The sequence below is a fragment of the Drosophila grimshawi genome, unplaced genomic scaffold, assembly GCF_018153295.1.
Source record: "Drosophila grimshawi isolate 15287-2541.00 unplaced genomic scaffold, ASM1815329v1 contig_311, whole genome shotgun sequence".
Taxonomy (NCBI): Eukaryota; Metazoa; Arthropoda; class Insecta; order Diptera; family Drosophilidae; genus Drosophila; species Drosophila grimshawi.
Genome location: NW_025063098.1, coordinates 14058221 through 14130309, shown reverse-complemented (window position 1 = coordinate 14130309; position 72089 = coordinate 14058221). Strand labels below are relative to the sequence as shown.

The window sequence follows — 72089 nt, the reverse complement described above, 5'->3', positions numbered from 1 at the left end:
TTTATCAATTGGTCCGACCACCTTAGCAACGACAAATAAAAAAAAAACTAAAACGTCAGTTTATTGTAATTGGGTCTCTGGATTTTTGACACTAACGAGTTGCAGGTGCAACTGCAATTGAACATTTTGCAGCTTTCCGAAAGCACTTCTTTGGCTGAGGTCAATTGGTGTTCAAAGTCAAAAGCGCAGCACAAGTTTTGGGGTTCAACGTAATTAATATACAAGCAGCTGCTTCACAAATCGAAGTACATGTTGTTTAAGAGGGAAGCGGTTTTCATGCACATTTTCATGCCACAACACTTTAGCTCAATGGCAGATAATAAAAAGCAAGCCATAATCGTCTCGTAAAAATCAGACGCGCACGCACACTAATGCAATGGCCGTACTCGCCGCACACACACACACACACTATCATTCTTTCTCTCTCTCACTCTCTCTGTCTCTCTCAGCTTCTATTTTTCTATCACACACGCACTCTCTATCACTCACTAAGGCAGCTTTGTGCGTGCTTTGACATAGACAATGATATCGTCAATGGGTATATGGGCAATGCCTGTTAACTGTTCGCTGTTCGCAGTGACTGCGACGACTGACGTCGCGACGTCAAGGCTTTTACAGTTATTCACACAGCGAATACACACACACAAACACGCTCTCACATTCACAAGCACTTTTATAGCCACACGTACTCAGCAAGGCTCTGAAGTGCAGGAAGCCCTCTCTCTCTCTCTCTATTCCACTGCTTCTATCTATTTCTATATCTCCTTGTGTGTGTGTGTATGTGTGTGTGTGTGTGTGTGTAGTTATTACTTTTATGAAGCATGTGATTACATTTTATTTTTAATGCTTTTAGTAAAATGAGGTTAGTACACACTTGGTTAGCGACAAATTATATTTTTTTTTGCCTGCCTGTCTGTCCTTCCCCTTGCTTGCCTGTGTTCGTATTCTATCTATGTGTTAAGCTTATGGCTTATGCAGTGAGTCAAGCAGCTTATTGAATTTGTGTATTTGCCTTTAAGAGGCTGTCTGCCAATTTGGCATGCATTACAAATGCAAAAAGCAACCAATTGTTGCCTTCTCGCTCTCATAATTGTAATTGTCTAAAAGCCTTAACTGCTGCTTACTGCATGAAACATGCGAACAATTAACATCCGTTTCCGGCATTGATTGAACTCAGCTTGCAATGATGCTAGCACAGCCACACACCAGACACACACAAATTCGCTGAATTGGTTGGCTCGGAATATGTGCAGGTTATTGTAGTTAACTGTTTGCATATTAATGACAAATAACCCACAATCAGCGCTGCACATGCCCTACACTTACCCCTCATGTATATATTATACGTTGTTGATGTGTGTGCACACACGCTGAATGAGCGATAAATGCTTAATAATATTGAGATGGATTTTCAATGGCGCTCAACGTGTGTGGAGCGCAACCCATCGGTTGCCCCCGCCAACAATACTAATTTAGAACGGACAACAACTACAAAAACAATCCCTTTGAACTCTGTAAGCCATTCGAGTGCTCGACAATTGCGGGATTTATGTGACAGTTAACTTTGCAGCAAAGGAACTCCAGAGTTTACTGCTCACAGCTTGTTGTCTCTGTGTGTGTTTGTGTGTGTTGTTTATACTTTCGCGGGTATCTGCACTTTGTGCAGATACTTCATGGTGCGTTAAATGAACCATTTAAGTCATCATAATCGTAAGTTCAACATGAGACTTAAAGATGCATGCGATTGTATTGCAGCAATTACTAGCTGTAATAAAAATATGAATAAGGCAGCACCTATAAAATGCACAATATTCAACCCAAAAATTGAAATAAATTATCTACGCTGTGTCAAATTAAATAAACATCTTCGATTTTGAGACTTTTGCCAAATGTCTGCAATGTAAATTCTCAAGTTTTCGACGCGAGTAGTTAGTGGAAAGTGTAAAATCGGAGGCCAGATTATGATAGGTGTTGAAAATATGTGAAAGATCAATACAACATTCCGATTACTAATGTTAATAACAGAAAATATCGATACTGCGATCGATACCTTAACTTAAGAATACATTGAATAAATTTTCTTAGTCTAACCGCCAAAACTAGTGCACCACTTTTGGCCGCTTTAAAAACCTAACAATAGGAAACATAATGAAAATTGTATTCAGCTGACTAACATGCCATTTGGCTGATTTATAATGATTCATAAAATATATATATACAATATGTAAATAAATCATAGGAAAATACTTCAATCCAATAAAAGTGAAAGCTGTATTGAATTAATTTTAGAAGTCTTAAGAGATAAGCGGTTTCAAATAGAATTTGAGCTTTTATTTTATAACTGTTACAGATGCGATGGATTTATGCAGATTTAGTAGTCTTGGGGCCTATTGTGAACAAAGTATAATGAATGGTATAGAGAATTAGGTCAGATGGGAGACGAGCATGCTCTAATGTCCATTTTGGTGTGTTTGTGTGTGTAAGGAGAACAATTGCTATGGCATATTTATAGATTTATGCTCAATAAGCAGCACATGAAATCCACTCTTCTTGTTGTTATTATCCATGTTCTTGCTGTTCTCGGTGCTGTTGTTTTCGACTACTGTTGTTTATATGTCCGTAGCAGAGCCACAAACTCAGTCAGCATTTCCAGAATTTTATTTGTGAGCCTTTTGCTGCCTGTGCTCGCAATGCTCCCAACGCTCCAAACCAACGAGCTCAGCTCTCAATCCACAGCAGTCAACAACTACAGCTACTTTGGTCGACTGCCAGAAAAGGGAATGTGTGCAAATAATAAAAAAGAAAAACAAGAAATGCTGGGCAATATTTCAAATTCGTGCTTTACGGCCGGAGACGTCTTAGCTGTGCCGGGCTGCTGCCGCTGGCTTAGCTACCCTTCCGGTTGACGTCATAAATTATAAACAAAATGGTCGAGCTGAGCTCAATGCCGAGCAGCACCTGATTTGTTTATTTGTGGAGCATTTTTCACATTTACGACAGTTGACAACGCACATTTGCCGGTCTCTAGTGTCTGCCACGTGGAAAATGCTGTAGGCACAGTTTTTTAATGCGACAATATTGGCAATGTGATGGATCCTTAGTACAAACAAGTCCTGTCATTGACTGACTTTCAATTTGGCAAACTGTAATGCCGCAGGCTAAAGCCATTCGACAAACTGACATACTACAATAATGGATATTTGCCAAAGCCACAAAATACCCCACCTCTACCACAACAACAGCAGAGGAACCTCAACACATTTAATTGCAATATAAATATTTGCCAGATTCTCAACTGAAATATCCTCAAAAATGCCGACGCATTGTGCTGCTGCTGCCAGTGCACGTATTTAATTATTTGCCAAGTAATTGTGTGCACTGTAATCTAAGCAAAAATAATGCCACCCACATTGTCGCACATTGGCATTGACGCGGGCAACATGCTGCCCCATCGTTTTACCACTAATTGACAATTATAACTTGTAGTCAGATTGTTGTATGGTCTTATATCTGTTTGTTGTTAGTTGTTAAGTCTTTGAAAAATATCCAATTCAAAGCAGTGTTTAAAATCAGTCTCATTTAGCTGATAAATATTAAAAATTGGTTAGATGGTGTTGCACATTTGGAGAGAAAGAAGTGGAAAGTTTCTTGCACTCCTCATTAATTCGCAAGAATCAATGTAAGCATTTATTAGTTTGCTTAAGAAGATTACACCAAGCATGGCTCTACGATCAGAGGCATAAAGAAGATAAATTAATAAAAGTCTAATATGTTAACTAAATAAGCTGTAATTATTGTGCCAGTTAAGACCGCAAAGGGCATACAGCTGAAATGGTTGTTGCACAGGTTATATTTCATGCCGATGAACCTTATCATTGGGAAAGCATATACAAGATCCATATTTAAGAATGGGAACTTAAGTCACATACGTGTCTTTTCAAATCTAAGCCTATTTTTTGTGATCGTATTGTAAAAAGTCTCTAGGTAAATAATACCTTGACATCTACAAAATCTACAATTCTATCTAAAGTAACTTTAAGCTATGGAGTGCATTTAATATGCGCCAAATTATGAACGCTTTACTTTTTAGTCGCATTTACGAAGAGCCTTTTGCCATGTAGATGGAAGAGTGGCGGAGCCATTAGCAATAGCGACACTAAGTACAGAATTTGGCACGACTCCAGGCGCCTCCCGCTGCCAAATACTTTGAAAGCAGTTATCCAGAATTTGGGCAGTAGCAAAAAGTGTTGCTGATGTACTTATACACAATAGTAGTTGGCGCTACAGTTCAACGCCTTTTGTGCTTTAAATGTTTTAATTTCACGGATCAGAGTTGAATACGAATCATGGCTTAAGTTTCCATTGAGCACTGCACACAAGCATTTCGTTTTTAATTAATATTTGAAGCTAAAGCTAATTTTAGATAGAAGTCCTTTCACCTTTACATTGGAGAATATTAATAGACAATCTGTCAAAAGAGACATTGGCATAGTCTCTTAATAATTTCAGTCTGAAAATTTTTTCATAGCTGCAATAAGGGCCCCATAGAGTGTTTAGCAACATTGTGGCAGAAATGCAATGAAAAAGTCTGTTGCACTTCTTTCTTGATACATTTCAAAAAGAGTATTTTATATTTTTGCCTTTGCTTTCATATTACGTTAAGACTTCGGTTTAAGGTTGATTGAAGCCTCACTGACCTCAATTTGAGCAATTTTCGTCGAAGTGAGGAAATGAAAAAGGTTTTCGAAATAAACCGCAATTTAAGCTGAACGAAATTCATTTGGCAAAACTGTTCAACTAGATAGGAGTGTATATGTGAAAAAGTACCTTTTGGCGTTTTTTTTAGTTCGGCACTTGTGTGATGATGCTTATCTCAATAATTCTCATACTCGGCACCTAAAAGATCTTTGAGTCGTACATTTTAAAAGGAATTGAACTAATTTACATGAGTTTTACATTGCCTTGTGTGCCCTAGCATTGCACTAGCTACTCTGACTCGACTCATCTAATTTTCATCAGAATATTTTCCTCTGTTTACCTTACTCAATAAATATGATGAATTTACAGCGTGTGCTTCAACGTGCACTCGATTGTGAGTACTTATGTTTTAGCAAAGTATCTTTTACTCGTTATATTTGAAGTGCACAGCTGAAAGCATTATTATGTAAATATCGATTGAACAGTTGTATCAATATTGTAGCACTCTAACATAACATAAGTAACTTAACAAGCAACTATGTACTTAACATATAACATCGATATCGATCGACATCATTAGTGTGATCAGCAGCTTCAAGCTAAAGAGCTCAATCGTTGTGAATAAGGTAAAGTAAGCAAGCGTCTTTTAGAAAGAAATATAATTTTGTTTTGACAGCTACAATTGTATGGTTAAACATTGCCAGCTTGTGTTGCTGCAATGTGGCAGACCTCACATCGTAAACTTCACAATTTTACTTGATGAGATGTGTCAACTGCACAATGCCGAATAAGCAAAAAAGAAAATGAAGCTGTTTATGGCTTGGTTCATTTTAAGAATGCTCGGAGGTAGGAAAAAGCAAAACTAAAATTATAAGTAGCTGGCTGGATATGTTTAAACTTTTTGTTCGGTCAAAAATTGTGTGTGACAGTTTGAAAAAGTTGTCCAACTTGTCCGTGAAAATTGAGTGCCTTACAATCGTTCTGGTAATAACGAGTTATGGTTATGGAAGGAAACACTATTCAACGCGAACTGGATGAAAAGGAAAAACACTTTATTGTCACAACTTGTTCTGTTTTTTATTTTCCTTTCTCAAGGTAATTGCCAAAACACATTCAAGCTGTTGAGAGGCAAGCCTTACCAATTGCTGTTGGCTGACATGAACATAAACAGCAGCAGCAGAGCAAAACCATGTTATCCTCTAAACGATTGCTGGCGTTGCCAAAGCAAGTGATACTTTTCAGCATTGTCTTTCATTTGATTGAATTACAAACATTATTAGCATGCTCGCGAATATTCCACAGAGCGGAACATAATACAAATATTCATGCACAAGGACACTTGCGTTGCCTGGCTGCCAATCGTTTGGAATACCAATAACCCAATACGTTGTGATGTACTCCAGATATAATTTACTTACTATACACACAGTTGCTGCTATAATGCACAGCTGCTATGTCATTTTGGATGGTTAGCTACTCTAGGTCTTCGTTGTTGCAACAAAACCGCAACATAATGAAATATAGCTAAAGGCATCATCTTATCTTGCTCACTGTTAATATACATATTTTAGCTAGCTATTACTGCATTAATAAGGTGAGAGAATATTCGAAAATGATTCTGGAGTGCTGGTCCTGTCATCAATTTTCATCGTATTGGTAATTTGATGATACTAATTTGATAGCAAATTCAATTTCAAAGTGCCAAAACTGTAGACAACAAATGCTGGCAAATGTATTTTCATTAGCAGTTTCTGGTCAGAAGCAACTGCAGTAGCAGCAGAGCAGATTAGCACACATTAGTACACACACACACACAGCCACAATCACACATATACGGAAGAGCAAGGATAACAACAAGCAGCGAAAGCGACTTGGGTGCTTCGTAAACAGCACAACAGCATCCGGTGGCAGGACTTATTTAATTGGCAAAAGTTCAAAGTTTATCAAACTGTTTCGAGAAATGCAAATGACCATTCTGGCAAATATATATTTAGTACTCTCTTTGTGTGTGTGAGATGCCCGTCTAAAATCTTGTGCATAAATGAAAGCAAAAATTATTATTTGGAGCATTCAGTACATATGCCAAATTTCTGTCAATCAGAAATTGAAACATGATTTTAGTTACTAATCCAATGCGCTTAACAAGCCACAAATGAATTGTTCTGTCAAGTGTCTTTTTTGCACTTGGTTTAAGTTAAAAGCAATTCCGATATATTCTAAACTTCATGCATCCGTTAAACTATATAATGAAAGCATGCATCCTACTAGCGACAATCATCTATTATTTACGCCTGAAGCATTTTAATATGCTTTTCAAGTATAGTGTAAGCCAAAGAGCTGCAAGTTAAAAATAAATATCTTCAAAGTGTGTCATGCCGTTTGCGAGAACCACGATCCGGGTACTGGAAACAAGCACTCAAGTGGGAAAGCAGAGGACATGCACTCAGAAATCGAGCAAAAGAAACCATCAACTTAATTTCCTGCTCAAGTCAATTCAACTTTTGTGGCATTTGCCATGCAAAAAGAAGAAAAACGTGGAACTTTGATTGCCATTAGAACAAATAAAACAAAGTGTTCCAGAGTAAGTATATTATTTTCTATATATGTAGTATGTGCAAGTGGTTCGTCCCTATTGCTGATATATACTTTTTTTTATTTTTTTTTTTTTCGAAATTTAGCTCGTAAGCTTCACGGCATACTTCACAATAATAAACGTCTTGGCACCTTTGCCAAAAACTTTGAACCTTTGAAGCTTTGTGATGCATTTTATAGATTTCCTATTCACAGCAGAAGTCGCATTCCATAAACTAAGCAGCTGTCGCACGACTATAATATACCCATTACATGGTGCATCGGAGTGACCTCCATTAGCACGTAAAAAAGAAAACAATTTAATTTGGTATAAAGTGTTTTAAACTTTTATCATGCTTATAAATAAGTATCTCACTTTCATACCCAATTTAAATATTGAACATTTTACATTTTAATGCTGAACAAGCAACCCCTTATGCTATTTTGTAACTGGGTATACAGATGGAGAAGCTTACTCACATGTGCCGTCACTTGTTTTGCATCCTGCTCTCTTTGGGGCAACTGTAACCCCTTGCCACTGGCCTTAGGAAAATCTTACGCTCGGAGAGCAAAGTGTATTTCATGCAGCTCTGCGTTTAATTGAATTGCCGTTGCACCACACCTGAAACGGATTCCTGTGTCACTGAATTTCTTTAGTACTTTAAAAAAGGTTTTGCTGCATCGGACGACAGAAGAGTCGGGGCATGTTCAAAAGGCAAAAGGGCAGTGGAATACGATTTTTGATGGCACTCTATAAATGTTATCATATCGTGAGTTGGTTCAGTTGTTGAACACAGTAGCGTTAATCAAATCGTGCCGTGGTTCATTGTCAATTTCTATGATTGCATTCGAGCCCAAAGAGCGCCAGATGAGTTTGTGCAACAAGCGAGCCCCAAATGAACAGAGTGCTTATTGTGTGGCTTTCACCCATGTGCGTGTGGATGTGACTTAATCAAATACGTACGCCCATTTAACTTTTTCAATTTGAAGCCTTTGGCTGTCAAGTTTTGTGGTTTTGTGCGACGACTCATTAAAGTTGCATGGCAACAAAGTTGCCTACAGCCTTTACATACTTACTCGCACACGCTAAAGCTCAAACTCAAATTCACGGCTGACATGCCATAAATTTTCACTAAAATATAGCTCATCTTTACGAACCACATTTTCATACTTGCATTAAATATGCAAATGAAATTACTGAGCCAAAGCAATGTTAATAAATTAAGTGCCTCCCAGGTATATCGATGGCAAAGAGCTAGATACGCATATTTGGTCAAGGCTGAATATTCAAATTTTTGGTGACTTTGGTAAAGAAGACCAAATAAGATGCTCCCACGTAGAACTGGATAAGCAGCATGCAAATAAACTATATCCTATATTTGACAAATCCGAATAGTATTTTATAATAAATCCCAATCCTTTTTATTCTATATTAATATAATATAGAACAATAAACGTTAAAACTCCATATTCAATATTGGACAATTTGAACAACCTGTTAAATGTGAACTTAAGAACGCTGGGTATATAATGCAAATCTTCAAACTATTGAATCCCAAGTTAACCTTTTGTCAAAAGAAAAAATGTTTTAATATTAACAACAAAATGTCTTAAATGATTGAGTGAAGTTAAGCTGAGCAGTGGATTGATTAAATTAGCACACAGGCAACAGGCTGTTTCACAGACTGACATCTTGTCGTCGCACTCACGCACTTTGGCCATAATGAAACCTACGAGCATATGTGCTCGTGTAGGTAAATGGGCGTGGCAGCACCCTATGTTGGTCCACACTCATTCACGATGTGAGCGCAAACACGTGCAGTTTTATTTCAGGCTGGGTCAGGTGAACAAGTCACTGTGACAGTCAATACTGTCACGCACATCCACATATTTAGGCCGGGTCGAAAGCGGGGCCGACAGCAGGACGAGCACGAGCCGGAGACTCATTTTGCTTGGCTGTGATAAGAAAGTGTCAACACAAACGTGACATAGCTACAAATGTTTAATTTTTTTTTCTTTTTTATTTTTATAACTTTGGTTTGTGTGGAGTTCTGTGGGGGGGTGGCTACTGGGTTGTGGGTTGATGCTGTGCCTTTGTGCTACCACTAAACTTAACTTGTTTGCGGTTGGTGAAGGGTTCGGCCTTGGTCACATTTGGTCAGCACCAGCCGGGCTCTGTTTTTGGGCCGAAAATCACGTTTTTACCGTAAACATGTTGCAAACTTCGCGGCCATTTTATCTTTTGCATACTTCCGGACGCTTCCCAACGACGACTAACGGCCAGCAAACGAGCAGGCCAAAACGTCAAAGACGTGTCGCGTGGGTAGCACACTGGCAACCGCTTGCTCAAATATTTAAATCTAGTCCTTAAACAAACCAACGAACAAACAGACGTTTAGCCGAGCCGCACATAAAACATGCAACTTTTGTGCTCCTGTTTAATGCTAAAAAAATACAAGAATTCCAAGCACTTGTCTAGAAAGGTCAACGATTAGATACCCTCTGCTTGGATTCTAGCAACTCTGTAATAATTATACAATTTGTACATAGTTGAGCCAATAAAGAAGCAACGGCATTCTTTTTTTTATACTTTAATCGTATTTTTATTGAACAAATATGAACAGAATATTTGTTGGCAGCGTCAGCAAAGTTTTAATTAATAATAAATTGTTTACATGCATGGATTTGGAGCTCAGCGCGGCTTATTATAAATAGCTTATTGTTATTCTTAATTACATCTCCACACTACGTTAAGTGCAGTTTGAACTGCAGCAGACGCGTTAGCATCGCTCTCTCTCTCTCCTTATCCGAACGCTGCTAAAGCCAATCAGTTGTTTCGCATAACTTTAGCTGATCGATCATTTTTATTAGTGGCTATCGTTGCTGAGAAGGTTTATCTGTGTCTTCAAACCTCCATTTCGCTCATCGATCGTGAGTTACTCTTGTTGTGAGAAGGATTAGCAATTGGCTTAAAATCGAAATAAACTTTATAACGTATGGGAAATAAGTTTGTGTTATTATTTGGAAAATAAACGTATCAAAAAGCTGAAAGCGCAAACAATATTGATATAGCTACATAAATAAAATAACAATAACAAATTTTATTGAATATGAAATGCAAATAAGTTATTTTTTATAGAGCCTTCTTAACTTCTTTTTTATTACATTAATAATGTGTAAATGCATAATGCAAATTCAAATAAAATCGCTTTACGCTTTGTACTCGTGTATCCAAACATATTTTAGCGTATGAGTGCCGTCTTTCATATCCGACGGATATACAAAAATAATAAAATATTTAAATGTAGCAATGCTGTGTGATGGATGCATTACTAGATCAAATCGTCTGCTGATGCTAAAAGGATTATATATGAGTATTTAAAAAATTCATTAACTGCATTTTATGAAATGCTTATTTAACAATTGAGATGCTTATAGGGTATAAGAAAAGTAAGCAAAACAAATAGCTGCGAGACATGCGGTAAAACATTTCATTTAATTTTCGAGCATTTTTCCTCTTGGCTAACTTAATTTCTATGCAAGTTTTTAGCTTACAAACAAAATAGGGTGGTGGATTTATGTTTTCGGGTAAAATTTTAATGCACATACACAAGCACTCACGCACACACACACACATACACACACACACAGACATACTACACACACACAATGACAAAGGCTCATAGACACAAGAGCACATATACATATAGACGTACAGAGGCGCATACATTTGGGCATAATGAATGTGCAGCAACATTTTTGATGGTGCCCACTGACAACAATAAATTACTTTTGGCTTTAAGCGAAAGCCATTAGCATAAAACTTGGCATCATCAGTAGCAGGAGTAGGAACAACGAACAACCAGCTAGCAGCAGCATCCTTTTAACGCGAATTCTAGGCGTATGCGCAATATTTATCTGGCTCTAATTTTAGCCAACAATTTGCCAGCACTTACATGATTAAACTGCGTTGAGCTTGTTGGACGAGGCGAACTTTTCTAATATGTGAACCTTTTAATTAACTCACTTCGCTTAAAGTACGCTGAGCTTTCTTTTTTCTATTTTTAATGTACGCACATACTTGCCCTCATCCACGCATAGCTGAAAATTCTTATTAGAGCGCTTTTATTAAGCGTTTCATAATTTCATGCAATAAACTTACTAAATGCGCCGCGTTCGCTTCCTTTCTTGGCACTCAGCTTGACGCCCATTCAGTAAAGTGGACAACCGGCCAAGTCTTGAACCCACAAATGCTGCCAAAAAGCGAGCAAAGAAATACAAGAAAGGACTGCAGCTTAAGTGTTGGCGAAAATAATACCCTTGCCAAATGTTAAATATGAAATTAATATATAAAGATGACATTTGTTAATATTTACCCATAATAATTATACAGTCAAAATAAAAGTCATGCATAAAATCTACAGATGAATATCACAATTAACTTAGCTCACTCGGCTAAGCAAGAGCAAATAGAAAGAAATATTCCTTTTCAATGCGTTACGGGCTTTGCCATAAAATTTGTTATACCCGCGAGAAGGGCAATAAGTGTGCTCCATAGCTGAATAGCAGCAAAAAGCAAGCAAGCAAGCCAGTGCCAGTGCCAGAGAATTAGTTGCCCCAAAGTGTTTTCCGTTTTTAATATTTCCTACAACTTTGGTAAAAAGTTTCTGCCGGCCACTTGGCCACGGCTCGCTTTTGGTCACTTGCTCAATTTCCGCTTTTAATTAAATGAGCTATTAGACTGAGGCTGCACAATAGCATATAATGCTTTTAAGTATACACACACATATGCAAATAAATGTGTACATGTTGGTGCATTTACATTGCTCCTGTGCTTTCACATCGTTTACTAAATTGCGCGTAAGCTGTGCGGCATTTGGTTTGAAACTTTAAAATGAGTTCTTCGCCTGCTTATGCATGGCTGCGCCAGTTCAGTGTTTTAATAGCTGTTAATATTTATGAAGCCAGCTATGGAAAAGTGCCAACAAACAAACGAACAAACAAATAAACAAACGAATAACAACATCAACAGCAACTGGGACTCGAAATGAAACTGCACTCCGATCCAGCACAATTGGCAGACATGCACAGTTGGCGCAATGAACAGCTGCCAATATTTAATGATGTTTTGCGCATTGAATTTCGGATTCGAGGGTCCTTGCCCTCATATTTAGTGTTAAGTGTACAGGTTTTACCCGCCAGCAAGTGGGCAATAATTATTTAGTTGCCGAGCATTTGTTATTCGCAGCTGCAATATACCCAACAGCAACGTTGCTGAACCTCTTGCTGCAACTATCGGCGCATGCGGCGTATGTGCAATTTTATTAGAGTCAATGGTAAGCATATATTTAATTATAAGCTAGTTACTGGTATTGAAATACCATTTTGCGAATAATGCACTTAATAACTGGCAAACTTTGTTACATCATTCGAATATTTTATTATAAAAAGGGTTAATCAATCAACGCGACTGACAATAAATAAATCAACATATTCAGCTTTAACGTTTGCTGTAGTTAACATATAAATCTATATAAATTAAATGTATACATAAAAAATAACTATAATTCTCCTAACTGCGGATGACACTTTTCTCAGTTGAAAATAGTTCAAGCATTCACACTTATTCTGTAAATATATATATATATATAAAGCTAGCGTATGAATATTTTTTAATTAAAAGTAAATTAAAAACAAAATGAATGATGTATTTTCTGTGTAGATTCACAGGTTAATTTACTTGTTTTATTATTTGTACTTTGTTTAATAAAGTAAAATTCATGGCGAAGTAGGGTTTTTTCAGCTTTGCTCTGTGCACATTTTGTCAAGTGACAGTAAATAAATTGAACTTTGTGACCCTGAACATACATATGTCAGTTGCAGGAAGTCTCTAGTATCCTCTTGAACTAATCAACACATTTTGAATACTTGTCGTTCACCACGAAATTTTTAAAATGTTGCCTATGATATTTATGCATGTAGGTGATTTGAAATTGGCCGGTTATTGAGATATTATATTTACATCGGTGTTTTACAAACACTTGCACAAGTTAATTATTATTTTTTACTTTTTATGGCTGCTCAATTAGTGAAATAATAATTTATTCCGTCAGAATATTTTAATAATACTTATTTATCCAGTCCATATGAGTGTCTTGGGTTTTAGCTTAGGTATTACTATTATCATACAGTGTATACTCTATTTTTTAAAATGACATTCATTTTGAATGTATATGTTTCACTTTCCATAACATAGAGAATGCATATTAAAGTCACCACGTTCACAATAAATAGAATTTTCATCAGATTAACTTGCAGCATTTCCATTTGCACCATACTCCTATCTACGAAAAAATGCGAATATATTTTCAGAACATTTTTATTTGTTTCCCAGTAACGTACCATATTCAAACTGCTGTTTCAGTAGTTCCCGTTTCTCAGCTAGAGCGTTATCTAAGCGATCTATCTGATCGATGTCCATTACAGCTATGAGCAATGGTGCTGGCTGCGGTGTAAGAATTTAGTACTTGCAATGTAGGCTACTTTTTTTATATTAAATTTGGTACATACCTGAACAGAAAATGCGTTTATTATTAGCAATAACATAGGCATATAAAAACAACACCTCAACATGACTTTCGAGAATGATCGGGTGTTTTCTTTATCGCAGCAGCGTTGTTAAATTATTTTGGGATGTTGAATAACCAACAGCTGTTCAAATAATTGAGCCAGCTGTGCAGCCAAATGTGAAATATACTTTTGTTTACATTTTTAATTGTAAATACGAGTGTGTTATCTTTTGAGTTATTTGAATGTTAATGAAAGCTGATCTTTTGTTGGGTGTTGAGGTTATTTAGGTTTATTTTCAGAAGTCATTATGGAAGCGGCGTTGTCGAGGTTATTTCTAACTCAATCGCTGGCAGAGTTGTAGTTGTGGATGTTATCATTGTTGTTGGCATTGCCGTTGTCGAACTTGTTTTGGCCAACATCTCATTTACAATCGGCTTTTGTGACTGTAAGTTGCCAGTCGCTGTTACTTTTGTTGTTGCACTTTGTCCGTCAGCGTCATTGCTGCCACTGATGCTACCCATCATTCTACGAAGTTCCTAAAATGAACGCATAATAGATATCGATATTAATGGCATTCACTCTTCGTAGCACCACACCCAGCGATTAAGTTACCTTTCTGAACCGTTGCCATAGACCGTCGAGCTTATCAGTTGCATGCTCCAGAGACGTTTCCATTTCATCGAATATTCCAGGAGTCGCCGTCGTAGTCTCCGCTGTTGCAACGGGTTTGTTAGGCTTCGATGTTGATGTTGCTGCATCTTCGACAAAGTAATCGTTAAGACCGCTTATTGCATCGCCGATAAAGTCATCATTAGAAGCGCCGAACATGCCACTGGTGTTGTTGCAAACCAAACACAGCGCACACGCCCAGAGTAAGAGTCTCATGTTTATATTAATTAGAAGTGGATTTACAGAATTTTGTACTTTGTGCGACGGCGGCAAGTTGTTTGGCTCAAATGCCAAATGATTGGCAAGCGCAGTAGAGTTTTATTTAAGCCGTGCTCCGGCTTAAATAGTTAATGACATTGACACTAATTGAAAACAGTTGTGCAATGTGTGCCAGAGTCGAAGACTAATTGACAACTTTTTTTGAATGGAAACCAAACAGAAGCAATGAAGTACTGCGATAAATTCAGAAAAACAATTTGAGAAATAGAAGATAAAGCAAAGAAGATGCCCTGCATTCATTCAGTCTCAAATCCAATATTCAACAAATGCGTTTGGCAGTCTTATTCCATTGGAAATGAGATAAAGTAGTTTAAGGTAAAGTGCTGCAAATCAATTTTTTCTCTTAACATCTCTGATACTATGCGGAAGCATCTGTTCCTAAGCAAACTTCTTACTTATCAAATATTGGTTTTTATTATTATTATTTTGTTTTCAACTTTGAAACGCATTCAGTAAGTGTGCCTTTCTGAGACAACTTATCTACTCAAATGTGGAAACAGAGTCACAGTTATTTAGCTGGGATATAATGTCTTAATTAACACACATCTTTGGAATTGCCTGAAGGCAGCCTAAAATATCAACATTCGCGTATATAATTCGACATTGTCTCACTCAGACAACAGCACTTGCTTTGTCATAAATACCTATATTTTGTTAGGCTCTGTGTCTCTGAGATTCATGTAATTGCCTTAAATGTCGATGTCAGAACACACTTATGCGCCGCTTAACATAAAGTGAGTGCCACAGCCAGAGTTTTGGCACTGTTGCTTTGATCTGAGTTAGATATATGCATGAATTAATGCCTGAGATTATACCATAAGCATTCCAGCTTAAGAATTATGGTGTGCCGTCAACGGCTCAAGTGCACCGTGCAATCGTAATCATGAGAAAATCGTTTGAAATGCATTCACTCATTTAATGCATGCGTGCAGTCAATCGTTGTAATTTACTCACAATAAAGCTGCAAGTGACAGAGACGGCTGACGGGGGAAGGCCGATTCAGAGACAGTTGACGTGTGTTGACGAGGCGACGTTGAATCTGAAGTGCATTTCACCCCTAAGCGACTGAAGATGATGTTTGAATGGATTTCAATTAATATGCAATTGGGCTTGTTCTCCCTATGTATTGTAGTCGTTATCGTCACCATCGCGCCACGAATCTCAAACAAAAGGATGCGACCACATTTCACCTGTGGTTTTGCCTGTTAGCTAATATACCCGAGCAGGTTTAATTAAATGATTAGGCAGTAACGTTGCACGCTTATTGAGCCCGATTGCTTTTGATGGCTTGAATTTGCTCAACAAATCAGCGACTCATAAACTGACTGCAAATACCTAATAAAAACTCAACCAGCAAAGAGCAACAAAAACCATAGTCAGCTAGTCTTGTTACATTGCCCGCAGCTCCTGCTGATCCATGGTGCTGCAAGTGTCACATAAATTACAAGCGGAAGCATCAAAATGCTGTCAAGTCGAGTCGAGAGCAGACTCGAGGAGACTCCGCTCGAGTTGAGTTGAGACGAAAAGGATTTTCATTGGCGTATTGTAGTAAGTCAGGCCCTAGACAGGTTTGGCTTGGCGTTTAGTTTTTCGCATTGGCACTTTGTCTTCATCACTGGACGAGGGGTTGAGTGGATGTGAGATGCGGTGGTCACAACAAGCTCATCATTGCCATCGACGGCAACATCATCTGGCTCGTCGTTGTCATCATCGTACATTGCTATAAACATCAATTTAGCAGCGAAAATTGGTTTTTTGATAGCTACAAACACACGGGCACCATTACACACCCACACACACATACACACACACACACAGACACACCCACACACATAGCATAGTAAAACATAGCTAGAGAAAAATTGTTTTTCACGTTAAGTGACAAGCAACAAAGCCAAAGCAAACTAAGGCAACTTCTTCGTCTTTGCCTTGGCTAGTAAATTTCGTCATGTTAAGGCATTCGTGTGGAAAATAATATTCAAAAAGTAAGATACATAGCACATAAATATGTATATTTATATTTATATGTGCAATTATGTTCCAGCTATTTGAAACTTTAAGTATCCATTATTTGTGGCACTGTTTATGATTGCGGATGTTGGATTGATTTGCAAATGTGATGATTCCAAATAGCATCATCTACCCAATATATTATATTTTTGCTGAATGCTTATAAATAAAAACATAAAAGACATTTCATACATATTTTGTGAGAGAAGAGCTAAAAACGAGTTAGCAGCGCCCCACAGCTCATAAATTTATCAGAAGCTATCCGATGATACAGAAACAAGACATAAAAATCCAGAAGCAAGCAGTAAATAAAATGATGCGAAAACGGAACAGAAAATCTACCAGCGATTGCTTAAGGAATACCGCTTGATTTGAGGATGTGCTAAAAAAAAATGGTAATCTTAAAGACAGCAATGACAACTGAGTATTTAAGCGTGACCTCTGTAGGTTGACAACTCTGATGACTCGATGGCAGCTAGTCTCTTATCCAAAGCCAGTCATCATATGCCAAATAAAACTCTCAGATATACGTATATGCATAGATTAGTATCTAGACAGACACATTTCAAAAACAAGTTGTAAAAGCGAATGCAAAGGGTGGAAATTATTTAAATTTATGCTTTCCGTATAAAACTAAAACAGCCTAGGAATGGAGTAAAGTACCAGATACAAGCACACACACACACATCCAAAATGTTAACGCATGTGTGTCAAGTGAAATTCGCTTCAGTTTAATGCAAACCCCTAGCAAATTGTCATTAGAGCCGGCACACATAAGCAAAAACACATAACACATATATACATATACACATATAAATACGGGCAGACTAAGCCGTAAACAGCAACGGCATTTGCCCGGCCATATTTATGACGTGAACGACAAGACAAAATGGACTTCCGGGCGGTAACGGGTAACAGGTAACGGGCTCGGCGGATTTTTTGCATTTTAATAGACTGACCCAAACGTTGTTAAAACCGCATGCAAAACGCGAAAAATACTATGCCATGCGAGTCACATGGGTGTGTGTGCGAGTGTGTGTGATGGGTGTGTGCGAGTGTGTGTGTGTGTGAGAGTTTGAGGCATTTGCAATGCAAATTTTTTTGTAAAAGTTTTAAAATGTATGCCGCTTTTATGGCACCCAGCGACCTGTAACCTGCGACCCGGTACCTGCGATCCAAGCACTGGGTCCATTCCAGGAAATTATATACTTACTAAATAGCAAAATAATTTTTGGCATTTGTGCTCCTCATTTTTACCCATTTCATTCGCAGCTGCATTAAATGCAAATTTATGCCTATTTGTGGCCAGAAACTGTAACGGAACTTGCCGTTCGCCATTTGGCTGGTGTTGTTATCGTTGTTGTTGTTGTTGCTTGTTAAATTGCCATAAATTACAAGCAGCCAAGCAATCCGACTACCACTTCCAGCCAAGCAGTTCTACTTCCACTTCCTTCACATCCTCATCCTATTCGACTGCGACTTCGACTGACAGTAAACGGCGCTGACTGTTCGAATGTTTTATCAAAGGGGCAAGCGGCGTATTGCCAGTGCCAATAACTATTCGAAAACTATCGACTCTTTCATTGTGCATTGGAGCATTGGATGCCACTCGCAAAGTGCAACTAGCAACTTGGAACTTATTGTTGTTATCGCGCTTTGTACTTGTTTGGCATTCTTTTTGCTGTCTCGCACTTGGCAGCCGCTCCAAAATTCTCAAGGCGACACAGCAAAACTTGGCTAACTACAATTTATGGCTATTTTTCTTACTGCAAACTGCCAGTATACAATGAAATGTCTGGAATACCAAGAAATGCGACAATTTGACCAATTGCTACCATTCACAAATAATTAGCAAGGGCATTCAAACTATTGCCTACTTTTGGGCACTGGGCAATTAAACACTAGTAGAAGCGAAACGTAACTTTGATCGCGACCACTCCATATAGTCATTATATTATATATATATTATTATACTGATCTCAATTTAATCGAAAAGGATTTGAGTCTGAAAGACAATTTTAATAACACCTAGTAACAGGTGCTATTAACACATCCCCGATTCCGTTCTTGACATAATATTTGGGCTTATGAGAAACAACGGACTTAAGAATATATTGAATTAAGTAAATATTAAAAATAAATAATTTAAATAATATCAAATATTAAAAATAAAGTTATTAAAGTGCAGCCGTGCCGATACCAACTTTTAGTTGCTATCCCTGTTCAATTATAAGCCATTTCGATTGATTTTTTGTTTCCAATAGTTGCAACTTTACATAATAATGCTTGTACATATTCAAGTGCATGACAGTGTATTAAGAAGTAGAGATATTCTGCTTTGCATAACTGTTGAAAGTTATATTGTGGATGGCACGCTCAATAAAACGATTTATGTTGTGCTGCCAGCGATCCGCAAAGCTTGTGAACTTTGCCAACATTTGTTTTGTGTCAGTGTTGCTTGACCTTTTTGTAATATTTGCACAGCACTTGCAGCTGGCTTTGACCTGATAGCTAAAAGCAGTTTATTTTTGGGTAACATTGTCTCAACTCCCCATTTGCGGTTCGTCTCGGGCGAACATAAATTTGGCAGTGGCATACGACAGCAGCCGGTTACAAGATTTGGTCGGAAGTAAACGGTTGGGCCATAAATCGTTGGCCGCCATATAATAAAACCATAAGTGCAACATAGCTAAACATGACGTGCAACATGCAGATAGATTGCACAAAAACTGCCTTGAGATGGCACCCATAAAAAATTACAGCCAACAACGTATCGAAGCGACACCAGGCGTCCTCACATGGCTCAAGGCCCAGCTCCAAGGGGGTTTGGCTAATGCAAATCACGTCGCCAGGAGCAGCGCAAATGTTGCGGAAATTGCTTGTGTCTGTCAGCTGGGCTGTCAGCATCTTCCAGATTGTGTGCACTCGCTTTTTGTGCATTTCGTATGCATATTTTATTATTTATTTGATCTCCTTTTATAGCATAATTAACAAGCTATTTCAGCAAATATGAATAATTAAATTGCTGCCGGCAGCTAGTGACATGAATGCACTCAAGTTTAAATAACCTTTGAGTGCTAATTTATTTATTAAATACAGCAATTAATTTAAATTATGAATTTAACTGACATCACTTGTTATCTATAAAATACCATTTACTTTAAATTTGATTAGTTGGGATACGTTTCGAGTACTGTTTGCCCTTGGCTTCAGCAACAATATGTTTTTTATTGAAAAATAATAATTTGAATTATTGACTCAATCATTAAGCACAGCATATATATTCAAATTTGTTAATCGAAGAAGAATATATTTAAAATATAACCAATGAATACCAAAGAATATTCAGCAATATTTAGAATTTTCATTTTGGTTTATTATCGCTAATATCGATCGATTTTTATTAAGTCAGTTAGATCGCTTGCCTTGTAGATTATAGCATAACAATCGTGTTATGCAAATGATTGGTAAACTTATTTGCATAGTCATCATTGACCAAATCGAGCAACGAGTCGTATAAGTAATTATACGGTATGCGAGTTATTTTTACGGCAGTCAGCCAGCCGCAAAGCGAATGTTGCCATCAGACATCAGCGTTCGATTTGTGGCATTTGTGACAATATGCGGGCAGCGGATATAGCTATAACCATGCAATCACCACCGCAATACCGCTCGTCCTTCTCTCCATCTCCATCTCCCGCTCCCTCTCCCGCTCCCTCTCCCTCTCCCTGTCTCCCTCTGGCTCTCTCACTCGCATATCATGCGTGACAAAAATCGAACACTGACGTTGACGACAGACGCAATTTTCAGTCTGCAATTGTAATTACGTAAGGCTGTGTGTGTGTGGTCCATGATGTGTGAGTTAATTGCTATGTTCACAGATGCCACACGGCATGAATCTTTAGCGTTCGCGTTTCCATCATGACCATGTCAAATTATGTATGTAAAATTGGCCACGGCAAGCCGAAGTGCATTTACTGCACCCAATCAACTTATCGCCTGCTTGGACTTAATCAAATTTGGCCTTGCACCAATTGACAGCCAAGCTAAAATGGATGGATGGGAAAAGCTTGCCGCTGCATACTTTGGGGCACGCTTCATTTAACTGAAAACTGGCTGGCAGTTAAGTGGAACGCAGCAGCATACAGTCAGCAAGGAGTCAACGTGTTGACACACTTATTTAGCAGCTGACCCGCACTCGTCAGTCGCCGGGGCAACCCGCTTGGCTCTATGGCACTCCGGTGCACTTCAGCATGCCACTTATTTTATTTTATTTAATTTTTTTCTTTTTTTTTTTGTACGTTGCTCATTGCTTTGGCTTGTTGCACGCTTCATGCGGGAGCTGGCACGCAGCGCATAAATCAATGGCAACGATCTTTACGTGCTTTGGCCGTTACTCCAGCAACCGTGACTCGGTGTTGGTCTGTCGGTCTGTCCGACTGCCCACGCCTCACAATCTTTATTGCACATTGTGGCTTCCGCTCGGCAGCGGATGTTTGTATATATGTGTGTGTGTGTGTGGTTGTGTGTGTGTGTGAGTGTTCGCTGCATTTAAGTTAAAAATGTGGCATTAAAATGCTTTTCACTTTCAATTTACCCTCGCACTTGCGTAATAAGTATTTTCATTAAGTGTTTTCATTTTAGACATTTTAGCCACGTTCTACTTTCTATCGGACCGCTGTGGTCACAATGGCCAAGAGCGCCAGCAGCCAAGCAGCTGCTTTAAATTATGAATGAAAGGTTAAGTGGCTCAACATCGCTTAATGTCTGTTCTAATTACACATACACACGCGCACACACCCATACATATATTAAGTAAGCAATAATGTTAATTAATAACCAATTATTTACGAGAACATTCACACTGATGAGGTGTTTGGCAGTCGGAACACTAATTGGCCGCATGAGAAGATTAAGGAAAACAATAATAGAAAACAATCGCAAATTGCAATCAATTAACTGTAGTTGCTTGTCAAATTCCATATCTATAATCAATTAAATATGTACATTCAAGGGTGCTTAATTACTAGGTCTCCTGTGGGCAGGCATAAAGTTGCTTTAATTTCTAAAGCAAGTTAATCCTAGTCATTACTTGCTGACAAAGATATTATGTTATACTCTTTAAGATTAGAAAATATGTTCAAGTTATCCTTTTTCAAACTCCATAGCTGATGGACGGGCGTTGTGAACCTCTCCCTGAAGATGCTTACCGAAAGGATTCCAAATACATCGAAGTATAAAATTAAAAAAAAAACACTTGATCTGGAGCCAGCGAAAGGTATATTTTGATAATTCAAAGCGGTCACCAAACAATTCACAATCCTTTTTATTGGTAAACTCAAAGCGTTTTCCACACATGTACAAGTTATATTTGTTTTATCATTGCGCCCAAAACAAATTAAGGATGTTCCAGTAGTAAAGCTTATGTATAGACAAAATTATTTATTTCGACAAGGTGGACGTCCAAAACAATATCATCAACAAAAAATCGCAGAGAGAACATAAAAAAAACATGCATTTACCAGTTCGAATGAAGTACTCAAAAAATGTTTGTAAAATAAAATGATTCTCATTCCATTGCGTGAATACCCTAACTCTTGTATCTAAAATATGCTAGTGGTAATTATTAAACAGTTTACTTAACTTTGTAATATAAATTAAGTACTAACAAGGCATTCGATATCTATTTGTATATCGTAATTATTAAAGGCAAAATTCACTTTCTTTGATTCTTCTAGTTTTTGATTCTATTAACTATTTTTGGCTGCCTCATGCACAGTTGAATCTATTATGTGCCCGCCTGAGCCTCTAATTAAGTGAGATTTTCGGTTGAGAATTTCTATTTCTATTCCCATATGTCTACAATTTAAATATATTGTAATACTAAATATTTAATAACTTTGAGTGTAACATAACATTATCGAAAATACATTTTTTAGTATGCAGCACAAGTAATACAATAACACGCAAATACAATTATTCTAGTCATATTTTTAGATCTGTAAATTAAAGCAGCTAAGTAATACCCAAGTACTTATTTTAGTATGCAAACAATATATATTTTATAGATTGTATGATTTAATACATACTTTTCAAATGGTGTCCACATACATCAAAAATAAAATCAATAAGCATTTTCAGAACAATGAGGACTCTGCCGTCAATGTACAGCAATTATGTGAAGCACTTTTGCGAGCATGCTTGAGTGGGAGTACATTTTTAATAACTGAAGTGGTATACTCTCTGCAAGAGTATTACAAAATGAAGCGTATATATGTGTAGATGGTAGCTGATTTCGTATCTAGCAACCAACAGAACAGAAACATGTGTTTGGCTGACGTTGACGCAGTGCCGCAACTTCAGCCCCTTAGAAACACCCAGACACCCTCTGAAAACTCCCCCGTTGAAATGCTGCAAATGCGCTTGTCACTGCTGATCCCTTTAGCTGTTGAATTGCAAATTGTGTGTGTATGGTGTCAGGCATTTTGTTTTCTCTATATATTTTATTTTTTTGTTTGTAACTGTTTTTCACTTTATACTCTCTGACAAAATGTCCACCCATCTGTCACTGCAGCTTCCAATTTTTTTACAGTAGAAATTTGTATAAGGCTTTTTTTAGTTCATGTTTGCCTTGCTTTACAAATATGTACAACAAATTGAAACACACTGCAATTGGTATAACTTCATTGCTGATGAAAATCATTACATGACAAATGGCGTTCAAAGTAGCTCGCTTGTTCAAGAGATAGATAGAAATGGAAAGAAACAGCGATATAGATTTACAGAATGAGCAAGTAAGATGGGGATTTATTTAATCGATCGGCAGTGTAATTAAACTTTTTTTCTTCCTATTTTGTTGCATTGGTTTCTGTTTTCGCTTTTATACATCCGTTGTACAACATCTGCATTTACATTTGCGCATTGCCTGCAGCGCATTATAATTAATTAAAATTGTGTGTAATGCTAAACTTTGCTGGAAATTTCAGCCAGTAGAGCAGTACAATGGGAATGAGAGACCTCAAATATGTGATTCATATTATTTGTAAATGTATTTGCATTTTCAGTATTTTCTCTGACAGGCAGCAAATAATTATATGCAGAGCACATTAATTTATTGGCACGTTTATCTATTGCAGCTGCTGCCACTATTTGCAGCTAGCTGCTTCATTATGAAAGCACAAATCTGTATAAATAGTTGCAAAGCACATATGTGTGTATATCTGTGCGTGTGAAAATTGCGGAGTTCAAGTAAAAACTATTGCAAATTCGCGATAAGCCATTCTTGTTTTGATGGCTGCGCTCAAAACTCATTTCCCATTTATGCTTAATTGTCCAGCGCATATCAATTATGGTCGGGCAAATGCAAACCTAAAAATGCACGATGGCATTAGTTAAATCTAATAATGAATTCTGTTATACAATTATCTACCGCTCGTATTTGCCTAATGGCTAGTAAATGTTGAACAACGTGCGAATGTGTTAGGCTGTATACAAAATGAATTCTTCTCTAACTCAGTTACCACTTATCTCACGTGACTCTGTTCTCCTGGCAAAAATAGCTACATTAAAATTAATGCGTCGAAAAGTAGACTATTAAAAATGCAAAGCCAACTCTATTAATGCACACAGGCACATAGCTCTACCGTTATCGCTTATGTGAGTTGTTTCTTTAAACAGCAAAAGCTCAAAATGAACAGAGACGTGGATAAAATCGGATTATTTGTTGCTTGATTCTTGTTATATGAAGTCAAGCTAGATATAAATATATATATATTTAACAATATTAACAGCATGTGTCAGACATATTTATGCTCTCTTTTTGGGTTAGTCAAACTTTTGTTTAGTCCAATTTTATTTTGATGTATCGTCAACTATCTTTCGTTAAAATGCATTTAGCTAACTTTTTGGGAAAGTCAACTTTAAAGTCACGGGCAATTCTGATTCTATCAGAACCCTCCTGCTGTGTTCAACGTTGACGACGCCAATGGCAATGGTAATTACAAATACACAGACAAAAACACACATACACACACACACACACAGTCAAACGGATGCACAAACTAACACATTAGACGTCGTTTCCTTTGCCAAAGGAGCGGCATAAAAGTTGCTTGACTTCATTTTGGGTCGTCGACGTTGCCGACGACAACATCAACAACAAACGAGCCAAAAGAAACACACAGACAAGCAAACAAATAAACTGACAGACACTCGTTTCCGTTTTCAAACAAAACAGACGCCATATTTAAAATTCCAAACGGCGCACACCAGCAACAACAACAACTACAAAATCAGTAAGCAAATGAAATAACATAGAATTGCCGTTTACAAAAAAAGAAAGAAAAAAAAACTTTTCACGCTACCACGAGTTTGTTTTTCTCTTGCTGCGAACAATATTCAATTTGTGGGTCGAGCTTTGATTTTTGAAACTGGGCGACAGGTTCATTGAACGGCTGCAGCATTTGGCTAATATGCGCGTCAAAGTTGCGCCTCGCATGCCAGCTAATTGCTGAATTATGCCCAAGCGGAACAACAACAGCAACAACAACAACAAAACAAGAAAAAACAAAAACAGAAAAGAAAATAAGCAAAGCATGCTTCGCGGTGCACAACAATGAAAACACAAAAGTTTTGAACAGCACACAAATCCGCCCGTAGCGATTGTTGTTGATGGAGGCATTCAAATGCTGCCGCCCACACAGATCTGAATCAACATTCGGCATGAGCAGTTGGCATTTTAACATTCGCCATTCGCCATTCGCCATTCGCCATTCACCATTCACCATTTGCCATTTTCAGTTAATTTATAACGAGTACTAGTGAAAACTGCTGACTGGCTGCCCGTGATTTCCGTGATTCAGAAATTAAAGATTTATTTGAGATTTTCATGATGAGATATGTATGTATGTTTGTATTTAGGAGTAGTGGGCAGTTTGGTAGTGTAGTCTGTGAAATGGGCGTGCTCACAATCTACACAATGGACACGTAGTCAAATAAAAATGCCTCCGGTGTTTGTTTAGCATCACCGTTTAAGTTGTATATTAAAATGATTTATATGCACAAAATTGCGGCACAGGCGAGAACGTACAAGTTCTGCACTCATTTCATAAAATATGCATTTGGTCTGACGCCATTTTTCCATCGATAATACAAAAAGTTTGTTCAACTGCAGACTATGAACACCCTGTCTCAAATTCTGTAATCAATTCTGAATACAAATAATAATATGGTTAGGCATCATTAAAATAGTATGCACATTGCATGATTTAGATATCTATTTTATAAATTTAATATCTGAATTCTATTAACATTGCCTGAACCGAAAGAGAACTTGAGTATCATACAAACTGGTTAAAAAAAAACGAATCAGAATTTTAGAAAAAAGAAAAAACAATAGTATAATTTTTAACATATTTTAAGTTCAATTAAAGTGATTGTGTGTTTACATGTTCCAATTGCCTAAGTACAGTGAATATGGCGTGGAAGTTATGATATAGCAGTGTGAGGGCATTTAAAAAATCTATAAAATAAATTGACCGACAGGACGAGAGCCACATATGCCAATAAAATATTTTATCAGACGTACGTGTTGCTATTAGACGTTAAAGCATCGACACCATGTCCGACTCACCTCCCCACTAACCAGTGCGTCACGCACGCATATCAAATGACGCCGTTGGAGTGTTGAAAGCTGTGACGAGACGAAAGTCAAGGGAGTTTAGGAGATGGGGGCATGGGGCGAGGGACGGGGCCTGAGGTAGCTAACCCTTTTTTATGGCTGGTCAGTGGAGGATCTGGTCTCTGATTATGCGTCGTGTGGCCATAAATTTATATTGAAAGACGTGCGCTGTTAATCAAATTGAAGTGTTTGATTAAATTTAAAAAAAAAATTGATGGCAACGACTTCTGCGAAAAAAAGGAAGCTAAGAAAAGGAAATTAATTTGTGAGCTGTGTTGTATGCACAATATTCAATTAACTTATGCGTGCGGATATTTAGCTAGTATACTTATACGTTTATCGTAAAAGATATGCCCAACCCTACAAAACTTCAGAAACGTGTCGCAAACTGCGTGGTTATTTAAAAACACGGCTTGCTCAAGTGTTGCACACTTTAAAGCGCCAAAAACGGCCAACTGAAGTTAAATAACAATTTCACTGCTCATTAACCCTAATTTGTATGTAAATTTTAGGGAGCCTTCTAGCTGGCGCCCCTTTTCTCTGGGGGTAAAGCCGTCTTGCGTCCCTCAAAATTTTAAAGGATTTCAGCGACCGTTTTGTTTTAGTATGTTTAACTAATGCAAACGGCAGCCAACGGTCGTGTGCCAAGAGGTCTGCGTCTTGTCTTGAAGCGAAACAAGTCAAGAATGCCCAATAGCATCGTACATCGTACATTGTGCTAACCTAGCTTAGAATTAATTCCCCAGATTATAGGGATACCATAGTTTAAATTTAACTTTTCCCACATGCTACTAACTTTTGATTACAGGATGCCATTCATTTCATAACTAGTCTTACGTAAACAGAAGTCGCATATTTTGTCTATTTCAGAGTAGACAAGGAAGAAGGAAGCAGGAAGGAAGGAAACAGGTGGATGGAGATATATACCTCAGGCCTAGTAAAATATGCTTGCATATGTGATTTATTCATTCCATTCGTTATTTTATAAAAGAAGTTTGAATTTGACCATCCATCGATTAGCTTATTACATTTTGCCGCAAATTGTGGTTTTTATGCACGTTATTTATTTTATTGCATCGTGTTGCATTCTTTTCGCACCATCTCTCCATTAATTCATCAGCCGGAAAATAAACAAATGGCTTCACAACAAAATGAACTTTCAGCAGTCATTATTGGGCGGTTATTGCTGTTGAGAGTGCCAGAGTATAAAACAAAAATGAGTATTAAGTTGAACAATGGCAACCAACAGGCAACAGACACAGAGAGAGAGCGAGAGATGGCGAAGGATGAGATACAAACAAGAAATGGCAACGCTTTCAGGCGCCCATGCAAATTCAATAAATTAAGGCAACGACCATTAATTATATTTTAAATTACAATACACACACACACAGATACACACATGGGCAACTAGTGCTTTTACTCAGGCTTGGCCAGAGAGAATGTTGTACCCATTCAGTAGGCAAATTGTCGCTGTTTATCGCCATGCACCAACAGCGCGACAACAACGCATACAATAACAACAACATTAACAACAACCAACTGATTGTCCAAGTTACCATCCGAATGACTGCCAACAAGGCCATTGTTGCCAGTGGAAACCGCTTGGATGACGCCACGCAACCAAACAATATGAACAAAACAAATAAGAATGCCCTGGTCGAGTGATCTCCTCTCAGAGATACCCTGTAGCCAGCAGTGTATGTGGTATGTTTCAAGAACATATTAAGTCGATGTATGGAAAAGTTGGGGACGCTTCAAACTAAGATCGATTCAAGCTAACTGACTCTATACACAATTCATTAATCCTTACAATTGCAATAAAAATTTATACACTTAAGCAGAGCAGAGATTTCTTTCACCGCCTATTTCGAAAATAAAGCAAAATGATTATACCCTTTTGTTCAATATTTTTTTGATGAGTACAGAGTAAAAAATAATAAAACATAATTAAGAAAAATCTGTAAAAAACTTAAAAAAGTTACTTCGACTTCAGTTGGACCATGGGCTGATGCTGCTCTTACTTCTGCTTCAGCTGCTGCTGCTGTAACTGGCAGATGCAGTCTGACTGTTGGTAGCCCATTAGCTGCACGTAAACAATGGCCAAGGCTGTTGACAATGGCGGCATGTCATTAAGGCTGACATAAGCTGCCGACTGCTGACGTGTTAACTGCCAGCGAGCCAACTTTTTAATTGGTTTAAATTCACAAGTTGATTTCCATTCCATAAGCCATAAGGAGGCTGAAACGCTGTCTTCGCATTGAATTTGACCCACGTCTATCGAATTTTCGGACTTGGTCCATAGCTATAAGCTCGTTGGCAAGTTTCAAGCATAATTTTCCTCTAGATTCTTCGATTTATTCGATACAATGCAATCACTCTCACAACTAATCTCAAAATTATCGTTTCATTATTTTTGCCGTAAAGATTTATTTTCACTACTTTTTGGCTTTCTGCCGTTTGCCGCGCTTCGGTTTTTTCTTGAAGGGTCCCAGACCACGTCGCACCATTGTGCCACGCCACCAGGCCTGCAATTTGATAGCACACTCCATGCGATGCACCTCGAGATCTTGGAGTCGTTGCTCCTCCTCCTTCTTGGCGCGATACTCCCGCACGAATTCCACATGCTGGGCATTCACCACGCGATGATGCGCCAGTGATTTCGTCTGCTCTAGAATGCGCAGTTCCCAAGCCTCAGTTTCACGATCGACGCGACGCAGCTCGTTGGCATAACGCTTCTGCCAGTCGGCGATGCGCTCCTGCAGATCGGTCAGTTCGCGATGGCGAAAGGCAGCCAGCTCCTGGCTGACACGCTCCTCTCGCGCCAGCCGCTGTTTGTAGTCGAGGATGTCTCGTAAGTAGGCCCGCTCTGCATTCTCGCCCCAGATCTGTGCCTGCGAGATGCGTGATGCCTCCCAACGCTCCACCAAACTATACTCCAGATCGTTGACGCGCGAGACACACTTCAAGTTGTATTTAGCATCTGCTATGCGCTCCTCCGTCTCATGCAGCTTGGCTGCACCGTCGATTTTCAGCTGCTCCAGCTGCGCTTCCAGTTGTTGTAACTCATCCTTGGACTGCTGAAGCTGCTGAACAGCGACTGACTCCTCGCTGTTATTGCCACTCAGCGCGGATATAGCCAGATCCAGGCGACTTGGTATTTCTCTTTCCAGCTCCACGCTACTCATGAATAGCTGCTCGTTGGCTGCATGAAAGAACCCGCGCAGGGCATCTAAGTCCCTTTCGTATTTCAGCGCATTTAGAACACATTCATCCAGCTTGTCCGTATCCTGATCTGTGTCGCCGAGCAACGACTGTAGTCGTGGCAGCCTTTTACCCGTTAGCAGCACTCGCTGAGGCATCGCCTGCTGCCCAATCGAGGAGCTGCGAAGCCGACGCAGCGAGGCTGGTAAACGTGGCGGCGGCTTTTGCATGCTTAGGCGCTGAGAGCGCTGCTGCAGAACGAGCCTATCGATTGTTGTCTTGTAGGTGACAGCCAGCATTAAGCGCTGCCATTCCGCCTGCTCTTCCGCATTTAATCCTGCATCGGGGGACACTTCCATTGCAACTGGCTGTGGCAAGGCAAATATAGTCACAATCTCCACTAGACTACGCCATCGATATGAAATGTTTGACGTTGGCAAGGCAACTGTGCGCCTTCTTCCACACTTTGTGTCTCTTTGGCTGTTTGGCCTAGCGCCAGTAAGTATGCCACGCATTAGTTGTCCGGGACATCCTTCCCTTGCGCTTACGTGCGAGAATGCCGTATTCGGAGAGTACGATAGCAGGAGCAGTCACTGAATTTATTTGCCAGCATTTACTCCCTATCCTCTTACGGCTTCTCCTTTTGGGTTCATTCACTTCTTGGGACTAGCCATGTAAGCCTGTGTTTGTACAGTCTCTCACTGTGTCCCTCGTATTCTTCTTATCCATTTCGCACTCTGGCTGCTTGCCTGTATATAAATATATATATATATATATATGTGTGTGTATGCTTAACCCAATAAATGCTGCGCTGATTGCAAGTTAAATTATTGGCACCCAAGACGCCAGACCAGCATTACAATTAAATTATCGCATTAACCACAAAAACCAACGCATCGCTGCGCGACGTTGGGCGGCAATTTTTAACAGCATTCTCACAGCGAGAATGGAAAAAAGATATGAAAAAAGAAAGAAAAGTATTCTTGCAAGTGCATGCAACTATCGACTGCTCTACAAAAAATACTCCGAATTTTTAAAGAGTCTTCGCTCTTAGTGAAATGGATAGTTTTGTGTCAGTTGATATTAGTACTTTATGTACGTGCAGTACATACTGTAAATGTTTGAAAACCTAGAATACAGTATAATAGATTAAATAAAGTTAAGCCGTGTTCGCCAGAAACTATAGTTAGATGATAGTAAGACTTTAAAGTATAGCACATGCTTTAAATGCTTACTAATCCAGTATACAAAATATGGTGCACTTTTCTCCGGAATATATTGAATAAAATGTTCATTTGGAAGGAAACTCAATTCCAATAAACTTTTAATTGAATATATTAAATAACTTACATTTCTCCATTATTATATTGTAAATGACAACAGTTAATTGATAATGTCATTAACAAAAATGGACTTTCCTGGAAATGAATAAAATTACAAAAGCTTATATTTAAATCATAAATTGAAATATATGTGAAATGTAAAATTTGTATATTACCTTATTAGCAAAATTAAATTATATATAAAGAACCAATTCACAACAAACTGTTTCATAAAAACTATTTTTTGGACTGATCAACAAAAGATAATCATAGAAATTATGGCAAAGTTAAAGATTTCAATTGCAAGCTAAAGCTACAATTTCTAGATGAGCAACAAGTGTAAGATTATTAACAATTTTAACGGCATATTCGCAGAAGGCAATGATTTAAATTTCAATTTGGTCGGAATTATTTGTGCGACTAAATCACGTAATGTCGAAAATTCAAATGAATTTTTAATGGTTTGCCCCAATGTGCCACAATTGCTATATATGGTTCAGACAGTTCAGTGGCATTATAAAAGCACCCGCAAATGGTCAGTGCAATGGCTGAGGCTATGAATGGAGCGCTATGAGAAATTGCTCAACGTACGTTCTCATATATATTAATTTAATGTCCGCCACTGTCTCGCGCACACACACACACACACACAGTCAGACACACAACCATATACTTGAGGGACTGCATGTGGCGTCTTTCGCACTTGGCGAGTGGCTTCGCTGTCAGCGGCCATTATTTTTAATAGACTGCAAAGAAAAAGTTTTCAGTTTTCTACTTCATTGACTGCAAATCGGCAAAAGGCACAGAGAAGTCGCCGCTTCTTCTGAAATTAAATGCGCCAAAATGTATGCTGTGCAGCGACTGATAAGCAGCATACACACACACACACACACACACACACATATATATATATATACACTTACATAGTCCCACAAATTCTGGCATTTGCCGCAAGAAACCATACACATAAATTCATTTTGGCCAAATTTTCCATTTTTCCTTTGAAATCCCACACAACTTTCCATGCAAATTTTCAACGAGCAGCAGCAGCAATTCCTGACATATCCAAGCGAAAACTCGAAACGCATTGAATCCAGTTGGCGTTGACGCCATGATTATTATTATTCAGTGAGATTTTACAAAACCACTGGCGGCAACTGCTGCTGGTCAAATAATATAAATAAATATTGTGTGATATGAAATATTTGATTTCTATTATTATAACCGACCGAAATAACCGCCAAAAATCAATCTGCCATCCACACTCGTCACTCTATATTGTCTATATATATATCAGTTTATGTCGATTGCATGTCAGCTGCATTTTTTGCGTCATCAGATATGTAGTTTAGGTGTGGCAACGGTGTTGGTTGAATGATGTGTGTAAAAGTGCCGCCTCAGTTACTTCTGTTGCTTGGCAACAGCTTGATTCGAGGGGGTCAATTAATCAATAATAGTTTAAGGATTGCTTTGGTACATCATAACCAAAAAATAACCTGTACAAGGGTATAAAAGAGTTTGCCTCTTCACGCTGTATATGAACACAACTTAATCGTAATTTAATGGGTATACCTTTTGACATCAACATCTATTATCATTATTTATAGCTAATAGTTTACATCTTACATGGACTTTACATCTTTGCCAGTGTAATCAGCTTAAAACATCTTTAAAGTAGGATTAAAAAGATGTGTTTTCGAAGAGTTATTACTATAATTATTATTATAATTATTATTATTATGATTATCATTTTTGCAGTAGAGATAGTATACTACGACCTCCTTGATCAGGCTGAATTTTGTGCAGAAGGGCACTTTCTTAATGCGATTAGTTAAATCCTTGTTATTCCTAAGTAAATATATAATATATAAATTAAAGTCTATTGGGTAAATATTCTATTTTTTGTCTTTACAAAAGAATAATATATACAAAATGGTCGAAATTAAATAAGTAAAACGTTAAATTGGCAACGATTTTATAATAAATCATATTAAATCTCTTGTTTATAGATAAGTACTATCCCTAAGAGCCATTATCTGCAAATTACGCTGCCAGAGACACACATGCAGACACAGACAAAAACACTCACTCACACACGCCACTCTGCATATTTGTACATAACCAGCTGCACTTATGTATGTAGCCTGCCTTAGTTTGGCCAGTGTAAATAACCAAAAATGTTATATCGCGAACCGCAACCACGACACCGTGACGACAACGGCATATGCCAAGCGAGAAACCCAGGCCAAGCCACGCTGCAGACGGGGTAGGTGCTGCCTGAGCATTGGGGTAGGCAGAGCAGTGTCCGGGTTCTGTGTCCGCCGGCTGACGTTATCGGGCTGGCTCTGGCTGCGGCTCTGGCATGGCACTGGCCGTGATGGTGATGGTGACTGTGTGAATATGTCAGTGCGTTGTTGTCTGCGGCCGGCGAGTGATAGACGCTACCATTAATTCACATTCAGGTGCTACACGCTTGGCTGCGCAACTCTCTGGTCCCTCGTATAAAAAGTAGATGTGTGAGAACAACATGTGTTTTCATCCACCTCAAATTTGTGAGTGTGGCACACGAAGTGGGGGGCAGAGAAGCTGCGGTCACTGGTGCAGGCAAAACTCGTGAAATGCATGACAAATGCTTTGAGTAGCGCCAAAACGATTCGCAGTTCGTTTTTGCTAAAATATAAAAAAACAATTCTGACCTACTTGCTGGCTGTGTGTAATTACTAAGTGCCTGGACATAAGTGGCAGGCATGGCTAAAATCGAAAGTTGGCCTGCACCTCTCTCAACGCTTTCCACTATTTAAAATCCAAAAAGGGCCAAAGTAAAATCAATAAGGGCAGGTCCACAGTCCTGTGCCACAGGCCAATGCCAAGCAACCACCACCAAAAAACAAAAGAAAAACACACATTCACCCAAACACACAGCTAAGAATTGAGGTAGTCATGACAACGCGACTCAATAAACAAATACCAAGTATACTTTATGCGGCTATTGAAATAAGGTTGCTTTAAAAATAACTCTCAATGGCGCATTTATTGTATTTGGTGCTCCGCTCGTCGCGTTGCCACACAAACTGTGTCATCAACAGTCGATTGCAGTTCACCAGTGGCAGCTGAACAACCAGACAGAGAACTTGCAGAGCGACTGTCAAAGGACTTGAGTCTGCATTCCTTCGAGATGTTTCCACAGGCTGAGCTCGAGAACTACAAGTTGCAGGTGGAGTTGCTTCAGGAGAAACTGCGACGCAGGTCTGTGGCACACCTTTATAAATAGCTTCAAATTAATATTTAAGAAACTATGTACAGTGGTCGAATAAGAAAATCCTAATACAAAATATCACTGACTGATCATAGTTCAAGTTGTTAAGTTTGATAAATATATCAGTAAAACAAACACAACCATTTCACAATTACTCATTATGTAACAAATTTTGAAAAAAAAACCTTCTTTATAACGACTTTAATTCAAGCTCTCACGACTCTTTCAAGACTGAATCACCTGAATTAATAAATAATGGAATTAGTTTTTTTGTCTTAATTCAGTGTACAAAAGTTTATAGGGTGTTCAAGGGTATAGCTCCTTCCTGTGGAAAGGTCTAGAGTAGACAAGAGTCTTCGAGTCAAATCTAGCAATTATTTTCAACAGAAATTATTTAAAGTTATTATCAAGAGTGACTGAATGTATGTTTTCTTGAAGAAAGGAAATAATTTGCATTGTGAAAGTTTCATTTCATTTCATTACTTTCGCCTTAATTGCCATTAAAAATCTACAGCGAGGACAATCGCCATCAACTGGAGCACAAGTTGGACAAAGTATTACAAAAGCGCAGCGAGCTGTAAGTAAATATTATATGTATATATATAAATACTGTAGGAAATATGGTCCATTATAACTCCCGCTGTGCGTTTACTTTAGCGAGAAGTCCGTGCGGCATAAAACGCGTCAGGCATACCACGATTTTTTGGAGGAGCAGGCACAGCGCAATGAGCGAAACAAAAGGCTCGTCCATATGCTGGAGCGTATTGATGAGCAGACGGCAGCCATGTCACAGCGGAGTGAGCGACTCAAGATGATGAAGGTAATGTTAGATATTTATATACCTATACAGGAATATCTTGATTAGGGTTCCCCCTATCAAAGACACTTCAGCAATACATTTATATATGATTGTATACTATTTGTATTTATTTATCAAACAATAAATTTGAATTGAGGTATTCCTGTACATAGAATTAAGCATCAAATCAACCAGTTCCTCTCGATGGTATTACATGTTCCTTTCCATATGTAGCTGCAATATCAAATGTACTTTGCAAAATTGGTTCAAAATCAAACACTGCGCTGCATACATCAGACAACAAATGCTGGAGGCACGCAAACAACGCTACCATATCAAGTGTTATTACAGCCACAAGCAACGTTGCTATCAAATCCGACAAATACCGCAGGATCAGCAGCTCCGGCAGCAAATCAACCTCTAAATTTAAATCCAAATCAAAATCAGCCTTTGCTGTATCCCATGCCAGCGACTGCAACTCCACAGCAATGGGCATTTGCCACTCCCACGCCAGCTGGTATGCTGTTAGCTTCACAGGTAACACCACAGCAAGTCTATATGCCCTACCCGGATCTATATGGAGGAGCTGGACAGTCGATTGGCAACTCCAATCTGTTCGATCTGCGTGCAACATTGCGCGCCCTGGACAATGAAAATGCTGATTTGCCAGAACGCATGTCTCGCTTTGATAAAGCTGCCTTGCCAGCAGGTGATACCGAGAAAGTCAATTCTGACAGGACAATAGCAACACCAACCACATCAACGACAACAACACCAGCAACAATGACCACAACGGGAATTCCTTGCTCAACGCAAGACAGAAATGCAAGGGAGCTGAGCAGCACTTCCCCAACAACGCTGGTAACGTCTTCATCGTTGACATTTGATAAATTGCCAAATACGGCAACGATGACTGAGCTGCCGACTGCAGCTGTCGCTGTGGCTGGCTCTCTTCCTGCCGGTGGCAACGAGTTGCGTAGGGGAAGTCAGCAGGCAGCAGGCGTGGAGCTGGATGACTGGATGCCAAATTTACGCGTGACTAAAAACGAGCATGAAAAATCGCCAAGTGTTGCTGGCCATAATGAGCCCGGACGGCAGCCACAGCAGCAACAACAACAAAGGCAACCCAATATCGAAGCATACTTTGGCGAGCTAAAAATCGATGAGCCCTGGCAGAGAGTAGCAACATCAACAACCATAAAGCAACGACCTGGCGACCAGTTTGAGGACAGAATGGAGGTAAACGTGCGTGCGGGCGAAATGAAAAGTGTTGGAGGAGGCAACATCCTCGTTGGTGGCATCAGCAACAGCGATTTGCTCGACGAAGTCAAAGCCAGCCGTGCTGCTCTACAGAAGGCAGCGGCTGCTGTTGATGAGCAGTTAGCTAGAGGTAATCAATTGTCGCCACCGGCAACCATCAATGAGCCATACTCTAAGCCCAGAGTGTCGATTGAGAATATTGAAAATGCCATTTACGGCGAACGTTTGACGGTAGCACCAACAACGGCAATCTCAGCTAGAACAGCAGCAACAGCAGCAGTAACAGAGGTGGCAGCAACAACATCAACGCAAGGATTATTCGAAAATGTGGCGAACAACGCAATGCACCCGCAGCAGCAGCATCAAAGTGAGCAGCAGCAAAATGAGTTGGAGCCCTTGCAGTTACAACAGTTGCCGGAAGAGCAACAGCAACTTACTACACATGATGCATCCCAGATCGATTATGGGCCATATGATGCCAACAGTAGTTATGTGGACCACAACGATCCCAGCTATGCCAGCATTGAGTCCAGGCAGCAACAGCAGCAACAGTTGCCGCAACAGACAAGCGTTGCTGGCGAGCCGCTTTACACTGAAATCGGAAATCCCCAAGACGATTATCAACAATATGCAACGGATGCAAATGTAGCAGCTGCACCAGTAGTTGAAACCAATGTTGATGCAGAGGCAGCAGTCCAACAGCAGCAGGAGTACTCCAATATGGATTACAGCAACTATGATGCGGCACAATATGCAGCTGCCGGTGGCTATGATCCCAATGCCTATCCGGGCTACATATACGATGAGACCACTGGCCAGTATATTGCCGATCCCAATGCAGCACAGTATGCGCCGGATGGCAGCTACGCGGGTCAGGAGTATGATGCTGGTGTAACGAATTATGACTACTATGGCGAACAGCAGGAGCAGCCGCAACAGCAGGCGGAACAGGAGCAACAGCAGCAACAACAGGAACAGCAGGAAGCGGCTGCCTATTCAATGGCTGACAACAACAGCAGCGGCCTAGCAACTGAGCAGCCACAGGAAGTGGAGCAGGGCACGCCTCCAGCCGATGTCATTCCCCCACCGGTTCCGGCAGCCAAAGCAGCTCCTGTCAAACCCACATCGATACTAGCGTCGACAGACAAACAAGCGACGCCTAATGATGCGCATCAGCAGCAGCAGCAGCAAAAGAAGAAGAAGCGCGTTAATTTCGTTGACAGCAGCGAAACGGATGATAGCTCAAGCGCGAAACCAGCCCAAGAGCCATCCTCAGCACCACCCACTGCTGTGCCTCCCACGGGAGCCGCGATAGCCGCTTCTGGCGCCGGCGCCGGCAGCGAGAGCGATTTCGATTTTTCAACGGGCAGCGAGGCGAAGAATTAGAACAAGAGCAAAACACTTCAGCTCTAATCTGCTGCCATTTGGGTAAACCAATGAGCGACCAGCGACGAATGGATACAGCGACCATTCAATGTGACCGCATTCAATTTATAGCCATTGCCATTGCATTTTGCCATTTTTTCTTGCCTGTGCGCCACTTCTCCATCTATGTATACAACAAAAACAAAAAAATAATAAAAAGATATTGAGAAATCCATATCAATTGCGGTACATAACAAATGCAAAAATTTGACAAATTCTTCTCCAAATTGGAAGTGCAAATGGTTTGTGTGCTTGAAAAAGAAAATTATGAACTTTAACATAACATTTTACGTAAAGTGTGTTATTGCAGTTTACTCATGCTTAAAAAAATATAAAATCATCACTCCATTAAATTTTCCAAATAACATTACTTCACTTAAGGGTTTGGTGGGTTGAAAATTTGTCCCGATTATTTGATTTGAGTAAGTTGCTAATTGTGTTTGGCGTGGTGGTTGTGGCTTAATGATATTTGACAAATATTTAGAATACGTTTTTTTTATTGAATTTATAGGTTAAGCCGTTTTGCGTTTAACCAAATTGTGCTTTGGATATTGATTTAATTTGATTTGCTGCAGAAACCATTAACAGCCGGTTTAATTAAGTCATGTCCGTTGTCTGATCTCAAAGACAATAAGAAGTAGAGACTTAAAATGTGGAATAAAAGTTGTCGTATATCAAACGAAGATTACGTTTATTTAGTTTTATCGATAACTGTCCACATTTCCCAAATATCAATATAAAAATCAATTAATGGAGCCATTGTGAAGATAAATAAAAGTAACAAAAACAATAATGTTGGCCAGTGCTTCTCTCAAGTAGGAACATTTTTGGGCTTGTAAATCAGTGTTTAGAAGAACTAATACATTAAACAGCTGATATAGCGAATCTCTCGATCTTTCTTGACTAGAGAATTGATACTTTTTATTTTAATATTAAAGTGCATTTTAATATGATTTTGTTAGAAATATTAAAACAAAAAATATAAGACAAAATCAATGAGGTATTAAGCAGGAAACCTATACAACGTAATGTGTTACTCGTAAAGATTTGAAAATAAATTACTTTAAAGATAAACAATTGCACGGATTTAACTTAAATACAAAATCCAGACTCAGCGTGCGCAGTATAATACACAAATATGTATACATACGTGCATACATATACAAAAAATATTGCAGTGGTTTGACTCTCACATGTAAGCAACATTATATTACATTTTCAGATGTGTTAATAAGGTTCACAGCTACCGGGGTGTAAATTGTCTAAAGTGCAATTGTCAGTAAGCCCCAAAGTGCAGGCATTGACCAACAATTCCCGCTGGCAAGTAGTGCTTATTAAGTGCGGTTATTGGTAAAAAGCTGGACATCAAGTTGTTTGTTAAATAGAACAGTGTATGCGAGTTCCTGATAGTCATGGGAGACAACTCAGCTGGTCCACTTTCACAGCACTTTTTAATTCTTTAATTAAAATTCAATACATATGGAGGCGAAATTCAATCTATAGAAAAAATATATACGGAGAGACACGTTATAAATATAAAAAATGACTATTCCAATTTCATTTCATTGGTATTTGAGAGCATAAGAGAAATGTCATCAACAATCGAAAGCAGAGAAACTTTTAAATAACTGTCGAAAAGAGTAAATAATGCAATTTTGAAAACGACAGATAGACCTTAAAGCGTCTATAAAATACTCAAATAAAATAGCTTATATAATATAAACTAAACTATATGGTAATTTGTAAAATTTGGAAGGTAACTCGGCCTTATACCTGTTATATGGTTAGTTATTTCTTTTGTTCCACAAAATAAGTTACTACACCTTAAAGCTATACAATTTAATTGTTAATTTAGAATAAGCAAGTGAAAAATAAAGTAAGTAAAATATACAATTTTATTCTATGACAGTGAGTCAACCAACAGAATCACTGGAATGGAATCAAACTTGTCATAATTATTAAATGTAAAATTTGAAGATTTCTCTGAAAGAAAATTTAAAAAAAAAATTTTAATGCATATTTAATCTATTAACTTGTATTTTCGTATTATTATACATTTTGTAATTTATTTTTTTGGTTTTTTGTAAGTTGGTTATTTAAAAGATTTATGCTTTTACTATGTATGTTTATTTCATATGTAGAACAGCAGCTGAAACAATGCACCTTGCTTCTTTATTTTGAAATTTCGATTAACTCTTGAAACTAGCAGGTGGCTGTCGGTGACATATTTCTCATGGATGAAAAATTGACGTTGTTCAAAATAATCATCATTGCATTTTCCATGAGTTCATCCTCATTTTATGTACGTGTTTTTAAGAGTTTTTTTTAACGATATTTTTATAACTGTTTTTAATTACACTTTGAGCGCAATTTAAACGAATTTGCTAATTTATATTAACTTCTCAGGCATATTTTCTACTTTGATCGCAATACAATTAATACACTCAATTAGCCAGTCATTATATAAATTCATACAAAAATCAATCAATTCTCGTGGCTTTGCCATGATATGGTATAATTTAATTTACATAAGCTGCTGAGGCTTTAAAGAATCTAAAGCGAACATTGAAATTATCATCTAATTTCCGTTTGTTGTAAAACAAAGTGTGGTATTTCACTTCTTAATGAGCAGAACATTCGAATCTGTTTGAAAGGGGAGCAAACAACATCCAAAAAACAACTCAAAGGTTTTGAGTGGAACTTTTTAAACAAAAATTTGCAATTAAATGTAACGGCAGAAACCTCAAAGGCAAATAAAAATGTAATGGGCCACAATTAAACGGCCTCAGTCAAATGAAAATGCAGACAAATTCTCAGCATCGTTTCACTTGAAATGAAAAATGTTCATTGGTCCCGAAGTTTTGCCAAGCAGCCAGCAGTCAACAGCCGCAGTGTGAGGCGAAAGGTTTGAAATTCGATACCAAAGACAACAACAGCAGAAAATTTGTGTTTATTTGGTGCTCAATTTGCATGCACAGCAATAAGTATCGGAACAGACGCTTTTTGAAGTTTAATCCAATGCTTTAAGTGACGCGGCAAATTCAAAATTGATTTGTTCCGAACATTAGCATAAAGCATAAAGCTTATAAAGCGTTTATCGGGCCCACCATTATATAGACGACTTATGCCAATCTATATATGTCTGTGAGAATGTGCACTGACATGTTTTAAGAATAAATTGCAAAGCAAATCAAATCGACACGATGTAGGTGCAAGGAAAAAGGATTGCGAGAATATGTTCAGCTACAACACGAATAATTGAGTGCTGCTTATTTATGCACCCCAGGCAAGCCAATGAAAGATAGACAGAGAAAAGACGCAAACAAGTGCAAACAGCAGGCAAGCCATGCGGTGAACACCCCAAGGGAACAAATAACTGCACAAAAAAAAAAAATACATATATATAATCAGAGCCGAAATTCAATTTTGAAATAAAACGCAAATCGAGTAGCGAAACTCTCAATGCCGTGCCACTTTGCTAGCACAAACATTGCCAGGACGGTTGATGGGCAGAGAGGGTAGGGAGGCTGGTGTAAGATATGCCCCAGCTTTCTATGTCGATAAAAAAAACCCATATACAAATATGTTCGTGTACTTTTGTTGCCAAGTAAGGCAGACAAGGACAACAACATTTGTGATACACGCGGCGTATGATTGACATTTATGCAAATGAGCATTGGGGTGGCGAATAGTTTGCGAGTGCGAGAGTCGCCTATGACAATATTTATATAGCAGCTACTGCATAAATACAACCCTTTTCCCATACAGTTCATTACTCATTTACATACGATACATGGAAGTGAATAGCGCTCAGAGGTACTACTCAATTAATGCAGGGACGGAGCTCAGTGAAATCTTGTTATCGATCTTTTTAAACTTTTGACATAAATAAATTCTAGATTGATTCTTATTGTAAGGCTCCAACATAATAGTAACGAATTGTTTTTAATTTTACCAAGTCACTTACTTGATTAAAAATTGTTTGTAAATGGGCCGCAAATATTATTGTAATCGATATACTGAAATGAGACATCGCCTCTTTTGTCGTGGCCCAGTTCGCCCCTGGATACGTATATAATTTTAGTTTTGGTCCCTACATGTACGGGGTACTGACATTAACGCTAATTGAAAGCATGAAATGCGATATATCGCAGCATTGACAAACAGACGGGGTATGCGACACACTTGCCGTATACTTAATCTACTTGTCTAACGTTCAGTGCTCTCTGCGACCAAATTCTATACCAGCCCAACCCATTTCGTGACGTTTTCATGGTAAAAGGATAACAAAAGTTTTCGCTATTTTGCTGCGTGGCAACGCAAGAGTTTTCCTACGTTTTTCCGCCAACTTATTATTGTTTAAATATTTACACTACAAACGGCAGAGCTGACAGGGACCTGAAGGGATAAGGGCCATCGTTTGCCGTGTGTGTTCTGCACACGACATATGCGCGACAAGTTCGAGGCGCAAAAAGTTGTTGCGACAATTTTGTGTTATTTTTTTTGAGAGATAGAGAGAGAGAGGGAGGGGGGTGTTGTGTGGAGCATTGTCACGTAGTTGTCTAGATCCTCGGCTGACTTTGAGTGGTGCTGCCAGCGATATGCATATGAAGTGCCTCTAAGCGCACAGCCCGCTGCCTTGATTGTGACATTTGCTGAACGCAGAAATCCTCTCACTGCAGCTTATTGCTTAGTTTGCTATTAGTCCATTTGCCCTTTGCCAGTGCAAATTACGTTGATGCTGTGAGTGAATGCCGGATTCGTACAGTCGTTGTAAACATCACGTCGGTCACGTCTCTCATTCGTTACAAACACTTCCAGCACAATTTTTATACCCTGTCCTCGCAAAAATTATACAGTGCATAGCACAAATGTAATGTAATGAGCAAATGTACTGAGTAACAATCGAAATCGGGCGTACTGACTATGGAATGTTTTAAGTAGATACTTTCAAACAAGTTCATAGATATGTAAGATATATAAGATATAATATATAAATATAAGACATAATTTAAAATTAAAAGTATTGATAATCACTATTCTCGGAGCTCTTTAAATTTCTACAATGTAATTATTAACGCTAATATCGATTAAAACTGAACAAAACCTCGATGTACAGGGTATTTTAATGGGTGAGCACATACGACGAGCGTATTCTTATTTCTATTTGCTTGATTGTTTAGCTAGCCAACTGCAAGCCAGACACGTATGTCTATTTTACAATGATGGCAAACATGTACAATAATCATCATCATAATGCTTTTGAAGTGGCGCAAATACTAGGTAAGCCCATTAACATAAATCAGTTGCAGCTTAAAACATTCACTAACATAAATCCACTGCATGTCAAGACTGTTGTAACGAGTGCAACTCATATGCCCCCAAAAATATATATATACAATTTACAATCAAGCTCAACTAATCATACTAATAAGTCACAGACTGAAACCGAGACCTGTTAAGGAATCGAAAATGGGAGTGAAAATTGCAGCAGGGTCAGCAATCTGTAAACATCTGTAAGCGGAAGCACAACGAGCATGCTGTGGATGAGAGTGCGCGATTGCAATATATCCTGTTCTTGAGTCTAAAGCATAATATGCTAATTTTATTTTACCAGTTTGAAATTTATGCACCCAAAAGTAAACGATTATTGTTCGGCTCCATTGCTCAATTTGATGGTTACAGGGTATAGAAATCAATATATGTCAATGCAATTGATTTCCATTTTCATCGATGTGTATGACAGAAAGCAACTTCATGTCCATATTCATATTCATATGCAGAACGTGCTTATCTCTGGCAATGGTACTCGGGAATCTGTCTGCCTTTTGATGTGGGTGACTCTGCCTTTGCCTTTGCCTTGGCCTTTGACACGGCTAGCCAAATGATAGTCGAGCAGCCAAACGAGGGCTGATACTCATTTAAATCAAAAGCAATCGCCTTTCGACTAGAGTGGTGTTGCCTGGTGCCCAAGGACTCGCATTGTCCTGCCCCAGCTAATCTGACTTGTCTTGTTGTAACTTTGGAGAGACACATGTCGCATTGTCTTGGGGCTGCGAACCGCAAATGTAACTTATGCAGCGAACGCACAGCCTCAGACTGTCAGCCAGCTTGCCAACCAACCAACCAGCCTGCCAGCCAGCCATTCAGACAGTCTCTTCTATTGATAATATGCTTAACCACATACTATCTGCAGGGTTTTGCGGAGTTTTCACTTTTATTGTTTAAGCTTTCAGCACAGATTGTGCGCGTATTATTGAAATCCCTTTTGTGCGCGCCCAAGACACAGAGGCACCCACATACACACACCTACAGACATACTTGACAGACATACCATACACCACTTAAGCTAGGCATTGTTTTGTCCCGCTCCTCGTAGGGATTGGGCTGCGCCATTACCCGCACTTGATTTGTACAAAACAAAAGCCGTGTTACGAATTGGGAAGTTATTTGAAAGCATTGATTACATATCGATACAAAGCAGATTAAAGTCATGCCAGGCCAGAAATTCACGAACCACCAACCGGCAACATGCCACCGACCGCCGCTGGCTTATCCTCCATGACTATTGATATTTTCCACAACTTTCAAGTAAGTGCTGGCAGTGCTTGAAATTTCGCCAAGTGTTTTCATCGATAAGGCAATGTTTATGGATATTTATATGGGCAAAGCAAATACGATGGTGCTGTTAGCCACAGCCATTGCCAAAAATTGCTTACTATTATCAATTAGGATGGCAAGTCCTACCCTATTTTCGCCAGCTTATGCATTAAATTCGTATAACAATTTGATTACATAAAATAAATATGTCGAGTTAGAATAAATATGTATGAATGTATAACTTACATATAAATCTGTAAATTTGCAATAAATTATCTTTCGTTTGTATTGTGATGTTTAATTGAAAATATATTATTGAAATAGAAAAATGTACAAAAATAGCTGCAAAATAAATTTGATTTTCTAATGAGGACATATTTAGTCGGTTTAGTTGGTGCAGCGTTTATTTATTTTTAGTAAGTTGTCTACCTAAAAATAGTATGTTTAGCTTATGATGAGGTTAAGGTTAAATTCCTAAAAAGAAAAAGATGATCTGTTTATAATACCTCGAAATAGGGGATACATGCATTGCGCGAAGTTTTGATGCAGGCTACGAAGGGGCATCAAGCATAGAGATATATATATATATATAATTGATAACCAGAGTGGGTGTGGTCGCTATAACTGGAGGAAATTCCTCTTCATCGGCGATATTAAATATAACGTGGATTCAGCCGCATATAACGTTAGAGTAATACTGGTTCTGTTCTACTGTATGCTTATTCATTAGATATATAAGTAAGTACTTGTATTATCTATCCTAAAATTGAACTCACTTTACTTTAGATATATGCTGTCAATGGAGTGGCCCTGCGCCGCTGTCCGTTCAGGTCTCCCGCTACATATGTCACAGTAACGCCGACAAGACAAATACGCAATATTAAAGTAAACATGTTAAAACCATAAAAACGCAACTTCACAAAGTGGGGCAACGGTTGGTGTGCGGAGGTGGGGCGACTGCAAAAAATATTGCAAGGAAGCAGCAGGGCACAACAAAAACACGCGCCAGAGAAATCATGTAGAAAGCATTCGCCCTTGCTTCTATGCATGTGTGAGTTTCTCTGCTTCTGTGTATGCATGTGTGTGTGTGTGTGTGTGTGTGTGTGTGTGTATGTGACTGAGTGTATATAGTGCCTGCCACGTTTGCACAAACTCCAAGGCAATATTTTTTGCGCAAGCAACGAACTGGCGAACAGTTGACTAATGCACAACAATGGCGACTATCCACTGGCGCTCTAAAGAGTGGGCTTCGGCAAGTACAGATCGAGACGAGGATTTGCGGGGCGCTGGAGAGAGGAGGGAGCTACGAAATATGTGAAATCATGAATAAACTGCCATGTGCACAGCGTTCAACATTTGCTATGGGTTTGCCACTGCCAGAGCTTTGGCCTGTATGGCCTTTGCCGCATTGCTTGTGCCGCTTTCAGTTAGAATTTTTTTTGTTTTGTTTGTTTGCCGCTGCCTTTGTGGCAGCTTCCTTGTGGACGCATTTCTATGTTGCCGGCGGTGCTTGTAGGCCACCGCTAAGTGAACCAAGGAAAAAGGAAAACGGAATCCCTCTTTGTATGCAAGAATTCCAGCGAGGAACTTGACTTTGTCGCGTACCCCATAGGGCCGGGCCATTTCACTTTTAAGCTTTCTCTAACTAAATGCACTGTGGCTGTGCATGATGCTCCATCGTATGACCATCACCGCCTAACTGCTTGTGACCACAGCCAAAGTGTTCACAATATGTGACGGCTAAGCTTTAATACTCATGAGATTCCTTACAACTTTTTAAGATAGTTTGTTGTTAATCCTTATTCGAAGGTCTGGACTGGAAAATGTAATGTCCCCCTCTCTGTTTGAAAATCTCTAAGGATTATATCAGTGAACAGAGAACTAAGAATTTCTTGTCATCATTATTAGCTATTAAAACAAACACTGATTAGCGAATTCTAAAATTTATAATACACCACATGAACTGAATTAAAGAAAAAACAAGACAGAACGTTGTTGTCGGGCGCAACCGACTGCAAAATACTTTGATTCCAATAAGTCATACCATCTGATAACAGGTCCAACAGAACAGGGCGGGTGTAACCAATAAATATCGATCTTTGAAGGAGGTTCCTAGTATTCTATCCTATATCTTAGTAATCTACCTTCTAAGTTTGGTAACTGTAACACTGAATATACAAATTTTTAAGAGTGATATAATATAGTTCAGCAAAAGTATGTAAGAGGCAGAAGCAAGCATCTTCGACATATAAATGATATACGCATATCTTTGATGAGGGTCTACTGCAACTAACAACTACATCCGTCTGTCTGCCTGTGTGTCCGTCTGTATGAACGTGCCAATATCAAAGACCATAAGAGCTACGGACTTCAAATTCTTAATACAAGTTCGCATATACATTGAGCAAATATAAATGTGTTTTTATTGTCGGATATTATTGGATTTGTATAGAAAAATGATGTGATTGGTTCAACTGATGGCAATCGCAAAAATAACCTTAATTGCTAACTTAGAGCAACGTACGTAGATCATAAACTAAGTGAATTCTGATTTTTTGGTCTCTAAGAAAATCATTTTACACGCAGCTCGGCATTAAATCATGCGCACCCAAAGCAGACATTTTGCACTAGCATAACTACAGACAACTACCTTATATACATATATAAAAAATATATATATATAAGAACAGTTATATATATAACAGCAGTTTTACTGCATTGCTTGTTCAGCAGCAATGCCTTCTGTGTGTGTCGGGTGCTCGTGCGAAAATGTTCGCTTTTGCTGTCTGCTGGCCTGGGTAATTTTTTCTGGTGCTGCCAGCTGAGCTTTAGTGATGAAGGGTGTAGCTTAAAAATGAATCATTTGACTTTTTCATATTTAATAATTTATAAGAATTAGCAGAGATTTGCATTTTTTTCGCCCTCTCCACGCTCGCTCGCAGTTGGTGCTGCAAATTTCTATTTAATTTCAAGTTTATTGCAGGCCATTTGCTATCTGCTTTCGCTGCAGACTTTTGTATCTCTCGCTTTTATAATTTAAAGTGGCAAAAATAGCAATTGCAATGCAGACTTCTTCTAATATATTTTGTGGCTTGTAGTTTGTTATGGCTGTCAACCGTCTAGCGACTGTGGTCTTTGGTGTTTGACATTTGCTCAAGCAAGGCTGCCTGCAATGCTTCATTAGCAATGCCAACAAAAATGAAAGCGTAGACCAAATCCCTACTCAAATTGGAATTCATGCTATTGCGTTTTATTTGCTTGGCCGGGCATGCAAACAGAATGCGCGTTAATTTTCATCCTCATTTGTCTTTCAATTTGCATTTGGCAGACGAGTTGCGGTGATTGTGGATTGGTTCGGGGGCAGTACTTTGTGCACACTACTTCATTTAAATTTGATATGTTTGCTGTTGCCGTTGCCGTTGCTTATTCTACTTGTCTTAAACTTGCAGCCAGCTTAACTTGCCATTAATGCTGCCAAGCGCACTGTTCATTCAACGAACATCATCATCGTGCTTATCCTTAACAAGACCTGAGACCTGGTCCTGTGCAGTAGTTCTACGGTTGTTGCAGTCACTGCTCACTGGGTGAGTGAGCTCTGAAGTTGCTGAAACGAAAGTTCTTAAATTATTGTAATTGCATGCCCTTTCCGCTGTCAAGTTGAGCACTTCGTGCCCCAATCTCTCTCGGCTTAAAGTTGTGCAGTAATTAATTAACATTGCTTGGTTAAGGAATGAAATACAAATAACTTTGACATTTGTTTGCATAATCTAATTATGTATCTATTTTTGCCATAAACACTTAAGCACTTCAATCTTGCAGCATCTTCAGCATCTTTATTCGCCTGCGCAAATCCCCATCCAGACAGACTTAAAACAACACAATCCAAATTCCTGCACACATCAATTTATGACAATATACACAACGTCGTCTATGAGCAGAGTACTCTTAACTACTTTCTGGCATGCACTTTCATTTGACAGGCAATGCAGCTTGTAAATTTATTACACATACACAACTCATAATTGATACTTTAAGCAAAAAGATAAATAGCGTGAGGACACTCAAAGTTATGTGTGCTATAACGTTTTAATTATCAAAATATATTTAAGATTTAATTGAGCACTTTGATATGAGAAATTTTATAAGCTTGTAAATGCCAAGCAGTAGAGGGGCAAAGAAAGCACTTACCAGCAAAATTTCTTTGTCAAAAGGAGATCACGGCTGCTTCGTGATTATATTAAGACATTTTCAAACAAGTTAAAATGCTCCAATTTAAACTGCTCGACTAGGATCTAACGTAAAAAACCAGCTTTTTGGTTTACAAATACGTATTTCTTATCCGATCCTAATACAAGTTTTGCAATTGGAAATCGATTTGTATCGATATTCGCATAACGAGGGCAAAATTCAATAAACTTTATGTGCGCTTGGTAAACCCAAAAGATATATTTAAAATTTGAAGTCTATAGCTCTTATTGACATGCTTTCTTTAGTTTGTTACATAGATTTACTAAAACTTACTACGCTATTTCCCATTTTGAACATTTTTGGTGTTCTATTTTTATATACACAATATCTAGCAGTCGAGCACTCTTACCTCAAGCAACCATTTGTATGCATGTCATTAAGTAATTAAATACAAATATGTGCTCTGCACAAGTTCCAATGAAATCAAAATATTTGTACTCAAAAGTAATCAGACTGTTTTAATTATTGCATGCTAATTATACATAATACAAGTAGTTGAAATACTATTTACAATAAATATATATAACTGGCAAATATTGTGCAGCATGCTATTTGTCTGAATAAAATACAAAAGATTCAAATTGTTTTTTTTTTTTTCGCTTGACCTATGCCTAAATTGATTTATATTGAAATTGTGAATGTTTAGTAACTGAACTGTGTTGCTTATTTTGTAAGAAATTTCCATTGTTATTATTAAATATGTTGCCGATGACAGTATGACAAGAGCAACCTACATCGACGGCAATTCAATTGATGAAAATGTTTTAATCGATTTTATGCAAATGATTTTTTCTTAGCTCAGGCTTTGCAAACACTCAAAAGCTATTACAAAATATTATTAATAATAATAAAAAGCTCGGACTCTCTGGTCACAGACAATCACACACTCGCACACACAAAAAATATATGCTGCGGATAGATTCCGACCCATTTTGGCCACAAATAAATGATTTTATTTTCTGTTAGAGATGCAAATGTTATGCAAACAAAGAAAACTTCCTAATGGAATTTCTCACATGTCCGACATATGCATAAAACCTTCTCCTACAAACATTTCATCTACCTTCACCTCAACCACCTACTGTGCAGCGGTCCGCAACCACTTCACAAACATGTCAAAAGCGATGTGCCCAAAAAAAAAAAATAAAAATAAATAATAAAAACTAAAATAGAAAGAACAGAGCTTTGCATGGAAAGTGAGTCAAGTTTTGCAATTTGAAAGACGATAGATTTTCAACGCCTGCCAATCCCAAATATGCAAATAGCCGTGCCACACCCATATACCAACCATAATACAACATGTATATGTATTTGTAACCTATTGCAGAGATTTGCTCTTGTTGTTATTTTTGTTATTGTGGCTAAGCGATTTGCTGCATTGTGGTTTTGGTACACCGAGCTAATGAGTTTGTGGTTTCCAGGACAACGAGCATAATTGCTTTTAATTGCAATAAGCAAACTATTCAGACTTTTAGTAGTTGTGGTTGCCGAAACATTCCAAAAAAAATACACTTATTGGATACCAATTCTTAGTTCACTCAAATGAACTTATGCTTTGACAACGATCCCAAATATATATTTAGCAACTGAATTTACACACAGAAAACACATACCCAGAACGGCACTCACAATAATACTTATTTAGGATGCAATCGGTTGGAAACTTGATTATTGAAATTCGATGCCTTATCAACGCGCATCTTAATTGGAATTTCGTAATTCGGGTAAGTAAATTTATAAATGGCTAATCAGCAAATCAGACTTTAAGTTGAGAAGGCACTTAAATTCGATGTAAGAGATGAAAACTTTTCAGGCAACTTTAGTCGCTTGTTTGACAATTAATACAACAGCCCAAAAACTTTGCGTGCCAAAATTCCAGCAAATAGTTTATTATCCTCACCCCACCCCTCCCTCTATTCACACACACACACTCTCGTCCCTTATAACGCTCAACTGACATCGTTATGGCATGCTCTGCGTTGTGAGTAATGGTCCCTCAAAACGCAGCCACCACAAAACATGAAAAGTAATGCCTCTTTTGTTTGGCTATGTATGTGTATGTCTGTGTGTGTGAGTGTGTATGTGTGAGTATAGGCGTGGTGTGATGCCAATTAAAGAGCAGCAACAAACCTCAATAGGATTATCACTTTTGTTATTGTCATAGTAGTGGTTGCCACTGGCAACAAAATTGAATTTACTTTTGTTATAGTAGGATTAAAGATGAAATCGAAGTATCGACAATCGAAAATCGATATCTCACTCCACAACTTGAGTGGTTATTTAGAAACAGCGTTGTTATTTATTGTGAATATGGCAAAAAAAAAACTATACCAGAAGCAGCAATTCGCATTCTGCACTAATCCTCGTTTATAATTTCTAGCAAACTTTCCAAGTTTGATTTTCATGGCAATCGCTTGACTCAATCGTATTTATTAATTGTCTTTCACTTGCCCACTTTTAATTGCATTCATTAATCATGATGTGCATTCTCAATTATTCCCACCGACTCCAGCAGCTGCTGTGGCATCTGTATCTGCAAGTGATGGCAAAAAAAAAACAGTCTTCATAATCTGCAAGTGAATGTTCGGTAATTGATTTATCGACGCTGGCTCAACTGCAGACAATTAAATAATATGACATAAGCCTAGAGTTTATGCAACATTCTTTCATCGGACTGGTGCAAAACATGACTACCAATGAGTTTGATGGCATTTGGAATTAATGTTGTCATACAATGTGAATACAAGCACAACAAGAAGAAAAATAGTTTTTCAACGAACAAACAATATATCACTTCTGGTTATGATTTCTTTGTGTTATACAATTGTAAAGTATTTGAACTGCATTTTAATTCTTTGAAATTGATGAAATAACAAAAAGAGCTTTTGACTAACAAGAGTTAAATAGATGTTCAGATTTTCTCCAAGGATTCAATTCGACAGAAATGAGCAAAATTTTAAATTTATAAAGTATTTTTAAAGCTAATTATGGCTCAGCCTGAATTTAACTCTTTTTATTTGTGACCGCAGATATAACATTAATAAACACCTTGCAACTGAAGTGACCTGTTTTCGATGGTAAACAATTGAAAAGCCACATAAATATTTACACTAATACAGGAAATCTGAAATAAACATTATGTAAAAATCAATGCAATCCCATTTTTTTATGCTCTAAATGTTTTTTCAATATTCATTGTGATAATTTTATCAAAATATTTGAGGTTCAATTGTTCGAGTTGTTGTTATTACATGCTATTTATTTACAATTCTTTTAGTGTTGTGATTGTATTTGTTGTGCAGTGTTTGACAAGCGTAAACATGCCACGTGCATTCCCATAAGCACACACACATATGTATATATATATTTATATATATATGTATTTATATATATATATATATGCATGCAAAATGCTGAACGGGTAGTTCATAAACGTTGACAATTAATTCAGCAAATGGCTGCCATTGAGCTAATTGGAAAACCTAAATGCGAATGCGAATGCGAAGCCAATACTCAAAGGGCTGCACAAACGGCTGCTTGGGCTAATGAAATTATTTGTAGTAATTAAATGGCACCCAGGGGCGTGCTTTTAAACCGCTGCGTCCACACAAATATGTATTCACACAACAATTGTGATTTGGACTAAAACGATTGGTGTGGTGTGGAATGGAAAAATTACACATATTCAAAATATTTGTACAGCTATTAACAATCGCCTGAAGGCAGAATCTCATAAAGTAGCGGCTCAGCATCCTTGGTCTGCTTGAGTTTCTAGATTGAAGTGCTCAATTGTAAAGATGATAATGGGATACATTTGCATCTATGATCTCCTAAAGATTACTTCGGATTACAAACTGTTCTCCACTAAAAGTTATCACATCGTAAAAGTTAATGAGTGTTGGCTTCAAAAATATCCATTAATAGAAATTATTATTATAAACACGAAACACTTTCTAGTTTTCAGGGTGAATTTCGGTTTCGCCCAATGTTTTTCGGAATATATAGAATTGCATTTAATGACCACATCACATGTCAAACAAATATCATTTAGTGTACAATAATACATGTATTGTCTGTATATATGCGATGGTTTGTTGAAGTAAAAAGATAAAAATTAATTAACGCATTTAAAAAAAAATACATTGGAAAAAAGAGAAATACATTATGTTTTGCCACTTGCAGTTTTGTATTAGGAATCAATCATCGGTTTTCTCAAATTGTAATATAGAATTTTACTTTAGTTTACAAACTACGTGTGTACTATAATTGAAATGATCAAAGCTCGTTTAAGTTGATGTTGTTGCTACTGTGGCTGTCCTTATACAATATTTGTACTATTATCAGCTTTATTTGCGGCTGACAAATAGAGCTGGGCAAAAAAAAAGTGCATCTAAGCAGCACTTAAACCCTTCGGCTACATATAGGATTTCGAATCGCTTAGTTATTCGTGTTTACTGCCAGCTTCAGCTCATGGGCTTTGTTTTTAGTGGAGTGCCTGCCGTTTATCTATGCAGGCAGGCTGGCAGGTAACTAAGCAGTTAGCTTCATGTGCTAGGAACAATCAGCTCATATCGGGCAAGCCACAAATTCCAGTCATTACAAGCAATGACTGTAAGCTGAATGCTGGCCAAGAGAACAGTATGTATGTCGAGAACAGTAAACAGGTAGCAGTTAGTGAACCAATTGACCAGTTGGCCGCTCAACCATTCAGGCGAAGAATAAAGGGCGCACAGGGACAGGGACAGGTGCCCGAGGAGGTCCAGGGGCAAAATTGAGCTTAAGCTGCAATTAAGCAATTGTCTGCCCGTCAAGCTCCTGTTTAATTGAGCAAGCAACTCGATTGTAGTACTGACATTCCTAATAAGAACAATTGTGTGTTATTCAATAAGCCTGCTCCTCAATTCTCAATCATCGGACATAACTGAAACCTGAAGGCTGCAAGTTGCAAGCTGTAAGCTGCAAGCGGCTTGTGGCACGGCAGTCGTCAGCAGCCTTGGAGATTTCTATGCATAAAGCGCAAATGTTGCACAATGTAAACCAAAGTAATCTTCAGCTCAGTCCCGCAGCGAAGCTGGGCGTGTGGCATGTGGCACAGCTTGCGGCAGCCCACAAAGCAAATGGGGCATTGCGAGCAAAATAAAAAGGCAAACAACAAATTTTGCAATGCTTCCAATTGCCAACTTCGGGCCTGTTGGCAAGCGTTAATGCAACTTTACGGTTTTTTTTTCTTTTCATTTTTTTCTTTTAAGTGGAAAACTTTTGCGTTGAGCGAATTCGAAAGCGAAAACATTGCGTGCAATAAAGCTGCAAAAGTGCCTCAAATGCAGCGCAAGAGTGGCACGAATGTCGAAGGGAAATGGAGAGTGGGAGGGTTGACGCTCGATCAAATCATGGCCTTGAGCTGAAATCCATGAGCTGTTTCAATTTTCTAATGGTGCTGACCAAAAACTGATGTATTCAAACCATAAAGATTATGAGGGATTTCATTGAAATCTAAATGAAAATCGAAATTCAATTCCGGATTTAATGCTGCTGCCTGCAATGCTACTGCAGTGTCATAAGGCCGATATGATTGTCGGTCTTTTGGTACTGGCCAACGAATTTTAAATTACCATAAACAAAACAATTGAATGAGCAGCGAAAATATAAACATAAACATGCACACACACAGCTATGAAGCGATATATGGCTATATAAACACACATACACACATACAAACACATACACACATACAAACACACACACACACACATACTCACACAAGCACATCAAAATGCAAATAATCAGCGTTATATGCTAGCTCGTTTCGATGTCGCTCATACGCCGCTTTGGTCCCCTTCGCTAATCCCGGCACGCAGCATCAATAAGTCAAACACGTCAATGGCAAGCACTGTCAAAAAAAAGGAAAAAGGAAAAACATGAACAGCGAAAAACAAAAAGCAAAAAGCAAACAGCAACAAAAGCAACTTGAATGAAGAGACAAACAAGAGCAAAAGCAGAATTTATTGTTGCTCAATGTCGCATTTATCATCACTTTATGCTACTTAATCGAGTCGTCGGCGTGCGTTTTTCTATGCCCCCGTTTCCGTTTCGTTTCCAAAAATGTTTCATTGTTTACTTTTCGCTTTTGTGTGTGCGTGTGTGTGTGTGCGTCAAACACACGCTTATTGTTTTTCCAAGCCACGCACTCACAGACAAAGGCACGCACGTGCTTAAGTATTTTTCAGCGTCTTTTTATGCTTTATGGCGCCATTGAATTTTTCGTTTGTTTTCTTATTAAAATATAATTTATATGTGTAGTCGCAACCAGGACATGGACTGCAACAAGGCAGCGACACACACACACACTAACTTATACACGGAAAACACACACATTAAAAGAAAACAAAGGAAGAAACGACAACGACAATAAGAAATATGTCGTCAGTTGGCAGTCGAAACTTCGTTGGCCGTGCATATAAGACCAAATTGACGGCCATTTTGTTATTTATGTGCATGAGCAAAGTAAAATAGCTAAAACAAAAAAGGAACAATAATAAAGCATTTTTGAAGGTCAAAAACTGCCTGCAATAATAATCATAACTATTTTTTTGATGTCACTTGTTTAAGTTTCGTAGAAATGACAAAGTTTTGAAATTAATATATAAATTGCTTGCTTAAAATGTATATCTATCTTTGCTTTATTTATATCTATCTTTGCTTTATTTATATCTATCTTTGCTTATCTCTGTCTGTACTTACTTTAGTCCATTTTTATCTTAATGTATATGCAATTTATTTTTAAAGTAACATTATTCCATTTTATGTGGCCATGGTTTAAATTTAGTTCAGTCCAATTTCACTAATTTAAATTAGAATTCGTGTACAGGTTAAGTAACAAAAATTTCGTAATTAAATTCATTTTATTTATTTGGCTACTGCTTGGAAATTTGGTATGCACCTTTTCAGTGAATGTGTAATACATGCTTTTCAAATAGCCTTTGCTGGCAATTAGGCCAATTATTTATTTTTACTAGCTGATAAACTGTTAAATGGTCGTTAAAGTCATAATAAATTTAAATATTATGTGTTTAGTTCCGATCAGAGCACGTACAGTTTGCCACAACTATTAAATTACTTGCAAAATCCATTTAAATAGTTTTTAGCTCGAATATGTATTTAGAAATCTAAAATATGTAGACATACGTATAATGCATATTTTGTATAATGTGCATAATTTTGTTGCAATTTACTGCTCGATATTGTTACTCATTTTACAAAAGAAAATTAATTTTTGGAATGCTGGGCATAATAATATATAATACGGTAAACATTAAGCATCAACATACTCACATAGTATAAAACATTCGTATACAAAGGCATATAATAATATTTATACCCTAAACTTATTAAAAATGGAAAATAATGGTTTTGTGCAAATGTATGTAACAGGGAGAAGGAAGCATCTCCGACCCAGAAAATATATTTATTCTTTATCAGGGTCAACAGCCGAGTCGATATAATCATGCCGGATTGTCCGTCCGTCTGTATGAACACGTGTTTCTCGGCAGAGCGCACTTGTAGACCTTCTTACTTTTAAAGAGAAAATTTCCAATACAACTTGAATGTATTTAGCAACTGGGTTCAGGGTATATCGTAGTCGAGCTCACTCGACTACAGCACTCTTATTTTGGGAAAGCCAAGTTAATTTCGTACATAAATTCATTCGATTTTAAAATATTTTAATAAACTGCTATAAAAGTACATTAACTTATTTGGTTACAATTAAAGTGGTTAGTCGCTCAAATGAATCCTAGAAATTTGTTCATTAAAATATTAACAAGTGCAGTCAACAATTTATTTTCCATTCGGATGCATGCTCTTGAAATGGAAATGGATTTTAATTTTAATTAAATATACAAAATATAGAAAGAAAGTATTTTATTGAACTCACTTATCTTTTGCATTTGCTTTCTTTAACTAAAGTTCTAATAAATCAGCATAAATATAGTAATAATAAAACAGCTTTCTATCGGCTAAATGAATTGTTTTCAACAAGCAAGTCTTGAACAAAAACCCAGACATGTAAAATCAGTTATGATTGTTACAAGTTAAGCAAGTTCTAATAAAAGCTACAAGAAAAGAATATGAAAAGGAATAGAGACGAAACGACTGCAAGCCAACAGAAACGCAATAAAATAGTAACTTTTTGCAATAGAATAATAATGAGATGTGAATCTGTGGCAGTTCGTTAATATATTCTATGTAATGTTGCATTAAGTATGGTCTGCTCAGCAGCAGTACTATAGACCGACGGTGTCAATCACATCACATAAATTAGGAGTCGCTAAACTTTTTTAATTAAATGCCAGGGCAAAGTTCTTAGCATGTGAATCTGTTTATTAATCAACACTGAGTACGGAAATAGGCAAAGTTCTAATGAGTTTATTAATCAGCCATAAATTTGGACCATTTCCCCCCAGGAGGTTTAGCCTAGGAAAGTGTCATAATTTAGATAGTCCATCAATAATGATTACATGGCTTACATGCTGCTGGCTAAAAGCTACAGTTGGCAACAGTTACTTGCTCATTCTCAGGCTTTAAGTGCAAGGTCATGTTAAAACCTTTAAGTGAATCACATGTCGCATTTGTTTAGTTGACTCGGCCAGCAGCCGGCCAGTCGGCTAATTAATGTGCAAAGTGTCAATTAATCAATCAGGCGATCGATCAATCCTAGCAGCCAAATGCGATAAAGTCAATACAAAACCAGCCAGTGCCAGCCATTACAAACCAAATCCTCTAGTCAAAGGCGAGCAATCCTTGCAGTTGTTTGTGTGCCTGTGAGTCTGTTTGTGTGCAAACGTGGGTTAGTATTGACAGGATAAACTCAACGAGCTGTCAACGCAGGCTAGAGCAAATAACCGGCGACAAAGGCAAAACGGCCAAAAGAGTGCATAAGCAAAAAGCAGAAAAAAAAATGGGGAAAAAATCAAATAAATAAAAGGGAAGCTAAAGTCAAGTGGGAAAAGCGGGCACAAAACGTTTTGGCAAATAGCAAAAAAAAAAAGAAAAGAATAAAAAAAACAGATAAAGCTGCATGCCGACGATTGCATACTCTTGCAAAAGGAAGTCACCTCGCTTACATTTATTTTTAAATAATGTGTATTGTTTTTTGTGTTATTTTTATGATTAATACGACCCTAAGTAATATTTAAGACTCGAAAAAGAAAGATCTATGATATGAGCGGATCAGTACGATATGACTCCTACTGCCTCAATACATTGATATATTAGGTTAGGCTGAAAACTGTGAAATATGTTGATGACCATGTATCATATGTCATATGTATCATATACTATTCTGATATCACCGACTCCTACTGTCTGCCAAAAAAAAAGGAAGCTGTAAGAATAGTGTGCATGGAAACGGACACACACACGAACAGACAGAACAATAAAGAATTATATAGATAATATAAAGATATATGTTGATAAAGAATTTATGTACTTCATCTTGTCGGACACGTCTCGGTCAATGCCTTACAAACTTAACGACAAAATTATACAACCCTGCGCAAGGATAAAAACAAAAAAGGAGAAAATCGGCAGCCAGTTACGTAGCAACGATCCACGGAGCTTGGGACAAATATAATGAAAATGTTTATGTAACGCGCTGATGGATGCTGTAGGGTTTTATTTGTATGTCAAGTCAAAGGGAAATTGAGCTACGAAGTTGACGAAATACGACAAAATGCCAACTAATTATGAACAAATTATACAAACGTGTTAAGACTACCGAAGTGTGTAAGCTGATTGAGACTTGACCATGCCATTTCGTCCGGTACAATTCCAGTTAAATGCCAAAGCAGATATCTAAATAAATAGAAATTGTTTTGCACAGGCAGCAGCAACAACAGCAAAAAAACAAACATTCAGGGATTCAATTTTCTATCCATTGTACATTTAATTAATTATTTTTCGTGCGAATTGTTCAACAATTATGATAGAGTGCCATTAACTTGGCAAGTATTTGAGTCCGTATCGGATAAGTGTATATATTAATTTCGAACAGCTTTTTATGGATGGCATAACTCTGCATGCTGTAACATTGTGAAGCATGCTGTTTTTTATTTGGAATTTACCACTTGATGTAAGTTGAAGCCAGTGAGTTATACTGTAAATTGCAGCTCACAAAAATTGCCAGTCATGTCTTTAAAGCAGTTCCCAATTCCACAGGCGCCACAATTAATTGCGCAACATAAATTGCCGGGGACCTCTGTTTTTTGGTCTTGGTACCTTGATTAATGCCTGACAGACAATTTGGCTCTTCAGGTGGGCTCTTTCTATGCGTCGCAGGACGCTCTCAAGCTCTGGCATAATTTGACAAATTTTTATATGAAGCCATTTGGCTTGCGTTTGTCCCAATTGTTCGCAGATGATGATGATAATGATGATGATGGGTTTTCAAGTCGCGAGCACTTAACACAAATGGGTTAAAGTCTGCAAAGTCTCTACGTATGTGTGTGTGTGTGCGGGGAAGGAGTGGCCTGCCATTTGTCAGTGCAAGTCAACAGCCCCAATGTCTGGCCACTATCAACAACCGGCTATGCAATTAAAGACCTTGTTTTCTTGCAGTATTTTGGCTCATTTGGCAGATACAAGAATTAGGCGTTTTATGGTCAACATTCTCGTATTCCCAGCAATTGAGAAATTGTATTGAGTAATGGGGCAGCCCAGACTCAATTGCAGCATCATCAGCCGGAGATTCTATCCATACAGATATCTTGCTCTATCCGCTTCTCTCTCCCTCTCTCAGTTGAACAACTGCGCAGAAGCTCTCTCCGGCGGCAATCGTGTGTGTTCGGCATTTGCCACTTGATGTGGCACTGTGGGTCAGCAACATGTTGATTTGTCGTGCTCCAATGTGGGTTACGGCAAGTTCAGTTGACTATGTCAATTGCTATTTGTGTGTGTGTGTGTGTGTTTGTGTGTGCGGCAGCCGCAAATTAAATGAATTGCGGCTCGGTGCTGGCAACATTTGTTGCCGCCTCAACCGGGCTCAAGCAAATGAATGAATCGCCAAATGTTTGTGGTCACAGTCTCTTCAACGGACTGCATGGTGTACTAAAAACAGAGGTATGCGGTTGGTTAAGCTTTGGCCAGCATATCCGAGCGCAAGAGCAACAATTAATTTCGCTAACCAGAAATTAATGATACTTATAATACTTGGTTGGTTTTTGCTTGAATCCACACAAAGCTTAATGGATTATCGAACTAAATAAATATCTCAGAATCTTATCTGTCTCATAACTTTAAAAAATGGATAAGAGATTATGCGATTATTGGAAAATGAGTTGAATAAAAACTAGAATGCTATAGTCGGGAGCGCTCGACTAGGATACATCCTGAATTGAACTTTAAAATAGTCTTGTGATTTTTAATTAAGGTTCGCCAGGAACTAAATTAAAATTTAACATAGAAAGCTTGCTGATTTTAGTTTGTTCAATAAGAAAATGTTTTTAGGTGTCTGAATCTGTGATTTTTATACAATCTTAATGAAATTTATATCAATATATGTTAAGGCATATTTTATATTAATCAGGCTGCTATATCTAAATAATTGTGGATTTTAATTATTATGGAAATCAAGATATATCGATATTTCCAATGAAGGCAGTTATCGATCAAATAAAATCCAACGAAATAAAATAATATAAAAGAAGGTCGATCTACTTAGGGTTTCAAGTCTCGTCCTCTTATAGTCTCTGCGATCGGAATTTTCATAAAGACTCAGTCATAGATGGCTAAATCGAGTCGTCTGCTGATTTTGATTAAGAATCATGCACATTATGGTGTCGTACAAGCTCCTTTCTGCCTTTTATAAACATTTGCACAGCTTCTTTGCCCATATTTAAGTTATTCATAGAAAATAACATTTTTAAATTGACTATACTAATAATATTATAAGCTATATTACTAATCATTTTTGTTACTTTCAAAATATTTAAGTCTCAACTATTCCATTGCATCAGCGATGCTCCCAGAGATGCTTTGGTGCCTATATTTTCAATGAGAACAGAACAAATATTTTTATTGCATCGCTTTACAAAATGTTTGGAACCTTTCAACCAGCACTCAACACAAATCAATTACGGCCCGAGGGGCTATGCCTGTGTGAACGAGTATTTTTGCATGCATTTTTTATGGTTCGCCATGTACGATGTACGATGTAGTTGGTCGAATGTTTTGTTGACGAAACTTATCAACAATTCAATTTCGATAAAAACTCGTAACTCCTCGTCGAATCGTAACTCATTCCTCTCCTCAATGCATTTTTTAGCACATCAACTTTGGCTCTGCACTCCCATATATTTGTGAGTATGCGTGTGTTGAGTATTGGCATTTGAATTGTCACATCTGCTTCATAGCTTCGAACTCATTCATCACATGCAGGCTGCTATGCGGCCTGTCAGCGTCTGCCAATGCAATCATTTTTATTGCGCGAAAGTGTGTGTGTGTGTTTGTGTGTGTGTGTATGTGTGTGAAATAGAGCGCATAACCATACCACAGTGAAACAATACACCATGGAGTAGGAGCTAAAATTGTTATATTCTAACACCGAGGGTAAGGGAGCATATGTGCTTATTGAATTATGTCTGTTAGTATGAACAGAACTGTTCTCTAAAAAGTTATAAAACTTGGATGGTAGATGAATTTCTTCTCCAAGCCCAAAACACACTCTGCCACCTGTTATCAGCTGCTCTGACATTGGTATCAGAGTATTTTGCACTCGGTGACGCCCGACTACAACATTCTCACTTGTTTTTTCTTTGGCCCACATGCAGACACGGCTCAGACTATAACAATGAGTGTTTGCTGGTGTGTTGTCTGTGTGTATGTGTGTGTGTGTGTGTGCGTGGTTTAGACCGTGAATAAGCACAATACGGCCATAAATTATGGACCGACCAAAAAATGCACTTTTTAATAGCAGTTAGCTTTTGTCATGCAAAGCTCCCGCCGTAAAGGCTGTTTGTCCCGTATGTTGTTGTTATTTGGCGAGCAGAACAAACGTTTACACATCGAATTGGCAATATTTTTGGTGCTGTTAGCCTAGAGCTGGTGCTCTCTGACAAATGAATGGTCGGCAAGCTAAAAGTAATCAATATTTAAGTTTACGCTTGGCAAAAGTTTTTGAGACATAAGTGATGTTATCATCAAGCCACATTATTTAAATTGTGTTTTCTTTTCGATTTTTGCCATTATTACAACAATCTGCCTTGCACAATCGCAGTCCCTTCAAATTAAATAGAGGCAGACACATATGCTTCAGACAGCCCACCCGGAAAGAGTTTAAAGAGTCTGCCACTCAAGTAGGTCAACGATTCGACCACAAATTGTTGGCTTGTCACTTACAAACAGACAGGCAGACAAGCAGACAGGCAGACAGACAGATATATTTACATAGGCTTCTTTTGCACAATTTTTAAAAGCTGTTAAAGCTGTTTTGCAGCAAAACAAAAATCTCTGTAAGCACAGCCGTGTGGAGTGTTATTCAGATTTCGCATTGATTTTTAAATAAAGCCCATTCGAGTATATGTGTTGCATGTAAAATTAAATTCGCGTACCCACACAAACACTTACATTGAATTTCCATAAACTGCTGACTAAAATTGCGCACAAAAGCATGCAACACTCAATTGAGTTTAATTGCTGCAATGCAATAATATGTATCTGCAATATGAGGCAGGCATTATTCAAATATAAACAAATTTGTAACTGTGTCCGTACACTCAGAGAACAGAAATTTGCGGTTTCCTGTGCTTAAGTCATGGTATATGTTATAAATAATATAAAATCAAAAATATATCTAATTTTCAGGGTATTTTAAGTGTGTACACAGAACTCTTTTATTCGCTGCTATATTTTTCAATTATTCGGGGAGATTTTTATTCCGAGTGTATATTTAACAACAACAATATTGTGAAAATAATATTGTATTGTATTGTAATATAACAGCTTATAGTTTGTGATTTGGGTGTAAGTTAATTTTATGCCCATTATCGGTAAATATTAAGCGCATAATATTGAAAATTGTTTTTGCAAGGCACGTTAATTAGTTAAGTAGTAGTTGTTGTTGCTGATCGTACTGTTCTTTGAACCATAGTTTTGGGGGCACCTTCAATTGTGTTGTCTCTGTCGCACATACTCGTAAACAAACTTGAAAAGTTTACATCATGCAAAATAGTCTCCCTGCGCCGACTTAGTTTGCGAAGCCTTTGAGCTGCAAAATTAAATAGCAAAGCAAAGTGCGCAGCTAGTTGCTTTTTTAGTGTTTTATTTTATTTTTTGGCAGCAAACAAGCCGTGGCTGGCACAGCATCCACCATTGCCTGTCACTAGTATGTGTTGTGTGTGTGTGTGTGTGTGTGTGAGTGTGTTTGAGTGTATGGGTTATGGGGTGTGGCACGCCCGCCTCTCTAGTGGCCGTATGGCATGTGCGAAGTTGCGCAAAACTTTTTAATATGCTTGCGAAATTTTATCAAAACTACAAAATTGCAGCAAAGTGCCAACTGCCTGTGCACTGACTGCAGCTGCAACTGCAACGGCAGCGGCAGCGGCAGAATAAGACAGCAAAGGGCGCCACTGAGCCAACTGAGGAGCTGGCCAAACAAAACACAGTCAAGCGAAACCTTCAACTCAATTTGGCAATCGCATTTCTTGCTCTACTTCCGCCTATTCAACTTGACTCGATTTGCATGCCGCCGACCGACAGATACACGTGTGTGTGTGTATGTTTGTTTGACTGTGTATGTGTGTGTGTGACAAGCGACAGTCGTCGCGTTGCCTTTATGTGTGTTTAAGTGGCAATGCAAACGGCAACATTTTGGCGAGCACTTTTCTCTGTGCCACTGACAGTTACACGACATTCGTTTTTTTTATTTCCCTTTTTTTTTGGAAACTTTTTGTGCTAAATTTAATTGCAATGAAAATTTTCATCCACTTGCAGTGGCAACTTGTGAAAGTTCACTGACAAATGCATCGGGGCGTTAGCTGTTAGCCTCCACAGAGCTTTTTGCCGGGCCAACTTGTAGCAGTCACAGACGCCAACAGCTACTGCATTTATTTGTATGTGAGAGAGATGGCGTATTTGATTAATTGGCCAAAATTCATTTTATATTTAATGTCAAATAAAATAATTATGCTAGTTGGTAAAAGTTAATGGCTGTAGTGCTTTTAATTTAAGACGAATTTAATGCTGCATGCATGCATGCGTGAAATAAATGCCAAAAAGTTAATGAATCACATATGTATAAGACATATGCGTATATATGTATGTCTATAAGACCTCAGCTCAAAACACAGAGTATTTAAAGACAGTAACAATCAGAAAGGGTTTTATACAAAAAATATAAATTTCATTTTTGCTTAACATTTTAAATTTATAAACACTTGATTCCATTAAAAATGGGTATAAATTGTTGATCAGCATCAGCAACAGAGTCGATTTAGCCTTATATGCCTCTATAAACGTGCCAATCACAGATGCCATGAAAGCTAGAAACACAAAATTTTTAATATAAGTTAATTTAGGGCTTTTTACGAACCATTTCGCAGAATTACACATCAAATTTGAACGAAACTACCCCTACAAGAGCTCTTAAAGATATTCGAGTACTTGGAACAGTATAGAACTTTCTTGTCACACTTTAGTTACAATCAACTATATAGCAGATTTTCGCGTCTTTTCTCAGTTGATTGCCCAAGTATGTGGAGTCAAATGTTAAATGTGACTATTCTAATTATGTGGAATTCGGTTGACCATGCCATTATTACGCATACGCCTAGTCGCCTTGCGTGTCGCATAAAAGCAATTGGGCCAACAAATTAACTGTATTTGCTGCCGCTGCCGCTGGTGCTGCTGCTACTGCTGCCAGTTGGCCACATTGTAAATAACAACAGACACAAAGGGCGGCATGGTACGAGTGTGTGTGAACAGTAACAAAGCACATGCTGACATCAGCATCAGCAACAGTGTGTAAATCAGGATCAGAGTTCACGGGACATGATTGTAAATTATCTGAGAATCTGAGGCCATACCAAAGAAGTGACAAGGCAGTGTGATAATGGTAAAGATTACGGTGATGATGATGTTGCTGTCGAGCTGATCTGTTATAAAGTTGGAGCCAGGTGACCCACTTGTAAGCAAAACACCGTGTGCTCAGCAATTGTTTTTGGCCTTCATTGTAAAAATAATGCACAAAACTTTAGACACCAAACACAACACAATACCAACATGGATTGGGGCGACAAAGTCCAATGGACAACTTTGCTATACAAATTTCTATCAAAAGATTAAGCAAAGACAAACAAGTGGGAAACAGTGACGCAGCCGTTGGCAAAACCACCCATCCCATCGACCAACCAGCGAACACTTGCCAAGTTTTCGTAGATAACTTTAAATATTTATCCTCGTTGCTCTTCAAAATGGAGCTGAGTTTGGAGCTGTGTCTTTTTCCGTCTGTGGTTTGGTTTGGCCTGATTTTTATTTATGTCCATTTTACGTTTTGTTAGTTTGACATATCAGTGACACTTACTGCTAGCTCCCTCAACATTGCAGCAATATTTTATTTTATTGCATGGCAAAAACAACAACGAAACAACAAAAGAAAAAAAAAGTGTTCACACTCTGTCATAAAAATACAATTTTTATATTTGCGTGCAAGTTGTAAACATAAATTTGGGATGCAGCAGCAACAACAGCCCCACATAAAATTGAGAATCTCGCAAGTATTTTGTTTTTTCTTTGTTTTTGGCCCGATCGATTTTTCATATTTTCTTTAAGGCATCTCCAGGCGGCACTCGTCGAGCAACTTTGTCTTGGCCAGAAGGTGAGGGACCAGGTGCTTGCCAACTTTTCGGGCGAACTTTGTTGGCGAAACTTTTCGGCATATAAGTTGTTAATTTGCGAAAAGAAAAGGCGTTTAACTGTGGTGCCGAATTTTGATTGTCTGGATCAAAAGATTAGTAAACCATCATAAGTGAAGTGCGAATTATAATAATAGACTACAGAAAATCTGAACAGTGAAAAGATTTGGAATCATAATTTAATTAGCCGAATGAAAATTATATTAAATTATCTTTTTGGTTCGTGTTTTCTGTCTAAAAATTTAGTAGTTTGAATGAAAATTATTTTAGAAATGTCTCGAATCAAAAATGCCAACAAAAATCGGTTAAAGGGGAGTGGAGGTCCGGCAAATGAAGGCGGCAACAATGGTACAGACGGTAGTGGAGGTGGTGGCGGCGGCGGAAGTGGTGGTGGTGGTGGCCGCGGTGGCATGGGTGGAGGACGTGACGTGAGTAAAGGTGGCGGTGGCCGTGGGGGACGCGGTGGAGATGGAGGCGGAAGAACCAGAAACAATGGAAATGATAACCAAAACGATCAGGAAAAGATGAAAGATCAAAGACGTGGTCAAGATGGAGAGGATGGTGCTGGAAACGGGGGACGCGGAGGCCGTGGAGGTGGTCGTAGTGGTGGACGAGGTGGCGAAGGTGGTGGAAAAAAGGATACCAATGATGAAAACAATGGTTCAGAGAGTAGAAAGTGAAAAGATGACATAGGCAACGGGACAGCTTATGCTAGAAGGGGCAGAGGAAATTGAGAAAACGAGGTAGACGGCAATGTAAGCAAAATTGATAGCAATAGCAGCCAAAAAAGCAGAAAAACATCATCAAGTTAGTTCTTCGAATTGAGTGCACTTGAGTCCGAAAACGATGGCTAATGAGCATTCGTTTGCCACACAAAAGTAAATTCAACATGCAGCAGCAATCGGGTTACAAAGAAGAAATGTAAAATAAGTAAACTTAAGTAGTATTTTTATCAGACAACCATGGAAGTCTTCGACTTGAGATATATTCTGCAAAGGCTCTGCATTCATCGAAAACCTCATCAATTTAAATCAATTTATTTTTCTTAACTGCAAATAGAAACTCCAACAAAATATCGATTTTAATAAATGATGCTTCTATGACTTGTGTAGTTTGACAACCAGCTGGTGGCCAATTTAGGTAGAGGGTATCTGCCGGTCTGACCAGTTCATATAACTTGTCGTTGCTCAAAGGGGCGAGAGAGAGAGAGATAGAGAGAGAGAGAAAGAGAAACTGTAATACTCTAATAATACCTAAAACAATACAGTGCAAAGAAAAAACCATAGTAATGGTTATTAAAGAATGTTTTGTTTTGGTGTGTGTTACCAAGAAGTGTAAAGTGACAGGTGAAAGAAATTATTTGTTTGCAGCAATGAGATGCAAGGAAGCAAAAACTAAACACATAATGACCTGCCGCCACTGCAGTTGCTATTGTTGCGTTTCCTTTTGTTGTATGTTTAAGAGAATTGTTAAGTGAAAGAAACTAATCTATTGCCCCTGCGCCAAAAGAGACAACGAACATTATTTCGAATTTTCTCTTTAATTTAACTCTTCTTTTTACTCTTCTTTTTTCCCTGTCAGTTTTCAAGATTTGCACTAAGTAACTACTAATTTAAAAGAACCAAAATCAGGAGTTAACAATTAATTGTACATTGTTCGATAAAAATGAGAAGAGTTTGCAACTATAATTTTGGCCGCAGTAGAGTTTTTGTTACGTTGCTTCACTGGCGCCATGGTAATATATCTGACTGTTGTATCCATCAATTGAAAATATTTTCCCTTTGTTGACACAAATCAAAGCAGCTGCATAAATCTTAATCAAGCATCCTCATTCTCATCGTCGGTCTCAACTGTCGGTCGACTAAAAACGAATGAAAAATCCGCCAACTCACGGTCAATTGCAATTCAATTAGACGCAATTAGTGCCTGGGCACGCATCTGCTGTAAATGTATGTGTGTGTGTGTGTGTGTGTGTGTGTATATAGATACACAGATAGACACAGATGAAGACACAGACGCTAACATGCCATAGATTACATAGTTAGAGTGCAATTCAGATGAGATGAGATGAGCTGAGCTGAGCTGAGTTGAGACATTGCATGATTTGCCGCTGAGTTCTAGGCTCCTCGCTTTCCGCTCCCCACTCCCCACTCTCCACTCCTCGTTGCTCTCGAAATCCAACGTAGAAAAAGTATCTCATTAGATGGGCAGACACTATAACAACGGCAACGGCCGCTTAACTCATTCATCATCATCAGGCAGAAGACGGGTACGGGTACGGGTGCGGGGGTGCGGGGATTGCGGCATCGGTTTCGAGTAACACAGAATGCTATAGATACATGGATACATAGCTGCAATGCTGCAGCAGCTTAATTGTGAAATGACCCGTTGAGCTCTCTTCGCTGCCGCCGCTGCTGCTGCTGTATCTTTGCAAGAAGTTGCCCGCTTTTGTTGCAGTGTGCGTGTTTAATTAGTGCATGCCCTGATTATGTAAGATATACCCCGAACACATGAACGTGTGTATGCATGTGTGTGTGGATGTTTGTATAGCGTTGCACTGCCATATGCACAATGCACATGACCAGGCACCTAATTGGCGAAAGCATCCCGTACACCGATTGAAAGGTCCTCGTTGTCATTTGTCTTTTGATTTTCCTCTTCATTGGCTAATGTCTATATATATATATGAATATAACTATGTGTGTACATGTGTGTTTGTACAATATCAGCGCTGCCACCAGCAATGGCAAAAGAAACTTACAAAATACAGGCAAAGCGGAAAAATCATAAAAATATAACCTCCTACACTCGGAGAAAAAATTGCAAAATTAAAAATAAGCTGCTTCAGCACAGCTTTCAATAAGTGAATCTGTCTCTCAAAAACTTAACTTTGATTATGATTCAAACTCGGAAAAGCTTCGTTTGTCAGACGAGCCATTTGCCACTTTATTTTATGAATTTTTCTTGAGAATTTTTAAAAAGAATGTTTTTAATTTATACCTTTTAGTTATGTATTAAATACAGATTGGGCTATGAAAATACCTTCTGGTTATCAAAATCTGAGCTTCTTATCCGATCTAAATGGCATTTTTAATCAGTTTATTATTTTGTAGAATACAATTTCTTATATATATTGTTTCTATAATTTCTATAATATAATTTATTATTCTGAGAAGCAAAACACACAAAAAATATATTTGTTTGTAAAATTATTCCTAGTAATCAGAAGATTTTTGTTGTGTATAAGGCCAATTTTCATTTGAGTTCGATTTGTTTTTATTTGCCGAGTGTAGCCACAATTTCGTGTGTGTGTTCAATCAGGCGTGCTCAAGTGGAAACGGCAGCAGCATAAAACATCAGTCAAAAGATTGAAGTGCAGCCTAGTCATTGTCGTGGCGCGAGGCAACAGAGATGACAACAAAGACGACAACAACAACAGTAACAACCCAGACGACGATGACGATGGTGGTTGGGCAATAACCACATTATTTGGTATCATTTAATTTCAGCATTTGTTGTCCCTGCCTCTGCGCCTGGATCGATGTGCTTTGTTGCCAGTTGAAGCACAAAGCGGCGTATTTAATATTTCATGAATTCCTGCACAAAGACACAAACACGAAGGCATGTTGTACTTGTACTTATAACTCGCGCTCAGTTGCCAAGTCACAGTTGCCGTAGTCCGTTGCGTCTGAAAAAAAAAATGCTGTGTGGCGCCGTCATCTTGCTGCCAAGAGAGCTTCATTTATGAGGCACGAAGCATCAGCTTAAGTTGATGGCTGGCTTTGCAGCAACGTGTCACTTCAACTACAACCACAACAACAACAAAATGTTGAGAGCCAACTGCGGCAAGTGATAGGATGCAGCAACTTGGCAAGTGGGGCACGTCAATGCCAATGATTAGCAACATATTTACTTGACATTGACATCTATCATGAGCGGCGACTGCAAACATTTTCCAATACCATTCAGATTTGAAGTGTTGTTTGACTGGAAAAGTATTAAAGATGACGATAATGTCATAATAATCAAAGTAGTATTTATTTAGACTAAATACGATTCGTTTTAGATCACTTGTCTGAAATAACATCACTCCTCAAAACCTAAACTCTGTGAGTGTGTTTCTTAGCTAGCATATCTTTTAACGACACGATTCCTCTACTCATGTTCTGTTCTTATACCCTATTATTTTCATTTATCTTAACTCTTGTGACTTGCACTTTATTTGCCAGTGCGCTGATTATGATATACCACATATGTACAATGCAAACACTTTGTTGAGTTCACTGAAAATGGTTAGAAGTGATGCAAAGGTATGTAACAGTCAGCGGGAAGCATCTACGCCCCCATAAAGTATATATATTTTCTTAATCAGCATCAACCCATCTGAGAGACCACAAGAGATAGACAATTAAAATTAAAATTATCGTTAATTTAGATCAAGATTATTTCATTTTTGTAATAGCTTTCTCCAATTCGATGAAAATCGATTTCCGTTAGCAATAAGTGTAGACATCATTGGATAGTTTATTTTATTATTATAAGGGGTGACTTCATGATATACATTGATATGTTTGTGCTTAATGATATGTGAGTCCAATCGGGCTTCATGCGTCTTTCTTCTAACAGTTTCTGCAACCGTCTCTTTCGATGATCTGCAGATATCGATACCCTGACGGTATCGCTACTCAGTAAACAGGGTTATTATATAGCTATGACCGATTCTTATCCGTTTGTGCTCTATTCGAAAATCGACTTAAAAATCACATTTTTAGAAATATATCTTTCTATTCGACAAGGTATCTGCCTTGACATCTATGGGCAAAGCAATTTAATTTAATTTGATCGATAACTTTTCCCGAAATGCAAATATCGATAAAGAAATCCATTTTATCAAATAAAAGTCCCCGATTTATTTCTAATCGCCTTGACGTAGTATTGATCATCTGAAGAAAATTCATTAAGTTCGATTTAGAAAATCAGATTTTCACAATTGTTCACAGGAGTTAGGCTATCTGCTAGTCGAGCACTTGCGACTAGTGCATTCTTACATGTGTACACAAGTCCCTTGGCAATATTGCTCAGCTCTTGCACTGTTCACATACCATCTGATCTGAGTACGTTACATACACACATGTATAAAATCATATCTACAGCTTAATTGCATTTTCACATGCCGCCCCCTCAAAGTCCTGTGAACGTCGGCAGGTGCCTCCTTTGGGGGCAAGTACACTGCACACAAATAGTTTATTCCCACTTGCTACAAAGAGTAGGTCAAATTGGTTAACGATTTCAGAAGACGATCAAATTTTATTCATATTGAAAATGCTTAAATATGAAACAACTATTCATTGAGTTCAAATTACATGCCCATTGTGCCCATCGAAAAAAAAGGCATAAGCTTAATGTTCATCATCTTTTCTCCAAGTGTATCGGCTCCGACTCAATTCGTTTTAAAAATGCTGTAAATATTTATGCATGGTCATTCGCCTGGACGGGGTTGTGTGGTCGCTTCATGGACTTTAAGTACGGACACACATGTGATTACCTGTAGGTGTTTTTTTTTGTGTCTGTCCGGCAGTCGTCGCTCATTTAAGTGACAGCGGATTTAAAAGTGCAACGCTGACATTGTAAATGCAAATTTGCATTTAGCGTTTTTTGTACTCAATTTAAATTTTTTCGTCGACTGTGTGGGATCAGTCAGCTGTTAAGTTCACAACTGGAAGACATCCATGACAACAAGGCAGTCACAGATGATAGCCAAAATTGTATTAGCCATCAGCCAAAAGTGTGAACGAACAAAGAAACAAGTGACTCTTAGACGAGGCCAACGCAACTTGGCATCTCGTGAGTCAGCTGGTCGAGGAACGTGATCAAAGTTTGGAAAAATAAACACAACTCGAAAGCGAAATTTCGGCAAAGAATTGTCGCAGTGTGTGACTGAGTATGTGAGTGTGTGTCGGGAGTGTGAATGTAGTGCGAACACCAAATGACCAATAGTCATTTGGATATGGCATTCGCTTTTGCTTTTGTTTGGCACCCGCTCATTGTTGCTGCTTTCGTGCCATGAATAGTTTTGAGTAAAACACAAAAATATCATGGGACCAAACTAAATTCTAGCTGTCTGCAGGCTCTGGATGCGGACTTGACTTTTGGGTCATACGACAACCGCAATGCGTGCTGTGCACTTTATAATACTCTTCCAGAAGGTAATCTTATTATTGTAGCAACTGAGCGACATTAACGATATAGAAACTTGGACAGTTCCAGAAGTGCAGCTGGTAAACCAAATCAGAGTTTCAGCCTCCTACGAGTCGAGGATCGTTTAGCCAGTCGTTTTTCAGGAAGACAATTAGCAATTTAAAGTTTCCTTGCGTCTTTGTCGGTCAATCCTTTAATGATCTCAATAACCATTGAACTGTTGAGGTCTCTGCTGATTATGAACATTTTTACCAATGATATTACTCTTAATATTTAATATTATTTAATTTAAGATAATAAGTAAATCAATAAAATAAAAATATTTCGCATAAAATTGAATTGACATGAAATATATCAAAATAAGAATGTGTAATTTATTTTATTTTAAGATTAAGTT

General features: G+C 38.1%; 4 protein-coding genes across 4 annotated transcripts; 2 read left to right on the top strand and 2 right to left on the bottom strand.

Annotated features, from left to right (window-relative positions):
- Positions 1–13750: 13750 nt before the first annotated feature.
- LOC6567698 lies at positions 13751–14812 on the bottom strand. Its single transcript, XM_001994255.3, has 3 exons — positions 14452–14812; positions 13840–14375; positions 13751–13774 (listed from the first exon to the last, which is right to left on the bottom strand). The coding sequence occupies exons 1-2, from the start codon at positions 14722–14724 to the stop codon at positions 14145–14147; spliced, it is 504 nt and encodes a 167-aa protein (XP_001994291.1). The 5' UTR covers positions 14725–14812; the 3' UTR covers positions 13751–13774; positions 13840–14144.
- A 14050-nt stretch (positions 14813–28862) lies between these two features.
- On the bottom strand, positions 28863–30039 carry LOC6567700 (dynein regulatory complex protein 9). The gene has a single exon (XM_001994257.2). It carries the CDS (start codon positions 30037–30039, stop codon positions 28915–28917), a length of 1125 nt encoding a protein of 374 aa, XP_001994293.1. The 3' UTR covers positions 28863–28914.
- Positions 30040–34109: 4070 nt separating this feature from the next.
- LOC6567701 (RNA polymerase II degradation factor 1) lies at positions 34110–37922 on the top strand. The gene is made up of 4 exons (XM_001994258.2): positions 34110–34248; positions 34773–34835; positions 34916–35078; positions 35292–37922. Exons 1-4 carry the CDS (start codon positions 34178–34180, stop codon positions 37701–37703), a joined length of 2709 nt encoding a protein of 902 aa, XP_001994294.1. The 5' UTR covers positions 34110–34177; the 3' UTR covers positions 37704–37922.
- A 27844-nt stretch (positions 37923–65766) lies between these two features.
- On the top strand, positions 65767–66174 carry LOC122322532 (probable H/ACA ribonucleoprotein complex subunit 1). The gene has a single exon (XM_043215193.1). It carries the CDS (start codon positions 65767–65769, stop codon positions 66172–66174), a length of 408 nt encoding a protein of 135 aa, XP_043071128.1.
- The last annotated feature ends 5915 nt before the right edge of the window (positions 66175–72089 follow it).

What these genes read in the sequence shown, in the direction of transcription:
- LOC122322532 (XM_043215193.1), top strand. Translation starts at nt 65,767, where the DNA reads ATGTCTCGAATCAAAAATGCCAACAAAAATCGGTTAAAGGGGAGTGGA.
- LOC6567701 (XM_001994258.2), top strand. Translation starts at nt 34,178, where the DNA reads ATGTTTCCACAGGCTGAGCTCGAGAACTACAAGTTGCAGGTGGAGTTG. An exon ending in CAGGAGAAACTGCGACGCAG is followed by an intron (nt 34,249 to 34,772) that starts GTCTGTGGCACA and finishes AAAAATCTACAG; the next exon opens with CGAGGACAATCGCCATCAAC. An exon ending in TTACAAAAGCGCAGCGAGCT is followed by an intron (nt 34,836 to 34,915) that starts GTAAGTAAATAT and finishes CGTTTACTTTAG; the next exon opens with CGAGAAGTCCGTGCGGCATA.
- LOC6567700 (XM_001994257.2), bottom strand. Translation starts at nt 30,039, where the DNA reads ATGGAAGTGTCCCCCGATGCAGGATTAAATGCGGAAGAGCAGGCGGAA.
- LOC6567698 (XM_001994255.3), bottom strand. Translation starts at nt 14,724, where the DNA reads ATGAGACTCTTACTCTGGGCGTGTGCGCTGTGTTTGGTTTGCAACAAC. An exon ending in TATGGCAACGGTTCAGAAAG is followed by an intron (nt 14,376 to 14,451) that starts GTAACTTAATCG and finishes CGTTCATTTTAG; the next exon opens with GAACTTCGTAGAATGATGGG.